This window comes from Leopardus geoffroyi, chromosome E1, assembly GCF_018350155.1.
Source record: "Leopardus geoffroyi isolate Oge1 chromosome E1, O.geoffroyi_Oge1_pat1.0, whole genome shotgun sequence".
Taxonomy (NCBI): domain Eukaryota; kingdom Metazoa; phylum Chordata; class Mammalia; order Carnivora; family Felidae; genus Leopardus; species Leopardus geoffroyi.
Genome location: NC_059330.1, coordinates 51,652,892 through 51,724,980, shown reverse-complemented (window position 1 = coordinate 51,724,980; position 72,089 = coordinate 51,652,892). Strand labels below are relative to the sequence as shown.

The window sequence follows — 72,089 nt, the reverse complement described above, 5'->3', positions numbered from 1 at the left end:
CTTTGAATAACATAAACTCTTCACATATTCAAATTGAACTTGAATTCACAATTACTAAAAAAGAAAATAATGGAAAATAAACCCCTGACAAATTTGATTTCATCTGAACCTAAGAAAGCATCAGTGTAACAAATATCTCCTAAAAATTTCAATCTCATTTCATTTTCACCAACACACACACATTTAATGAACAAATTACAGAACTTAAGCTATCATATTCATTCCTTGCTTTTGGCAAGCACACAGTTTCTATTCACAAGTGCAGTATTTGTTTTCAAATACTCAGTATCAAAAAGAAGATAATTCGATGATGTATGATTGACAGCGATACTGGTTATTATCGTGACAGAATTGTATGGTTTTTATTTTTAACTGTAGATTAAGCAAATTGTCTCTCCAAATTTGTATGAATTAGGATTCACACAAATGGTGTAAATTCTTTAACAAACTTTATAAAGCGTTGTCAAAGTTTTTATATTGTTAGCCATTTTTCCAGGAATCGAAAAATGACATTTACATTGGACAACTGTTTGTTTTAACTGCTACTTCATAGCTTTAAAAATAAAAAGGCTTTCTTATCAGTAGTTTGAGAATCAGCACAGGCTTTCTGTAATATTTAACACACTCTAGCAAGTAGACAGCATGGGTTTGGAGGAGGAAACCCTAGATAAGTATTTCCTTAACTATCTCTCCAAGGCACGAAGCATACTTTAAAAAAAATGCTTGTTTTATCTTAAACTTGTCTCTGTCATTTTATGGGATATAAGGAAATTATTGGAAGTGAAAGATGAAGAAACAGATCATCAATATCTTTTCTGTGTGACCAAATTCTGATCTCTTGCCAAAATATTTTGGTAAAACACTGGTAAATGGGAGGCCATGGGTATATAAGAAAGAAGACTATTTCCATAGATCAGTGGTTTCCAAACTTGGCCCCTCCCCAGAATCACCTGAGACAGATGAAATACACCCAGAGTTTCTGGTCTACTTTGGGAGATTCTGAGTAGTGGGTCTGGGAGGGTCCCAGGAAAACGTGTTTTTAAAGTTTCTCAGGTGATTCTAATTAGAGCTGGAGACTGCCGCCATACAATTCAAATGAACTTTCCGGACTCATTAATAATGTAACAATATGGAAAAATGTTATTTCTTTAGCAGGAGATTTTTTTTTTTTTTTACTCTTTTATGTTGCAAGAATATTTGATAAACTGCTTGGCAAGGGTGGAGTAAATGCTCAGGGGAAGTGTTTAAGGAACAAAAGATGGTCCTTGGCTACATTCCAAACTTTCGTCTGCCAAATGTGGTACATAAAGTAAGGGTATGAGATGAATTATTTGGAGAAAAAAGAATTAAAAAAATTTGTTTTTCAACATTTATTTGGTTTTGAGAGAGAGAGAGAGAGCGGGCCAGGGGCAGAGAAAGAGGGGAATACAGAATCCGAAGCAGGCTCCAGGCTCTGAGTTATCAGCACAGAGGCTAATGCGGGGCTCGAACTCATGAACCATGAGATCATGACGTGAGCCGAAACTGGATGCTTAGACTGAGCCACCCAGGTGCCCCAGAAAGGAGAGCTTTTAAAAAGAGAAGAAAATAAAGGTAAAAGCAAAGCATTCTTAGTCGAGCACCTGGTGTCTAAATATTTACTAAACTTAGTAAATATTGTTGTTATTACTATTACTATAACTGTTGTTATTACTATTACTATATCCGTTGTTATTACTATTATTACCTCTAATATAGTATGTGGATAACCTAAGTCTGCAATATATTAGGGTCTAAAGATCTAGTTTGGAAGTCGTCATCGGCATTTACATTAATTAAAACTATACTCTTTAAGAGGATCAAATGTAATGACTAGCAAAACCCGGTGACCGTTGGCCATACACATGTGAGGCAAAGAGAATTAAAGGGAAGCATTTCCTCTAGGTAATTTGTTGGCACAGTGGACCGTCTCTCTCAATTTAAAGCTGAATCACAACTACCCAACGTACCCCCAAACAATAATGAATCTTTGGAAATGACAGAAAATGTTTCGCAAGGAATGATTTCATACTTGAGCGTCTTCGGGAAACTAGAGTTAATGGTAGTTTAATAATGATTATTTGAATGTCAAACAACAGACCAACGGACTCTCTTTAATATTGCTAATTTCCTTTCTCCCCTTCCTCCCACCCTTGAGTAGAAGGTACTTTATTTTTAACCATTAATTTTTTTTAATCTTCATTTATTTTTGAGAGACAGAGTGCAAGAGGGGAAGGAACAGAGGAAGAGGGAGACACAGAATCCAAAGCCGGCTCCAGGTTCTGAGCTGTCAGCACAGAGCCCAGAGTGGGCCTCGAACCCATAACCTGTGAGATCATGACCTGTGCCGAAGTCTGAGGCTTAACCGACTGAGCCACCCAGGTGGCCCTATTTTTAACCATTTAATTATATTTGGAAAATAAGTCCTATACACTGTTTTTAAACCTTCAATTCATAAACTACTAACCAGATTTTAGGTTCTAAGAACTATAGTTTATTGAAAATATATAATCCTTGGGGCGCCTGGGTGGCTCAGTCGGTTACGCGTTCAACTTCAGCTCAGGTCATGACCTCACTGTTCGTGAGTTCGAGCCCAGAGTCAGACCCTGCGCTGACAGCTCGGAGCCTGGAGCCTGCTTCGGATTCTGTGTCTCCCTCTCTCTCTGCCCCTCCCCCGCTCATGCTCTGTCTCTCTCACTTGCAAAAATGAGTAAATGTTAAAAAAATAATAATAATACAAAGTAAAATTAAAAAAAAAGAAAATATAGAATCCTCTTAGAGCGAGGAATAATAAAGGTTTTCACTTTTACGGACTGTTAACCAGGGAAGGAGGATGCTACCAAAATGGGTCATGCTTGCGACTCTCCTTATTCCCATGCTTCAGATTCCTGGAAATATGGTTATGGTGCATACACTGCGTAAGTGAACAGGGCCCTTGTTGTTAAGACAAAGCAGGGAGCAAAAACATTGTCAAAATAGTGTTTTCCAAGGTGTATTTATTTTTATTTTTAATGGAACAAAATTATTCCCAGCTGTGCAATGTTCTCACTATGCCCATTACTTTTTAATGAATCTTACAATAAGATGATTAATTCTATACATTCAGGGGCTTTTGGTGAATGTTGTCGATTAAGCAATTATGTTAATCCACTTCTGCTTATTTTTTTGGAAGCCCACTGATGAAGGTCATTTTTTCCCCCTTTGGAATAATCTCTCCAGAATTATTAGGCATGTGTGAAAGGAGTTTTACACACATTTCCAAGGACTACACTTGTTATGATTAACCAATTTTAATCTGCAAACCACAATCAACCTATTTTATTCCAACCGATAAAGTTCATGACGTCACTTGGTTTCATTTTTCGGCCGGGGCATTGACATCATTCGTTGGCATCAAAACATTATCATAATATTTTGTTCTGGAATAAATGAAATAAAACACAATAGGAAACGAGCAACTATTTGACTTAGCAGAGCATGTGCAGTTCTTGTTTCCAATAATGTGAAGGGCTTTATAGAAAACAATACAAATGAAGATTCCAGAGTGTGTAGTGGAAAATGTTAGAAGGAGTACGGGTAGAGTGAGGACATCCGTTTGAGTGTTGTTTGGGTGCCTGTGTGGGTTTAGAGAATAATCGACGTGTTTTGTATGGAGGAAACAGTATAGACTTTCCTCAAAAAATTAAAAATAGAAATGCCATATGACCCAGTAATTCCACTTCTGAGTATTTAGCTGAAGAAAACAAAAACATTCAAAAAGACATAAGCACCCTTACATTTATTGCAACATTTTTTTTTTTTTTTTACAACAGCCAAGATATAGAAGCAACCTAGGTGTCCATGGATAGGAGAATGGATAAATGTGTGGTATGTGTATATGTGTGTGTGTGTATGTGTGTGTGTGTGTGTGTGTGTGTTGCAACAACATGGAGGGAGCTAGAAGATATAATGCAAAGTGAAATAAGTCAGGCAGAAGAAGACAAATAGCACATGATTTCACTTATATGTACAGTCTAAAAAACAAAACAAACAAAACCAGAAATTGGCTCGTAAATAAGGAGAACAAACTGGTGGTGGGCAGATGGGGTAAGAATACGGGCAAAATAGGTGAAGGGGATTAAGAGGTACATGCTTCCAGTTAGTTATAAAATCAATAAGTCATAAGGGATGAAAAGTACAACACAGAGAATATAATCGATAATATAATAACTTTGTATGGTGACAGATGGTAACTGTACCTATCATGGTGAACACTCGTAATGCGTAGAATTTTTGAATCATGATGATGTACATCTGAAACTAATACTTTAATTTTAAAAAGATGTTCTGATAGGATATCTTGATAAGATACACAAAAAGAGAGGTCTCTGCTTTAAGTGGCGAGTCACTGGACCACTTGGATGATAAAAAAGTATTTAATAATGGATATAAATAGCTTCAACATTCCTGGAGAGGCCCAGATGATGGCATTTGCAAAGACAGAGAAGTATAGAGTAACAGATTGAAGACAGGTGATTGGATTATTTGATGTTTGTTTATTTATTTATTTATTTATTTATTTATTTATTTATGCTTATGGAACTGTAATGCTATATTTGTAGGCAATAATAGCATGCTTGTATATGGGAAGGAAAAGGAAGCTATTTTTTTAAGGTTTATTAATTTTTGAGAGAGAGAGAGAGCAAGTGAGAGGCACAGAGAGAGGAAGACACAGAATCCAAAGCAGGCTCCATCCAGGCTCTGAGCTGTCAGCGCAGAGCCTGACGCGAGGCTTGAACTCAGTAACCATTAGATCATGACTTGAGCCAAAATCCCACACTGAACTGACTGAACTACCCAGGTGCCCCAAAATGAAGCTAATTTTAACTTGAAATTTAGTAGACTACACATGGTGATACAACTGAGTTCCAGCCATAAGCCTTCCATACCTTTGGCTGATTTCATGAATAATAGACACTAAATATATATGAACTTTTTTTTTTTTTTTTTACACACCCTTGTGTAGCCAAACCCAAAGCAAAATAACCAACCATTCAAATCTGCACGACGTTGCCTCATTGTCTAGATCACAGACGGGTGTGTCTGTGTGTAATGATGTGCGCGTGGGTGTGATATGAATAAATCCACAATATATATTTGACTTCCTAAAGGATTTTTTAATTTCACATTTAAATCTCGTTTGTTTTGCACTTGAATTTTTTAATAGTGTCTCCTTAAAGTGAACATTTATGTTCTCTAATTTGAAAACAATAAAATATTTTTTTAATTTTTTTTAACGTTTATTTATTTTTGAGACAGAGAGAGACAGAGGATGAACAGGGGAGGGTCAGAGAGAGAGGGAGACACAGAATCCGAAACAGGCTCCAGGCTCTGAGCTGTCAGCACAGAGCTTAACCAACTGAGCCAGCCAGGTGCCCCGAAAACAATAAAAATATTAATGTAATACACAAGGTAGTCAGTTACAGAGATGCCATGGAAGTATACTGTCATCGGGGGCTGGCTGACATCAAATCACCACATACTTGGATGTGTAAGTCCTCTTGTATAGCAGATGCTCTCTCGTGGGTGTTAACATGATCTATAAAATGTTTAAACTTTTGCTCTCCAATTGGTCTTACCATATGCCTCTCCCCCCGAGATTTTCTTGTCCCCAAGTGTATTCATTTCCTAGGGCTACTGTAACAAATTGCCACAAACCGGGTGGATTAAAACTACAGAAATTTATTCTCACACAGTTCTAGAGGCCGAAAGTCTGAAGGCTTGTGCAGGAGGAACTGTTCCAGGACTACCTCCTGGCTTCTGGTGGCTGCTGTCAGTGCTTGGTGTTCCTTGGCTTGTAGGTGCATCATCCCAATCTCTGCCTCTGTTGTCTGGTGGGTTCTTCTCTCTATGTCTCTGTATCATCTCATAAGCTTATTCTCCCTATGTGTCCTCTCCTCTTCGTTATGAGGATTCTTGGTCATTGGAAAAGGACCCACCCTAACCCAGTATGACTTCATCTTAACTAATTATATCTGCAAAGACCCTATTTCCAAATAAAGTCACATCTGAGGGTCTGGGCAGACACGAATTTAGAGGGGATCGAGTACATGAATTATTTACTTCTCCTTCCAGACTCGTGATTAACTGGCTATGCCATTCGCCTCTGGCTATGTGTTAGGTAACTTTTTTTCCCTTGCAAAGTAGATGACCAAGTTCATTGCTTGAAGTCCTACCCCTGTGTTTCCTCTCATCACTGCCTTTCAGGGCCATTCTTTAGTAGATCTGTGGTGCAGCCACTATCTATTTTTGTCTTATGCCCTCATCCTGGGCTGACATATTGGTGAACTAAGTGCAGCCTTTGCCCATCTGGTCCAATGAACTTTCCATTTCTTGCACATCTGCTGCAATCAATATGATGCCGTTGTGTGGATCAATCCAATATTCTAAAGGAAGTCCAGAGAATGCAGTTCTCTTCAAACTGTGCTATAAAACAGGTTAAGAGAGTTAACATAGCTGTGAAGCAAGACTGGAGGTATTTACTATTGCCCATTCCATGTGAATTTGAACTATTTCAGACCTTTCTGTCTAATAAGGAAGAAAGAGAACACATTTACCAAATGAAAGGCTGCAGCATGTACCTGAGTCCATTTTAATCTGCTCAGGCATAGATACTATAAAGGAACAGCTCTTACAACTGGAGTTGTTATTTGCTTGAGTGATGGTATTTCACTGCCATCCTAAAAGACTGCCTGTTTTTAGCTCTCTTTGGGTCATTAAGGATAGTGCCAATATCTTTCTTGTTCCTCCTTGAGATGCAGAATTGTTTTGGACTTACCATCTTGGCCAAGCTTCCCACTTGGCTTCCCCTACAGTAATAAATCTTATTACACATGCCAAAATACCAATGTAGATAATTTGTCAAATACCAAGTATGCCCATTTAATTATACCTATGGGAGCTGTGGCTTGGTGCTGGGTAGGACCATGGATATTTTGGACTCACTGTGAGGTGAGACGTCTGGGAAAATTCCACGAGGGGCCATGATGAAGCTTCAGGTTACTGGGTATCAATGTCATCTTAGATCTTTTGTCCCCAAATTTTTGAAATCCTTGAAATGTCTGATAATATAATTGGCATGGTATGGTAGTGTCCCTCGTGAGGGCCCTCGTGAGGGCCCTTCTTCTGTCTGTGGCTCTTGGACCCGAAAAATGACTCAATTCCAAAAATTGGGTAAAATATTTCATTACTATGGATGAGTTCAGTTGCCTGATCATCCATCCATCCATCCATCCATCCTTTATTTTTTATTGCCAAGTATGAACAATACCTTTTTTGGTTTGCCACCTTCATATTCTTATTGGAGATAGTGATTTCCGTTTGCACAACCCTCTGTAGAACAAGGCCCCCTACATATCACTTTTACGTTTCACTCATAATAATTGCACCCATCTTGCCTTTGGTGATTTAACAAACTCCCACCTATACTAGTTTAACATTTGACCAGTCCCATGGCCAACAACAGCCAGATTCTGTAACAATATCTCCTTTTTTCAGAGGATAGCCTCCTCTCTACAAAGGATGGTCACCACTAAGTTTCTCAAATAATGTTGGTGCTCCTATGTCTATGGAAAGAAAACTCAGTGTGCTTCCTTGACTCTCATACTACTACTCATTTCGGACACCACATGCCTGGGTTTTTCACACATCAAGCAATTCTTTAACACCAATCCGGTGTGCTACAATTCAATTTAATTCTGACTCTTATCTCCTTGGAGTTAGTGTTAGATCTCACAAATTAAGGGCTCAGTCCTACAGGACTGCCCAACTACCCACTTCAGATTACTGTCAGAATTGGGATTGTTTTTACCTGCTATTAATTTCTGTTTTCTCCACATTTATATGGTTGTGCACCAAAGACTTTTAGGGAAGTATTCCCTTAGTACGTCAATATTGGTTGATGATCTGCTTCTCCACTTTTGTTTCATTGTTGCTAACCAGACTTTGTAGATGTAGGATTTAACTCCATAATGATTATTTTTATTTAATTCACTGGGAGTAATATTTTAGCCCTTTGTCTGTATTCTTAGGAAGGAAAGGTGAATGCCTAGGAGAATTAGAAAGAGAATAGTATTCCCTTCCTGAACACAATTCAAAGGGCTTTTGCTGAATCACCAAAGTAATATTAGAACCTGTGAAAACCCCACTGGACATCAGAAGGTGTTGAAGGGATAGGAAAGAAGTAATGGATTTGAAAGCTTTCTTCCCATCTGGTGATTCCCCCAATGACCAACCTGAAAGGACCAAGAAGAGAGAAGGCTCAAGTAATATTATGAGAGTAGTGTTTTCCACCTATGTTCAGGAAACCATTGAGACAAAAGGCATACAGCAGCAGCCACATGTCTAGGAGGCTTTTAAAAACATGCTACTTCCTCTGTTGTTTCCTTATAATATTAATGCCCACTTCTCCATTTGTTTTTGTAAGGAAATAATTAAAGACGCAGATTAAAAAAATATATTGACCTGTCACTTTTTAAAACGTATTTTAAAACTCTCTTCTGATGAAATGATGTCAATTCCCTGTACCTTTCATGAGGCAAAAAAATATCAGTCTGGACAATAAAGAGGAGATTGGTTCACACCCTCATGGAGGGAGATATTGAAGAAAGCTTTTGCCAGCTTAATGCATTATTTGAAGATTTTTATATCCTGTGGTTATGAGGTTCAAGATCACTCCAAGCCAAACTACTCTTTCCTAGACCAGTCTGGAGCTATTTAAAAAAAAATTAAAAAATTAAAAAGTGAATTTCATACTTTAAGTTTCTTATCTATGATTAGTTTTTGTTTGTTTTGTTTTTGTTTTTTTCCCCCTCTCTTCTATTAACTGTTAACTTTTGTTGACTGGTAACACAGTCAATTCTGAAAATATTGAAAAGTAGTATAATTTGCATCATATGTTTATTTATCAGGATCTCTCACTCTTTCTGTGATCTAGCAAACCTCTACAAATATGTATTTCTTGATTAGAAACTATTATAGAATATAGTTATATAGGAAAGTGTCTCTCCTCAAGAAAGTCACCACATTTGAGATAAAAATCCTATTAAAGTTCGGAGGTCATTGAGAATATCACTATTATATACAACACCCATTCATGCAGTTTTAGATAGGAAAAATAGAAGTGTACAGATGTAATTCAGAGATTTTATATTAAGCTGAAAAAAATAAAGTTTCACTCTTATTAGATGGAACTTCTTTCCATCTAACTGCAAATCTCAAATAATAGTGAAAACTTTAAGTTTCCTATGACAGAGGGGATTTTTTTTTTTTTTTGGTTGCTTTACATCTCAAAAAAACCTAACTTTTATTACTAGAATATATATTGATCTGTTGTTTTAGGAAATATTAATAGAATAAATTTTCTCTAGTCTTTTATATGTTTATTTTTGTTTTCTGATGAGAAATACAGAGTTTTTCAAATGGTGGCTCTCTTACATGTAATTCTTCCTTTCATTTTTTCCTGATCTGGCTGCTGTTACAATTTTTTCTTGTTTGTAGTTTTAGGGGTTTTTAGTTGTAGATGTGTCTGAGAGTGGATTTTTTCTTTTCTTTTTTTTCTTTTCTCTTTTTTTCTTTTTCTCTTTCTTTCTTTCTTTCTTTTTTTGTTCATCTTACTTGGTATTCACTGAGCCTTGATTCTGAAAATTTATATATGTTACCAGATTTGCAAAGTTTTCAGCTATTATTTCCTCAGCTGTTTTTCTGTACCACCCTCTTTTGTCTTTCTTTCTGGAACTCTGATGGCATGGATATTAGACTTTGGGAATTGTCTTGTAGGTACCCAAAAACTCTCTGTTCATTTGTTTTTTCAATATTGTTTTTCAGAATGAGTAATTTCAATTGATCTATTTTCACTGACTCCACCATCATCCCCATTTGCTATCAATTTTTCAAACAAATTTCGTTATTCTTTTAAAAAGTAAGAATTTTAGTTTTAGGTTCTAAAGGTTTCATTGGGTTCTTTTTCATATCCCCTGTTTCTCTACTGAGGCTATCTTTCATTCATTTCCGGAGCATTTTATCTTACTTTCTGGAGCCTAATGATCATAGTGACTTTAAATTATTTGTTTGATAGGGGAGGCTGGGTGACTCATTTGGTCAAGTGTCTGACTTTGGCTCCGGTCATGATCTTACAACTCGTGAGTTAGAGCCTTGCGTCAGTCTCTGTGCTGACAGCTCAGAGCCCGGAGCCTGGTTCAGATTTGGTGTCTCCCTTTCTCTGTGCCCCTCCCCTGCTCATGCTGTGTCTCTCTCTCTCTTTCTCTCTCTCAAAAGTAAATAAACATTAAAAATTTTTTTTTAATTAAATTATTTGTCAGATAATTTCAACATTAGTTTTATCTACTTATTCCCCTCCAAGTTGTTGAGGTTTTCTTGATTCTTCATAATCATACTCAAGTAATTGTGGGTTGTATCCTTAAAAGAATTAATATTACTGCATGAGATTCTGGATTTTTTAAAAATCCTATGGATTTGGCAATCATCTCTGTTAGGCTTTAACACAAGTAATAACCTATCTTTCAATATCCATTCAGTTTGAAAAATCTATATAGTTCTTTCCTGATATTTCCTATGCATGTCCAAACCAGGAGGAAGTCTCTTTTCTGGGATTGTCCTAGGTCCCTAAGACTTTGTTAATGTTATTTATTTATTTGTTTGTTTGTTTATTTATTTATGTTTGAGAGAGAGAGAGAGACAGAGAGAGAAAGAGAGCAAGAATCCCAAGCAGGCTCCACACTGTCAGTGCAGAGTCCGATGTGGGGCTCAAACTCATGAACTGTGAGATCATGACCTGAACTGAAATCAAAAGTCGGACACTTAACCAACTGAGCCACCTAGCCACCCCTGTTAATGCCTTTTAATTTCTCTCTCTCTCTCTCTCTCTCTCTCTCTTTTTTTCATATTAGATCATATCTACTGGTTTATCTTTAGGTTCATGGTCTCTTTACTCTGTCATCTTTATTGTGCCATTGAACCCACACAGTGAATATTTTACTTTGATTATTTTATTTCACCTATAGAACCAAATAGCTCAGATGCCTTAAAATATGACAACCAGAGAGTGGAAAATAAACAGTACACAATTTTAAACACCCACATCTTCACTGACATTGGGAGTCCAAATGTCTGAGTATGTCAGGATGTCCCATTGAAAACAAAAGAAAACGGGCTAAGATGCGATCCCCTCCCACCCAAAAAGAGGTATAATGGTGGGTCATTTTGTGGGGAAGGCGGGTGCACAATACTGAAGTGCGCTCCTGCAATCTACTTACCTCATCAATCCCCAGACACTATCTTTCATCGGCTTGCTGGGATCACTTAGCACCTAGACAGGAGACAGAGATCGCACAAGTTACTTAAACCAAGGAAACAGAGTGCTGAAAATGGACACTGGAAGTACTCACACTTCAGTGCCCGGGGAATGAGCTCCCCGGGGGTGGCTGCTCCACTGGTCCCAATGCCTCGGACCTCAGATCCCTGAGCTGGCAGCCCTGGGAACTAGACCTCTGGGGAGGAGGCGCTGGATGGCTAATGACAAGGAAGCACAGAGGCCGGTCTGTAAGCACCGGGAAGCAGGACTGGGTTCAGCAGCTGCAAACGGGATAAAGTGCCACTTTCAAGCAGGGTAAAGCAGCAAAGCCAGGAAGATGGCAGGAAGCTCCTAGGACCGAGCAAGGTGCCCTTTCACCCTCCGGTCTCCCAGTTCACCTTGACTGTCATCGCCAACAGGGTGCTGGCAAAGCAGGGACGTGGATGGTAGAGTCCTGGCCCCACGTCATGCATCAATCAGAGAAGAGCAGATCTGAGCTGAAAGACAACCGTTTCACAAATGCCACATTCTCTAATGACTGTTCAGTGGCTTCTTAGGTGTGAATACTCCTCTTTGTTTAGTAATATTGTGTGTACCCCGCCTGAGATATAATTTTAAAATGAATACACTTTCAGTAAATAAAGACAGACACTACATCAGGAGAAAAAAACAACGTGGCTGATTTGGGCTGTTTTAATGCTATTTACTTCTCAGCGTATTCAGTTGTTGAATTCAGTGTAAAGGTATGGTTGGAATTTAATTTTGAGCTGCGTGCAATTACAGCAGGTGATTAATTTCTATTTAAGGACATGCTGTCTGTCCTGTGGCATCATGTATTGCCTGGCATGGTACGACATGCCACAAGTAGATAAAAGCAAGGACGTAACATCCTGAACATGAATGTTAAGGTGAAGTTGCCACAAACTGAATGCTTGTGTCCCCATGAAATTCATATGTTGAAACTAATCCCCAGTGTGATGGTATTTGGGGTGGGGCCTTTGGAAGTTGGTTAGGTCACAAATCTCATGACTGAGATGGGTGCCGTTATGAAAGGGATTCCAGAGAAATCACTTCCACCATATGAGGACACAAGGAAATCAAGATTGTGAACCAGGGAGCAGGCCCTTGCCAGACACAGAATCCATTAGCACCTTGATTTTGGAACTTCCAGTCTCCAGAATGGTGGGAAATAGACTTCTGATGTTTATAAGACACACAGTTTATGATAGCAGCCCAAACAGCCTAGCATAGAAGGCTTGCCTACTCATGAGCTAAAGGATGCTTTGTTTTACTCCAGGATCAACAAATAACCATCAAGAAAAAAAGGAGGAAATGTGACCTAGTTCTGGACCTTACTCAGAGAGCACCTGTTAGTACAAGTCCATCTCATTGTTAAGACACATAAGAAAATAGAGGCTGTAAATGCTTTTATTTACCCATTCATTTTCCCAATCACCAACTTGGTTAATTGTCAGCCACAAACCTTCAAACTTGGCCATTGAAATGTGATGGGGTTTTATCACCCAATGACATCTCTTTCATTTCATTTTGAAATGATTAGCCTTTTCTTCGTGTGTATTCTTCTTTAAGTATAACAAGTCCTGTTTTCAAGAGTCTAAAATGCCAAAAATTTCCTTAAAACCCCGGAGGTAGTCAAATATATATCTAAATGAGTCATGGTTATTACTTTTTTTTTTTAATTTTGTATATATTTTTTATGTTAGAAAGAGAGAGGGAGCATGTGCATGTGAGTGGGGGCATGGGAGGGGCAGAGGGAGAGAGAGAATCCCACAAAAGCTCCACACTCAACACAGAGCCTGATGCAGGGCTCGATTTCACAAACCATGAGATCATGACCTGAGCTGAAATCAAGAGTCCGATGCTCAACTGACTGAGCCGCCCAGGCGCCCCCATTTTCTTCATTTTAATTATGAGATTAAGAAAGACTCATGATCATTTATGACTTGTTTACTTTTGGTCTTTCCTCATGAGAACTTTAGCCCCATGAATACGACAACGTTGCTTGTAGTTTTTCACTAACGTAGCCCCACAAAATAAACTTGGACTCATGGGAGGACTCAGAACCTATTTTCTGAGTGAAATGTACTATAACGTACTACGGTGGAAAGCATATATCTTTGCTCAGCAAAGGTATTTGTTAGGCAAAAATCCTTGCTGATTCTTTTTCTCCCTGGACTTCTCTGGAAGGACATTGTTCCCAATGGGCTGTAACTGACAGCAATGTACCTTGTTTTTACTTCTAGCTTCTGTTCTGTGTTGGGGCCAAGAATGAGATGTGGGCAAGCAGAGAATGGAGTGGAGTTTTGGTGGGATCTTTTCCAGGTTGTTTCTTTGCAGGTGAAGAGTTACCTATTGCAGAAATCCCTTGAGGTGGCCACTATGGGTGTGGTCCTCTCTCCTAGCTTAGCATCTGAAACATGCCTTCTCGATTTTTCTACTCCATTGGCTTCATCTTTGTGTATCTGAAAGGGGATTTAGGCCTCTATGTTGAAGCTGTTCCCCTAAAACTCATCTGGCAGATGAGCACTAGGGATTCAATTGTTGTTTGCAAAATTCAAGTGAACCGAATTCTACAATTCTTACTTAAAACCTACCCCAGACCTTTCCAGTAGCACATGCTTGTTGAATGTTTTTTGGAGGAAGTTTTTAATAATATTCTATGTAACATAAAGACATCAAACTAATTTTTAGCACTTTATCTTGATCCGTGAGTTCTTTAAGGATTAAGCATCAGAAAAAACTGGAGTGATAATTAAATCGCTAATTCTACTTTTTAAAATCTGTAGATATTTTTAAAGTTTATTTATTTATATTTTTGAGAGAGAGGGAGAGAGTGGGGGAGGCACAGAGAGGGAGGGGGAGAGAGAATATCAAGCAGGCTCCGAACTTTCAAGACAGAGCTTGACGTGGGGTTTGAACTCACGAGCCATAAGATCATGACCTAAGCTAAAATTGAGAATTGGATACTTAACTGACTGAGCCACCCAGGCACCCCTAAAGTCTGTAGATTTTTTAAAAAGCTGATTTATTTGTTCATATTTTAAATGGTGGGAGTGGGGTATGAATCCTTCCAGTAAATAATAACTGTTCTTTTCTTTTTCTTCCTCTTCTACTCTCAAATCTGAAACAAATTAACAACTACTCATTGTTTGGAAAGGATTTATTTGTCAGCATTTCAGCTATATATACAATAATCTATATATTCTTATGGAACAGTAGATAGTATATTTATTCATGTGATATATGCACCTGAATTAGTATTAATAACACTTCTCTGTGAAAATGGAAGCATAGTCTGTATTAAAGTGTAAGGATATAACTGCACACACACACACACACAGACCTATTATTACTAAGATCAAGTTAGTTCTTAAGTAAGTCTATATTTAACTTTTCCAGCAGGCCTCCACTATAATAAAATTGTCAAGCCATTTTTCCTTAACAATTACTGACTCCAGCTATAAATCCCTAAACTGGTCAATAACCTATAACCCAGCACCTCTCGAAATGGAATGTGGGATATTTATGTTCCTCCTGAGAACAGCTTGTATATAAAGCCCCGAACAGCAGTGTGCACCGACCAGGACCACCTTTCTTCAGCAATAACACAGGCACAATGGTACAGGCTTCTTCCCTTCTGTCCTCCCCTCCCCCATGTGTAATGTCGGAGACCACTTTTCTTTGGAAGGCTTGAATCACGCCCAACTTAACATATTAGGTGCTAGCTTAGCACACACAGCACTAAACCACACCACAGCTCATTAACCTTTAGACTATAAAAAAGAAAAAAAAACTTGCAAAAATGTCAGCTTAACTTTCCATTTCAATAACAGGGTCTAGGGTTAACAAAGAAGAAAAATACAAAACCTCGGATTGTGTGGTCATTATTAAGAATCGTTCATTTCATAATTATTTGTTTAAAGTCGTAAAGCAAAACATACCAAGAAAATTAGCTTCCAGTTGTATATTTTATTTCAAATTCATTTTGTCACGTTTTTCAAAAATAGATTAGACTGACCTATATAGCGTGTGAAGTAATTCTTTTACAACATACTGAAACCTTTTCCCAAAGAAATTAAGTGCTCATAAGACCTTTATCTGTTATACTTTCACAGAATTTCACAAATGTTTATTAAGCACGTATTATGTCTTAGGCGCAGCTCAGGAACGTTGGCGATACGGCAGAGAGTAAAATAGATTCAGGATGTAGTTCCCATGAAGATTGTGTGCATTCCAGTATTTTCCATCATTTCTGCCCTACCCTCATACGTGCACATGTCTTTTCTTCCAGGATAAAGGTATATTTCCCAGTGGCCAAGATTCTAGAATGAGTGGTACCCATTTTGCCGTGTTTGACATACGACTCTTCTAAAATGATATCGAAGTTTTGTATATTACAAGTTAAAGTATTTATATTGCCCAAGAAACACAGGGATAAGCAGTTAAGATTCAAGCATCCGAACACTTCTTACTCGTTCTCTCATGTTCCATCACAGACCGGAAGAGATAGGTCTTCCAGTGTCTTCTAGCGGAATGAGTTCCGTGGTTCCAGCCTGCAGTATCTTGAAGCACTTAGCTAAGGGGAAAAGGACTTAACCTCCAGAACAGAAGGTTTCCTGGTGGTTCCAACATGCCATGTTCTTTGCGATACATGGAAATGTAAAAAGCTATCAGAGAATAATGGTATATCACACTGACTTAGACTGTGTGTGTGTGTGTGTGTGTGACATTATATATATTTGCAGAGAGAGAGTGCTTAGTATATATCAGGCATTGCATTAGTTATTCCCTTTACAAAGAAAGACAACAGGTGCCTCGAGTAATTCCTAGTCCGTTGAGGAAGTGGTAAGTGGAGAGATAGGGTTCTTTGCATATTGCCATGACAGACATAGACACATGGTAGGTAAGGGAAGACTTTCAAGAAAATAGGGTGCCTGGTGGAATCTTTTTAAAAGATTCCGTTTGTCATTTTTTTTCTCCTGACCACCTACCATGTGTCAGACTCCAGGCTACACGTTGTGACTTCAGCGATGAACAAGATAGGCGCGATCTCTGTCTAAACCAAAAACCTAGTCTAAAGCCTAAAACTTAGTGAGGAAGTGAGATACTATCAGTTACAGAAAATTATATATATAGTTCCCCGTGCTGAGGGCAGGGTCTCACCAAGTGAAGCATGGGCCGGGGGCATCCTGGCAGTGGGACAGTTTGAACAAAGCACTGGAAAGGGATAGATTTGGCCAGATTGGCCAGATTGGCCAGATTGTATACAACTACTTTGATGTTGATGTTTAAATGCAAGGCAAGGAATGCAGAGATTTCTTATATTCTTGAGAATATTCTGTTACACAGGCAAAAAGAACCAGACTGGGGGTCAGAAGATCTGAGCTCTGGTTCCAGAGAAAGGATCTTGGGAAAGTCAGTGCAGCCTTAGTGGTTTAGGCATGAAAGGATGATATTCAAAGAAATTCATGTGCTTTTTTTAAAATTTAAGTTTATTTATTTTGAGAGAGAGCAAACACGTGAGAGAGAGCACACACAAGCAGGGCAGGAGCAGAGAGAAGGAGAGACAGAATCCCAAGCAGGCTCTGTACCATCGGTGCAGAGCCCGATGGAGGGCTCAGACTCAACAGACTGTGAGATCATGACCTGAGCTGAGATCAAGAGTTGGATGTTTAACTGACTGTGCCGCCCAGGCAGCGGGGGATTTATGCTTTTTAAATCAGGGAGGCACACACAGGGCTCCAAGACTATCCCGTGTCCTGCGGTCCTGCCTCTGCTAGAGCTTTTTCACGTCACCTGATGTGATGACAAGAAAGCCACTCTGAGGAGCTGCTCAGGTATTTAATCGTGTGCAACCTGCTCACACCCAGGAGTCTGGACATTTAGAGAAAGACCTGAGCTTAGGAATCCCATCCCAAGTTCCTGCTCTGCTCTTTCTGGGGTAGCTTTTAAAATGACCACTTAGAGTTGGACCCGTGCAAAGTTGGTGACCTCTGCCCCAACAACCCTGTAAGTAACAGGTGCTGCCGCCCTCCTCTTGGTCTACTGCTCGCCCGTGACCTGGCGTGGAGGACCCTGGCTCATTGCCACCCCCATCCCCAATTTCAAGGATCTGTAAGTGACAAATCTTCACTTCATTGTATGGGTGTATCGAAACTGTTCCTTCAATCAAAATGACCCTGTGGTTTTCATTTCCCCACGCTGAGAACTTCTGCCCACACATGTGAGTGGGAATAATCTGAATACTTTTTTTTTTACACTTTTTAATGTTTATCTTTGAGAGAGAGAGAAAGAGACAGAACATAAGTGGGGGAGGGACAGGGAGAGGGGGAGGGAGACACAGAGTCCAGCAGGCTCCAGGCTCTGAGCTGTCAGCACAGAGAGCCCGATGCAAGGCTCGAACTCACAGACGGCAAGATCATGACCTGAGCCAAAGTCAGACGCTTAACCAATTGAGCCACCCAGGCGCCCCTGAATATTCTTAATTTGATACATCAGCTATGTCCCTCGTCCCAACACTCCTGCTGCCACAGAAATGATGAAAATAGTATTCATTGCCAACTTCAGATGGTTGCAAAAATAAATGAGATAATGTGAAAATATATTCAAATACTTGTCAGTGACACATTTGTCAGGAAATGATAGAGCAAAAGATCAACATTCCTACCGAGAAATTTAAATCTGGTTTGCAGAGAAAGATAAAAAAAGATTAACTCCAAAACACTCCAAAGCACATCCATTTTGTTGTGTCCTTGGCCACTTAAAGTCTGTTAGCATAAAGGTGTATTTAGAGTTTTCTTCAGGATAAAGAAAAGAGCATGTCCTTGAGAAAATTTATTACTCTTTAGGGATTTTTTTTTTTGTAATTGAGAGACAGAAAAATAAGACTTGTATATATAAAATATTTTTGGAAGGAAGAATGAAATAGCATAATTGCACCAGTTCTCCTGATAAGACGTGTATTACATGCAATCTTATTTGAAGCTCAGTGGAATTTTTCTTACAACTCCATACATCTTTATTAACTTGCATGTGGGAAAATAAGTTATGTAAAATATCAAAGTTGATTCTAAGATGATAAATGATAAATGTATATTCATATACCTCAGAAATAAAAAAAAAATGACCATTTGCCAAATATTTATTAACGGCTTTTCTCTGCTTTCAGTTTGTCTTTGAAATAAATATGTGCAATAGGGGACTATTTTGTTTTAAAAATAACTTAAACTTTAGTAAGTGAATATTAAAATTGAGGCACTTTGGGGCGCCTGGGTGGCTCAGTCGGTTAAGCATCTGACTTCGGCTCAGGTCATGATCTCACGGTCTGTGAGTTCGAGCCACGCGTCGGGCTCTGTGCTGACAGCTCAGAGCCTGGAGCCTGTTTCGGATTCTGTGTCTCCCTCTCTCTCTGACCCTCCCCTGTTCATGCTCTGTCTCTCTCTGTCTCAAAAATAAATAAACGTTAAAAAAAATTTTTTTTAAATAAAAATAAAAAAATAAAATTGAGGCACCTGGGTGGCTCAGTCGGTTAAGCATCCAACTTCGGCTCAGGTCATGATCTCACGGTTCGCGAGTTCAAGTTCCACGTTGGGCTCTCAGCTCTCTGTTCTCAGTGCAGAGCCCGCTTTGGATGTGCTGTCTCCCTCTCTTTTTGCCCTTCCCCCACTTGTTCTCTCTCTCTCTCTCCTCTCTCTCTCTCTCTGTCAAAAATAAGCATTTAAAAAATAAAATATTAAAATCCTGGGGGGGGGGAATCAAACAAGGGATTGAGAAAAATGATATATGTAGCAAATTCTGTCTCCCTATTTTAAATAATGGTAAATGGCGTTAATAATGATGTGACACTCTATCCTCATTAAAGTGGCAAATTACAAAAGTACATTCCAACCGGGCAAGGTTACATTCATATGTTATGCTCCTGTACTATTCTGAGAGGGTAAACTGGTATGGCCTTTTGGAAAGTCATTTGCCAGTAGGCAGTAAGGATAATAATAATGATCACTGCTTTGAACATTCCAGGAGTGTTTCCTGGTGAAATAATCTAAAAGGAAAAAAAAAGTTATACACACGAAAGCACTGATTACAACATTCCTTGGAAAGAAATGAGAATCTAGTTTGTGGTGAGGTGAGGCAGGGTGAGTCAAAGGTGAGGTGATGGACAGGGCTGTGCTTTTACTCGGTGAATTTTTATGTGAGTGCTAACGGAATCGTAATTAAAGGCTTTAGCCACATGGAAATGCACGCATAATTTAAGTGGGAAAGCAGAATGAAACTACGTGCACTATGAATTAAGCAATACTATACACGTGCCTGCAGCTCTGGGTGTGTGTGCACCTGTTGTCTTCTCTCTCACACACGCACTCACACACCACCATTCTACATACACACCGTGATGGAAGCAACATTGCATATACTCACATGCTAGGTATTCTGACATTTACATGAGGACAAGACATAATACATTTTGAAATACAGCAATTATATTGGGGTTGCTTGTTCAATTTCTACTTTCTTCTTTTAAAAAAATCCTTTTTTTTTTTGTATTCCACATACTTGCATGTTGCTTGGAAACATGTTCGCATCCCTGGCTCAAGTGCACAGGTCCTGGCAATTCTAAAGATTCACGATGATCCGCCTGATACTTTCAATAATACTACCTGCATTTAATTGGCTTGGGAGTGAGTTATGGCCCAGTCCTGGCCAAAAAAACCCACAAGGTTTCAGGGTTTTAGGGGGTGTTTTAGGGGAGTTCTGTGATAGGATTTCTGAATTTCAAAATGACACCTACAGAGAAGACCTGTGTATTGGTGACACTACCAAGCCAGAATAGCTGGCTGTAAGGAAAAAACCCTCAAAAGACTGTGACACATACACCCAATGTTCATAGCAGTTGTATCAACAATAACCAAATTATGGAAAAAGCCCAAATGTCTATCGAGTGATGTATGGATAAAGAAGATGGATAAAGAACCATAAGAGACTCTTAAATACAGAGAACAAACTGAGGGTTGCTGTAGGGAGATGGTAGGGGGATGGGTTAAATGGCTATGGGCATTAAGGAAGGCACTTTTCGGGATGCACACTGGGTATCATATGGAAGAGATGAATCACTGGGTTCTACTCCTGAAGCCAAGACTACATAGTATGTTAGCTAACTTGAATTTAAGTTAAAAAAAATACCACTACATTTCTTTCCCATGGCATGTCTTATGTTTGCATCCTATTGCCCAGAATGTGGTCACTTACATCTTCAGTTGCAAAGAAGACTAGGAAATGAGGTTGCTAGGTGGGAGCCTATCACCTTTCTTACTATGGAAGAAGAGGATGTGTCTACCAGGGTAACACCAGGAGGTGCCTCCACAATCTCCTTTAAGTCCTAGAAGCTGTCATATCAGTTGTAATGCTATATAATGTATATATATGTATACATATATTTTTTCTTTTTTAGAGAGAGAGTGTGAGCAGGGTAGGGGCAGAGGGAGAGAGAGAGAGAGAGAGAAAGAGAGCATCTCAAGCAAGATTTATGTTCATCACAGAGTCCTACCTGGGGCTTGATCTCACGACCCTGGGATTATGACCCAAGCTGAAATCAAGAGTCTGACGCTAAGCCCACTGAGCCACCCAAGCATCCTGTGATGTTTCCTATTTTTTAAAAGTCAGGTAGAGTTGGAGTATCTTAGCTGATTGCAACGTATTTTTTCTACAATCAAGTGATGTAACTTTACAAAATTTGTCATCAATGTTGCCTAAAGTTCTTTGTACCACATAGTAGATCATTTGTTTAATTGTTCACCTTATTCTGAGTGTATAACTACAGTGCTTTTATAGCTCACTTACTTGAATTAACAATTAATTGATTTTCTCTTTTTTTTTTTTTTTTTTTTGGCTATTGAACTCCAAAAAGAAAAAAAAGATGGCGGTTTCATCTATAAACTCTCACTACAAAGCAAGCAGCTAGGGGGAGAACACTTACTTTTTTGTTTTTTTTTTTTTTTGTTTAAAATTAAAATATAAAGATTTTCATTTTTAGGGAAAGTTAAAGAACAGAAGATATAATGCATTTGGATAGAATACCACTAAAATGTTGTACCCACTGCCCCAAGGAAAATTTCCCTCCATGGAGAAATGTGTAACTCTAGGTCTGAGCAGTAAATGCATAAGGTAAGCTTTAAAAAAAAAAACTCAAAAACCCTTGTCTTAACAGAAATCAAGGATACTATCCAAAAGTACTGGGTTTTTTTTTTTGGAAATAGGACTCAGAAGTCAAATTGAGGCCCCTGCAAACATAGGTGGGACACTTTGAGTTCTCATAGCACCATAACTGCACGTAATAGAAACATTTCAGATATGTTTATATCCTGAGTTTACAATGATACTAAATATATAAGTCATGTTTAGGGAAAAAAATAGAGAAATAAAAACGGGCAAATAAGGAGAAAATCTCAAATATTTGTCCTGACGTTTCTATAAGAACAGCACTTGGGGTAATAGTTGACAACTCTTTATACAGAAGTAAGCCAGCTAACTAAAACAATGAAACTAGGGAATCCCATCCATCACTTGTGCTGTATTCAAGAACTTGGAGATCTATATTAGTTAAACTTGAGGTCTATATTGCTTTCAGTTGCAAGAAACAGAACATACACTGGCTTTCTGAAGCAAAGAGGGATCAAGTAGGTCAGGGGCTGACACAATTGATGTGAACAGGCTGGGAAAACATATCAGACAGAGGCTACTACAGGACCACCAAGAAGCAGGAAGCCATACAATTATCTTATAGGGGAGATACCTTGGCCAAGATGCTGTGGCTCCAGGATACTGCCCCTGCTACTTCTGCATATGAAGTGTAACCTTTTCTTCATCTTGGTCTTACTTGCTCAGGATCCAAATCCTGGACAAGAGTGTCTGATTGGTTAAGCCTTGAGGTCACGTTGCCCATATGTTGCTCCTGGGGGGTGAGGGGTAAAGCAGAGGGAGGCTCTGGTCCCTCCTGACTCTGTAGAATGGGGAAGGAAATTCCTTATACCAGTATCAAAACATTAATGTGTGTATACTGTGCAACTTAGTAATGGAATGTCTATATATGTTTATATTGATAATGTATAATATTGATATGTTATATATTTATAAATGAAGAGGGAATACATGATTGCAATAGAAGACAAGAAGAGAAATAGAAGGAACTGAACACATACTATGGGCAAAGTCTATCATGTGCCTCATCATTTAATCCTTACATCTCTTAACTCTTCGTGGAAGACACTTCTAATGCCTTCCAGATAGCTTCATAATGCAGGGGAATAAGGGAGGTTAATAAACCAAAATTAGTAGGGCCAGTGTTTAAGCTAACTCTTTATGAACGCAAAATTCAGCTACTATAAGAATCCAGGGTGAAGAAATCATAAGCAATCAATAGGTGAGCTAAAGAGATGGGATTTGCTTTAGACCTTGAGTGTGGAGTAAATTTTGACTTCTGTGAGGGAAAGAGAATCCCAGAGAGAGGGAAGCAAGACTAGAGAAAGCAGTGCAGTTTGGCAATAATGGGGAAAGACTGGACAGGCAGTTAAGGTCAAGTAAATGAAATCTTGGAATGCTTTGAAGGTCAGTCTAGGAAAGGAATTTAGTCTTTAGTCTTGGGAGCCATGGTTTTTTTTTTTTTTTTTAACCAAAATGAGTAATATTGCCACAAGTGCACTTCAGAGACATTAATTTGATGAAATGTCATTAAATTATTAGATGATATGTGCTATTCTTATCAAAAGAATGTGGTCATGCTTTCCATTCGTTATTCAAGGACACAAAACAGTGTCCTTCATTATTTTTTGCATTAGAATAGCCTTTGGATAAAATTGTTCCTGTAGATGATTTTAATACAGATAGCCACGTTTAAATTTGTATGAAGGTAAAAATGTGACATATGTAGCAAAATTAGCTTGTTTTCAACAACTACTATTTTATTTAAATTAAAATGGATGCTTGAACACATAGAAATCTCCAAAGGTGCTCTGTGTTTGATGTGCATCCCAGTATTCATCTGGAGAATAAAAAACGAAACGGAGGCAGAACAAATGACTTGAACAATATCAAATATGATTTGTGTCAAAGCTAATACGAATCAAAATTAGCTCTCCTGACTCTGAATCCAACTTTGCCTCCCACATTCCGCCACATAACTGCCGTCTTCTCTCCTGGGCTGTTCTGGAACAAAAACAGTCTCACAGAAAATTTGTGCAGGTAGCCGAGCATTCTGTGTGTCGGAAACATTTACAATTTTTAAAAAAGTCCTTCAGATGTATTTATTTATCTGGCACTTTTGTAAAAATTGACAAGGCCACCATCTTGAACACATCAAAATTGATTTGCCTCCAAAAGCCATATCTTGAAACCTGACTTCTAGGATGTGATATGATCCACAGATCAGCAGTTGACCATTTAGATACGTAATTGTAAGGAGGGAGAGATGGAAAAAAAATCATAAGAAATGACCTGATTTTTATCTTCCTATAGAGAAAGAGAAAAGGAAGATTTATTTTTGAACCACCAGTTTCTTTAAAAAATAAACCTCGGGGCGCCTGGGTGGCTCGGTCGGTTGAGCTGACTCAGTCAGTTGAGTCGACTTCGGCTCAGGTCATGATCTCGCGGTCCTTGAGGGCTGTGGGTTCGAGCCCCGCGTTGGGCTCTGTGCTGACAGCTCAGAGCCTGGAGCCTGTTTCAGATTCTGTGTCTCCCTCTCTCTGACCCTCCCCCGTTCATGCTCTGTCTCTCTCTGTCTCAAAAATAAATAAATGTTAAAAAATAAAAAAATAAAAAATAAACCTCAAAATGAGTGTTAAGAGAGCACGTTAATAGAAATTATTGGCGAGATTGGTCATCATTACTATGATATACTATGCATACTCCACTTTTATTTTTCTTTAAAAACAAAAGAGAAATCTAATCATGCTTATTTTTCTTTACTTAGCTAAATGCATTGCATAGCTTTTTGAAAGGGTTAAATAATTTCCTTCTCTTCTGCACCTTTTTTTTTTTCTTTTTGTGTGTGAGGTTCCCCACTAACCATAGCTGTGTCCAAAAGGAAATTAAAATGAAATACATCAGGCATGCTGGGACTTCACACTTCAGAGACTTACAAAGCAATATGGCCTGGTTAAATTGATTGTCACTTTAACTGCCCACGGCTACTCTTCAGGAAGGGGGCTTACGGTTTTACTGTTCTTAACGGGACCATATCCCTTTTCCAATGGCTTAATTTAGGTTGTGCTGAAATTCCTATTAAAATCAGAGTCATTAATATTTCATTAAAAATACCCATGATGTCAGAAGCGGCCATTCCAGGCTGCCAAGTTACAAAGAAAACTACCCTTTCCCCCTAGGGTTGTGCTAACATCCTGATATCCAAACCTACATTTACATTTTTCCATCAACCTGAACAAAAAACAAAATTGAGAGTAGGGATATATCAAGTGACTGCCATCGTCTGGTGCCTTCTATGTTTTGATGTCTTCAGCTGGTGAGATCATAAAACCTGACTTCAAGGATGTAAAATTATCAACAGATCAGCAGGCTGACCATGTAGATATCTGTTTTGCACCAAAAAGTAGAGCGTTCGACAAACGGATATTCGGTCTCCCTGTGTCGAGTGTCCCGACAATATTTTATTTTAACAAAAGTGCTATAGCCAGGGCCATTCTGTAATCACAGAGCTGCCAAGGGATTGCATGTATAAAATTTCAATCGTAACTAAAACTCATTGTCATGTGCTCAGTCATTTAGAGAAAACGTCTCGTTACAGAGGCTGGTTTGAAGCTTTGATTTTTTTAGTGTTTGCTTGCAGAGAGAAAATGATTGCCCAAATAGTCAGAGGAAATGTAATGGATCTCTCACTCTGACTGAATGAGATTAATTTGAGTATTTCCTGCATATGACACATTCCCCTAGCATTCCAATGTAGCTTCTTCTCCATCTTTTTGGTTGCAAATACCATAGATCTATCCTCGGAGCACTCACGTGTGCTTTTTCTCCTTGTTTTTAAACTTCATATAACTTTCAGAATTCAGAAAGTGAAACATCTGTCTGACTCTGCATATCAATATAAAAAGGAGCTCATTTAATTTATCAAAACCTATTGTATGCTTTGTTGTGATAATTTTGTTTATATTTACCGGGATGACAGGTCCATACAATATATTCTTTTATGTTCAATAACAATCTTCATATTAATATTAAAATTTGAGAATGTGTCTTTTTTTTTTTTTGTCCTTTTTTCCCACAGTTGTGATATACTATTCTTTTTTGTAACTTTACTCTTTTGGGGGCTTATTTTATTTTATTTTGTAAGTGTTTATTTATTTTGAGAGGGGAAGAGGGGCAGAGAGAGAGAGAGAGAGAGAGAGAGAGAATCCCAAGCAGGCTCCACACTGTCATCACGGAGCCCAATGCAGACTCGAACTCATGAACCATGAGATCATGACCTGAGCGGAAATTGAGTTGGACACTTAACCAACTGAGCCACCTAGGCGCCCATGGGGGACTATTTCATTAAGAAATATTCTTTTAAATGCAAAATACTGTTGGATTATCTATTTTAGAAAAATTTCCCCATGTGTTGGGCTGCAAATGGAGTTTCTTTCTCTTTAGCTCTTTCACAGGTGGGACCAAAAAGGTAAATGTAAGTTCTGTGACAGTATAGAAGGAAAGTAACTTTTATGTGTAGCTTCTGAAAGGGAAAAAAGAAAAAGAAAAAGAGAAAGAAATCCTTTGGCTTTCATGTGCTCATTTCAAGACATCCTGATCACAGATTTGAGGTTCTGCATCCCAAATTCGGGATTTCCAATGTTTATGTAAACTGAGCTGACACACACATATTAAGATGGTATAATTATTATTCCTCCTGCTGGTCACTGTTGTCACTTTCTTTTTTATTTAATGTTCATTTTTATTTTCGAGAGGGAGAGAGAGAGAGAGCAGGGAAGGGGCAGAGAGAGAGGGGGACAGAGGATCTGAAGCGGGCTCCGTGCTGATAGCAGAGAACCCCACACGGGGCTTGAACTCACAAACCGCCAGATCATGAGCTAAGCCGAAGTCTGATGCTCAGCCAACTGAGCCACCCAAGTGCCCCCCTACTGTCACTCTCTCTTTGTCATTCTTTGTATGAATTTATTTAAAAGAAAAAAAAACACCTTTTTTTTTTCTATGCAGTTCAAAAATCAACAAACCATTTTTTTTTTTTTTCAAGAAACAAACAAAAACTCTTAGTCTGGCCCTTGGCTTCTACATATTTCATTTTTTTCAACATAACTTTCTCTATAAAATTTGGTACAAGCAATTTCCTGTTCTACAACACACTCCCCCCACTGCCTTCAATGATCTCAAATGTATCACATTTCTGCCATACCATCCTATACCTGCTGTCAGAACACTGGGGTGTCCCTAGCTTGTCTGCCACCAAATCCTTAGCATTTGTCATGGTACTGAGCACACACTAAGTCCTCATTACACTTTGTGGCTCTCAATACACCTAATATAAGAGATGCAGAAAATGAACGGCATGAGTGGCTTCCCATACTAAGAAATGGACATATCTATATCAGGTGTCTTCCCAGGTAAAGGTGACAGAGTAGTGAGAAGTTTGCTACAAGCAGAAATGCACAAAGTGAATCGACACCTGGGGTGACTTTACAGAACTGAAGCAATGACAGATAAAAGAAGAAATCGAAAGAAGGATTGAGCTTTGAATTCGTATGAAATACAAACAAATCACCTCTTTTCCCCAGGTCCCCATTCATTGTCTTAATTAAGTCTGATTTGTAACTTCATCATCCTCTTGAAATTCCTTTTACGCAGGTCAAGTACAATTGGTAGGAGGCAAAATTATATATCACCACTTCAAAATAGAGCACCCTGTTACCTGAGCAGAAGTTGTTCATTCTCTTAACTGTGGAATGTTGCCCAAATTTCTCAGTTCAGCTCTCCTACCACCCCTGTAATCTGTCGTGCAGTTCCAACACGACCCCCTCGTTTCATTCTCGGAGACTATGTAAGAAATTAAAAATCTCAAATGCTGGAGCGCCTGGGTGGCTCCGTCGGTTAAGCATGCAACTCACGATTTCGGCTCCGGTCATGAGCTCATGAGCTCACGGTTCGTGAGTTTGAGCCCTGAGTCGGGCTCTGTGCTGACGGTGCAGAGCCTGCTTGGGATTCTCTATTTCTCTCTCTCTGCCCTTCCCCTGCTTGTGCTCTTTCTTTCTCTCTCAAAAATAAATAAATAAACCTAAAAAATATTTTTAAACCTCAAATGCTTCCAAATATTCCATAAGGTTAACCTAAATTTGAAATTTGATCCAGAAATTTTCCACTGTACATAGAGAATGAACTGTACATGTTCCCATGTTCTGAAATACCAACCCAGAGAAGATAATTTCTAAAACTTAAAAGTTGGATTTTGCCCGTATGTATCTGAGTGAAGATGGGTCAAATCTTATAGTAGAACTTTCACATTATTTAAGTAATACATGATGATTCCACAAAAAAATTGTTAATACTAATAAATCAAAAATCAAATCATCTGAAATAATTAGAAATTCCACTGCCTAGAGACAACTGCTGCTAATATTAGTGTAGAGACTTCTTTAGCTTTTGGGGTGTGTGTGTGTGTGTGTGTGTGTGTGTGTGTGCGCGTGTGCACTAATGTACTTGTTTTCTGTTTCTGTTTTTAAAGTCTTTTTTTAAAGCAATGAGAACAAACTATAAGTACTGCTTTGAAATAAGCAGTTAAAAATTTTTAGCTATATGGCACTACTGTCCTTCAAAACAAAATTTAAATATAAACACAAAAATACAAAAAGATAGTAATAGTTAAGAAGCATTCTGTTGTATGAATTTAACTACAATTTTATTTAATCAATCTACTTTTGTTACATATGGTGTTGCTTCTAAAGTCTTAACAGAAAAAAATAAAACTTTGATAATCTATTTTGAGCTTTGTTTTTGTCCATATGTCAATTACCCGTTGACTATAAGTTTTTAAAAGGACTGCTGGATTAAATGATATCTATGTTTGATTTTTAAATTTCCATAAGCACTCTTAAATTGGCCTTCTGAATAATCTGAGCAACTATGACATATTTTCCCGATAATGCCTTCATAATTCAAATATAGACCGAAAGAGAAATTGTTCACGCTGTTATTTACTATTTACTTCTCTTTATCATTTTTAAATTTATTTCCAAATTGCTGAAGACTTGGACTTTTATAAGATAGGGATTCATTTTTGACATTTCCAAAATTTATGCTGAAACAATCTAGCTTTTACCCAAGTGAACAGAAGTTACATATTTATCATTTGTAAACTATGAACATTACCAAAAGGTCTATTTGCAGACTCTATTCTCTTTTATTGATCTCTTTCCCCAGAATCCGTAGCAAAGCATTTGACTCAATGTAGTGTTGTAATATATTTAATAGTCTGAAATTTCCTTTTAGTTATTTTGGTGTTTGTTCTTGCTTCTGAAAATGAAGTGAGTCGCATGGGTAGATGAATGTGCAAATAACATCTGTATGGAGGACATATGAATGATACATCCATTGAAACTTGAAAAAATACCACTTTTATCAGATTAGTATCCTTCAATCATCTGTACCAATGAGACTGTTGGGATAGGGGTTTTTTTTTGTTTTTTGTTTTATTATATGAAATTTGGGATAGGTATTTTTATTTCAGGAAACTGAGGTTTAGAAAAGTTATGATTGCCTGTGAGCATAAAATTAGTAGAAAGGAGAAGCAAGTTTTAAACTCAGATCTTACTAAGTTAAATATCACTGGCTACCATGTCTTAAATGTGTCTCTAACACAGGAAAGATCAACTTCTGGATACACATATCCAGAAAAAGAAAACATTCTGGTTAAGTCTCATTTAGAAAAAAATGGAATAAAGAATGTCTTTGCAAAAACAAAGTGATAATATTGGCCAACTGAATTCTGAAGGAAAAGGGGGGAAAAAAAGAAGAAAAAGAAGCTAGCCCACATATTTTTCTGGTCCAAGCAATGACTCAAAAGTAGACATGATGGCTATTTGCAACTATTTGAATTATGTAAACACTGGAGGAATAGAAAAAAATGTTAAAATAGAGGAGATTAATGGGAATACAAAATAAAACTTAAAAATGTGGTCTGAATAGAAGTGGGAGGAGTGGATATGCTGATGATATGTTTCTTTGGTTTGTCTATTTTATAAATAAAAATTAGAACTCCAGTTTCATAGTTTTTAGACTTATTTGAACAAATGGATATAAGGGATTATCTGAACCTGCGAAATTGATGAACCAGCCAGCCAAATATCTTTTTATTTCTAAAATGGCAGGGCAGTGGTCCATAAAGAGTCTAATTTGGGGGTGTTTTTCAATTTAAGGAAAAGGGGAAATGCTCCTAAGTGTGCAAAGGACAGTATACCAATAAACCTTCCATTAGATCTCAGGGCCAGGGACAAGTAGATAAATTTAGATTCGAATAGGATAGGATTAGCATAAGACAGGATTGAATTGGAGCAAAGATACCAGGTCTAGACTCCTCTGCCTAATTTCTGGCAGTCAGTCCATTTTCATTGTACCTTAGCCAGGGTCTCTAATGAGTAGAACATCTGCTTAACTATATTTTGTATTGTCACAAAATCAAAGGGGGGGAGGGGTATAGTGGAGGCAGGATCACATTCAATGATTTTCCAGCTTAGATACAACTCTCATTAGATTTGCTAATAAGGAAGGGAGAAAAAAGATTTTCAAAAGCACAAGATACATAACACAGTTAAAAATATAGTTTAGCTGAAATGATTTAGAACACATAGAAATTATACTAAATACAGAATCTTTAATTTTTTTATTTCGGTTTTACCGAGGTCCAGTTGACATATAAAATTGTAAGCCATTTAAAATGTGCATGATGGTGATTGATATACATATACATTGTAAAAGGATGCCCCTCATCTACTTAATTAACATATCCATCATCTCACATATTTATCTTTGTGTGTGTTTGTGTGCGCGCATGCATGTGTGGTGAGAACATTTCAGTTCTATTCTCTTAGCAAATTCAATTCTACCATACAGTGTGATCAACTATAGTTGCCATGTTTTATGTTAGGTCCTCAGACCTTATTCATCTTATAGCTGAAAATGTGTACCCTTTTACCAACCTCTCCCTATTTTCTCCTGCCCCCTGGCAACCACTTTCTATTCTCAGTTTCTATGAGTTTTACTTTTCCTCTTTTTTTTTTCTGACGTAGAATCTTCATTTTAACACTTTCGGAGTAAAATCTTGTTTTCTTTTTAAAAATTTTTTTTTTCAACGTTTATTTATTTTTGGGACAGAGAGAGACAGAGCATGAACGGGGGAGGGGCAGAGAGAGAGGGAGACACAGAATCGGAAACAGGCTCCAGGCTCTGAGCCATCAGCCCAGAGCCCGACGCGGGGCTCGAACTCACGGACCGCGAGATCGTGACCTGGCTGAAGTCGGACGCTTCACCGACTGCGCCACCCAGGCGCCCCTAAAATCTTGTTTTCATCAGGGACATGTATTTCACAAGTACATTGTTGTGTTCTAACAACTCATAAGTAACAATATAGTTGAGTTCAGGAGTAGATAAACATTCTGTAGGGCCAAATGTTATTTTAGGATTCACAGGACAGAAAATCTCTATCACACTGATTCAACTTTGCTGTTATAAGGCAAAAGCAGCCATGGACAACGTGGGGGGAAAAATGGGTATGGTTGTGTTCTGATAAAACTTTATTTACAAAACAATCCAGGCCAGTTTCATCCAGCTATCCTGGTTTAGAGATTACCTTTATAATGTATTATGTAAAGATTGAGAATCCATTAACCTTTGGGATGAAAGGAGGGAAAAAAACTAATATTCATTACATACTGACAAAGGCAAGTACTCAAATTTCACAATTTCAAGTTGAGATCAAAGAACTTGAGTGACATACACATGGCAAAGGGGCTAGTGGATATTTGAAGGTCTCTAACATGATTTGTCAAACTCCAAAATCTATTCCTTTATAAGTTCATCCTGCCACTGTCTTCAGGTAATTCCCCCAGATCTAATAAACAGATCAGGAAATAACTAAGCATACTTATTTAAAAAGTTTTGTTTAAGAAACAATCAGGACTCAGAACTGTTCGCAGAATTCGGTTCAAATGGGCTAATTTTTAAGTGAAAATTTTCATTCATACAAAAAAAAGACACATAAATCTTTTTTCTCTGCTAAAAATGTTTGCCAGTTTTATTGCTTACTGTTTATTTTTGTTTATGGTATTTTTTAAAATGCCAAATTTTTAGTCTTTATATATTCAAAAACTTTTATCATTTCTACTATGATTTATTTTCCTTCCTTTGCTTTTGTATGGAAAGACTTCCCTCTCCAAGATCAGATAAATATGCACTAATAGTTTATCCTAAATCTTTAAAAAATTAACATTCTTTTATCAACTTGAAATTTATTTTGATATGTAATATGAAATGAGGTTCAAAGTATTTTTTTTTTCTCATAAGTAAGGTACTAATTGTGACTTGAATAAACTCTCCTTCTCAAAAGGCTTTGAAAGCCGTCCTTATCCAAAACTAAAGTTTTGTATACACTGTAATCTTTTTGGGAAACTCATTTTGCACTTTATTAATAAATATGCCTTTTTCCATAGCATCAATCTTTGACTTGCTATGGCTGTGTATTAACCATCCCTCTCTCAAAGCTTCACTAACTTGGTTCACCTGTTTACTTTTCAAACTGTGTTTTAGATTTGATTTGAATTATTTTCTCTTTTGTAATCCTTTTAACCTAGATACAGATCAAATGCTTCCAACATAACATCAAGTTGAAGTATGAGTGCTAAGATTTATATGCTTAGCCGAAGGGAAAACAAAAGAAAGAAGACAAGTGCACAGGGTGTGTGGGAGCCACAACCAGGCTCGTTGCCTTGAACTGTATTCAGTGTCCTGCTCTGAGGTCCACACGTCTGACCCTATTCCCTGTCCAATCCCATGGGGATGTGCCCTCAGCCTTCTTGCCTCAGAGGTTAGGAAGCTTAGGGAATGAGCTGGGTCACTTGGAATAGCTGAGCAATTTTTTTTTTCTCTTTTTCTTACAGTTTTTGTTTCCTGCTAAAGAATTAGCAGGAGATTATACTCTGGTCTCCCTGAGGTTACCATTTTGCCAGAGGGTAATGCGGTTAGGGTGGGGAGGTTAATGTTGACCGATCTTCCAGCTTTTGTGAATGTGCTTTTATGTAGTTGATGGCTTTCCACAAGCAAAGAGAAGCTCAAAGGAGAACATTATTCTATTCTTTTTTTTTTTTAAGTTTATTTATTTTGAGAGACAAAAGGGGGGGAGGGGAATCCCAAGCAGGTTCTGCGCTATTAGCTCAGAACTCAAACTCACAAACTGTGAGATCATGACCTGAGCTGAAATCAAGAGTCAGACACTTAACCGACTGAGCCACCCAGGCACCCCTATTTTTCTATTCTTTTTCCAAATGGCTGCACATGCTTCCACTAATTTAGAGGGATAACAATAAAATTAAAAAAAAAAAAAAATCATCCATATCTCACTACTTCGCTCTCTTCTGCTCCTTCTTAAGTGGGACATCTTTCAATTTGGTCCAGTGGGTTCTACACGTTTATGTAGAGTAAAAAAAAATAGTAAAAACTGATTTTTGCATTTATGTTTAGCTAAAGGCCCTTAGTTTATTTCACCATTAACTGTACCTTCTTTGCTCTTTTACCTCATAAATCTTACTTTATTATTTTTGGAGAAGAGATTTTATAAATCCAAATTTCCATGCTGCCTCATTTCTTGCAAGTTTCTGGATTGTATTTTTGATTTATGAAAGTTTTTATCTTTTAATAGAGGAGTTTTAACTCATTTATATTTATTGTCATCACTAAATAATTTTGTTAGTTGGATATCAAGTATTATTATTTTCATTCTTATGGTTTTGTTTGTTTTTTTACTTTTTCAGCATAGGTATTTACCTCAAATTTTGAACAAGTAACTTTTTTTAACCCTGGAAATGCTCACCTTTTATTTTTTGGAAAAAAAAAAAAAAACACCACACATGAACTTAATATTTTCTCTTTACTAATATCAGTGATAAAATTGTATTTGTTGACACCTCTCTGTTTAAGATGAGCATATTCAGCATGTGTAGCAAATTAGCATATTTTTATTTCCTTCCATAAATCCCGGTCCCTCACTTTGGGGGATATATTCTGGGTATTTAGATCGTGTTTATGATCATTATTTTTTATTATGTGTCTGTTATCTTAATTAGTTGCCTTTTTAAAAATAATCATGCTTTTAATACTTGATTTCTCATACTAGTTTAAATGGTTCTGGTGCTTTCTACTAATGTTATTTTAGAATCTGTCCACTTGTGAGTGCTTTTTTTTTTTTTTTTTTTTTTTGATTCGGTTAGCTAAAATGCCTTCAATGAGTGCTTTTAGGGGAAGCACATGAGTATGTCTATCTCTATCTTCATGTTTGAATCATGCCTTATGATTAAAATATCTGGTCATGGAAATCATGAGTAATAATCTATTTCCTTGAAATCTTCCATTGTGTTCTTGTGTGTAACGCTGGCGAGGCATCCTTTGCTGGCAACAAATTTTATTTTATTTATATTGTTTACTTGACATTCTAAATTCCTTCTTTACGTTTTGAAGGTGGGTGGCATCTATCGGTCTATTGCACTTGACTTTAATTGGCCTAAAGTTCATCTATACAGTCCTCAGATCTAGCTCTTTCACTCAAGGAGTTTATCTTACTCTGTTTTGATTGTTATTTGTGCTCTTCATTCCCCAGTGTCTTCTTCTGAGAATCTCGTCAGCTCTGATTCTGTATCTCCTTGTCAACTTTCAGTAACTTTTACTTCATGCATCCCCTTTAAGCCATTCTTACTGGATTTTCTGCTGGGCAGCCAAACTCAATACGAGCAGATATAATAGACAGGCGTTTTCATTACCACTTCAGCAATTCCAAGTGTGGACATGTTAGCATTTCTAGCAGTGCCGTTTTATCTCTGGGAGCTCGGGGAAGCTGCCTTGCTGGGGACAGCTATCAGTAAGCCTTGTTGTGTTGTGCCCGCCTCCCCTCCCCGGACACAATATGTCCATGCCTGATACCCTTTCTGGTGCTGCTGTCCAAAATATCATTGACAGGCTCTGCCTGATCAAGAAGAAACCTCACTGTCCCCTGGACTCTCTGCCTGCTGTATCTCTTTCACAGATTCCTGCAACTGCTTCTGGTCCAGGACACAAAAGGAAACCCATTCGAAGCATTCAGTATCAATCCCAAGTCGTATCTTGACCGTAAGTCTCAGACTCATTCTTCCTGACTTGTGTATGATCGCAGGATTTTTACCGATATTTCTTCAATTCAATTTCTCCTAAACTTCTGAATCAGAAGGAAGAGCCAGTATGTTCCTTTAATCTCATCATAACTTTATAAAAGAAATTGGAGGACCTTTTTAACATATGGATAGATTTGATCTCTTGCCATAAATCAGGGCTTTCTCATATATAATAATATAATAGCAATATATATATTTTTTTCCTTTGGATGTTTCGATCTAGGTTTTAAACCTGACATTCTTTAGATACTTGTGCTCAAATTACTGACCTACTAAAAAACATTGACCTTTAATCATAATGAGCAATCATTGTTTTTCGATTAGTAGTGTGTCTCAGATTTTTTTATGCGTTGTAAATAAGTGTGTGTTTTTAAGAAGGCCTGCCTACTGCATCTTTATTTTTAACTTTTTTTTTTATCTTAATTTTGATTTTACATCCTCTGGTGCCTGGCTCAGACCTTCCCTGAAGACTCAAAGACTGCAATGGTTCAGTGCTATTGCCTGCTGCAAACTCACAGCTCTGTTTCTCCTGGGCATTGCCCTCCGTGGAAGGAGGGTGCTGGATGCTTCCCTCAGGGGTGGTCCGTATACAACGACCGGCCTAATGAAGGGTCTGACATCATGCCTCCATTTGGGGCATCTTTGAAGGATAGTTACAGATCAAGTGCTGGCCTGAGTGAGTGGTGCTATAAATGCATCAGTCTTTGAAGACTGAATGTGCAGTTTCCTCATTAATAATTTAAAGGGTTTTGACTCCATGTTAAAATGATAAATTCTAAACCTATTGGGTTCAGTTAAATGTATTATTAAAATTAATGTCACCCAGTTTTCATCTTTTTTTTTTTTCTATTGGCTGCTAAACAATTTAAAGTCACACATACAGCTTTCATCTGTGGCTCACTTTTTTTAATTTATTTTTTTAATGTTTATTTGTTTTTGAGAGAGAGAGAGAGAGACAAAGCATGAGTGGGGGAGGGGCAGAGAGAGAGAGGGAGACCCAGAATCCTAAGCAGGCTCCAGGCTCTGAGCTGTCAGCACAGAGCCTGACATGGGGCTCAAACCCACCAACCATGAGATCATGGCCTGAGCCGAAGTAAGATGCTTAACTGAGCCACCCAGGTGCCTCTGTGGCTCACTTTTTATTTCCCTAAGACCAGTACTGTGTCAGAGAACTAGAGAAGCAGTTGGTGAGTCTAGGACAGAATGAAGGCAAGAGAAAAATGTGAGAAAGCAGGACAGAGGGCTAATGATGTTCTAGAACAAGAAGGATCCTGTAGGCTATTGTAAAGAAGTTAGCTCCTATTCTGAAATACAGAACACAAACCATTGCAAAGTCTGGGGCAGAGAATATTTATTCTGATATAATTTTTTTAAAGGTTGCTATGTTTAGCCTGGACAACAATGAAGCAAGGGCAACGGCAGGAAAATTAGTTGAGAGGGGATTATGTGAATGAAGTCAACAGGGGTGCCTGGGTGGCTCAGTCTGTTGAATGTCCGACTTCAGCTCAGGTCATGATGTCCCCGTTCATGAGTTCAAGCCCCGCATCGGGTTCCGTGCTGACAGCTCAGCCTGGAGCCTGCTTTGGATTTTGTGTCTCCTTCTCTCTCTTCCCCTCCTCCACTCACACTCTGTTGCTCTCAAAAATAAATAGACATTAAAAAAAAATTTTTTTAATTAAGTCAAGAGATAGATGTGACTTAGGCCAGGGCACTATAGAGAATTTCTTCCAGAAAGCAGACCAAATAAACAAAAAAGATGAAGAGTAGAAGAGAAGAGATAATAAAAATAGGGAACTCTAGAAAGAAAGGGAATAAAATAAATAGTGATAATAATGATAATGATAATGATAATGATAATGATAATGATAATAATAAACAATTTTCCAAACCTGAAAATGAATCTTCAATTTGAAAAGTTACTAATTAAAACAGTAATCGGCAGCAAACATATTGCTGTGAAATTCAAACATAAAATTATAAAATAGATATACTAAAAGCTTACAGGAAAAATAAGCCAGATCACATACTGAGAGTGTGAAGTTTGACTTTTCAACAAAAACTTTGCATACTACTAGAATATTTATTGCTAGTAGTATCTCAAGTGGAGAAGTAAAGAAAGGATGAGGGGTTCGCATGAGGAGTAGAGAGCCTTAGTCCAGACTAGGGAGATGGGTGCAAAGCTGTGGGAGTGGGGAGGGAATGTGTCCAAGGTGCAGGTGTTGGGGGCAAGGGATGTAATTAATAGAGTGCTGGGATCTTTGTTTGAATACCAGGGGTAAAATTAGTGACAGTGCTCAAAAGAGCTGTCAATGTCTTTTGGAACACTGAGAAACAGAAACAGGTACAAAGAGATTTAAGCGGTTTTAAAACTGTTAAGTATAGGAAATTTAAAGTCTTAGGTAAGCAGTGAATTATATCTATAACATGATGTAAACACTGATAACAGATTAAACCCCCCAAATTGTGATAAATCATATTGACGTCATGGGAGAAGGGTGTGCAACAAAGCCAAACCCTTATTTACTGTTACAGGAATTTGATAATGTTTAAAACTGATGAATATGTACTAATGCCAATTTACATATAAGCATATGCAATTATTTACTGGTTGTTTTAGATGGATGATAGGTAGATAGAGTAGACAGATAAATAAGGTAAATACCAAAAGCAATAGAAAATATTTGTCTCTTGGAAAGCAGAATTAGGTGTTCAGAAGGACTGTTTTGGGGAAGTACTGATTTTTTATAAGCATGTGGTACCGTTGTTAACGTTATCTCATGGATTAAATTCTTGTTTTCAGTTCTTCACTGCTTTCGAATAACTACAGCTGTGTTATAACTGCAGAGCCTCCCAGTGTGGACAGAGACACTTTCTTCACCCTCTGCTTTGGGGCTTAGACATATGACCGTGTGACTTGCTTTTGCCAATGGGATGGCCGCAAACATCAAACATACACAGAGGCTTAAACACACTTTTGGGATTTGGTTTTTGCATGCCTGAGGTCCACCAGGAGTAGAACAGGAAGGAAACCTGTGGAGTCAACATGAACACGACTCAAAACACGAAGCCAAGCCCAGCTGCTCCTAGTCAAGTCCTGTGGACCCACAGCCAACCCATGAGCAAGGAAATGAGTGGTATTTGTTGTAAGCCACTGAAGAAATGCCATTAGTGATATAAGTCACTTCGAGCTTTGAGGTTGATTAGTTAATCAAAAGTTAATTAATACTCAACATTTATACTATGTACCCTCCATGTAAATTCATAAAAAAAAAATAAACTAACTTAGAATAAGAGTGATAACAAAGAACTGAGTGGGAAATTTAGAATTTTGTACACTGGAATTGCCCAGACTCTGCTGAAGTCATCATATCTCTACCTGCTTATTCCATGATGACAACTCTAAAATCTACTTTACTATTCCCAGAAGAGCACAAATGACTTAGCGTAAGCTATCTGTTGGATCCCTGTCATCCAAAAGCCAGGACTTATACACAAGACAGTATCTTTTGCTTGAATCAGTTATTGTCTCCTTTTCAGAAAGCTGCTCTAAACTTCTGACCCTTTGTCAATGCTTAACCTTGAAGGCTTTCTCAATTCTTTCACTGGTGTGTGGCTCAGTTTCCCTGTTCCGAGAGTATCGCTATCAGCTTCCATCCTGTGTTCCCTTATTCCACTGTTTAAAGGAGAGTTGATGCGGTTAGTTTTGAGCAGCATGAGATCACGAGTTGAAGAGGTCAGGGAAAGATTCATGGGCACAAATCATAAAGGGATTGAGTGGGTTTTGAAGAAAAGATAAGCTTTGGATGCATAAAGGAGAGTACACAGGGGTCTCCTTTCTAGCTTGTGAAATAGAAAATCACTTTTAAGACCCCCAAAGGGAAATCAATGGCTTCCTCCCCCATGGAGAAACTTTCCTGTCTTAACGGGAACAACATAAATAACACTTCTATTATAAGAAAGGATCGGACTCTTATTAAGACCCATAAATCAACAGTTATTTTATTTTCACAAAGCAACCCCCAAATGTAATTTTAAAGTGAAAGCATATTTTAAAGGGCATGTGGGTATATATAATTTATATTTCTCTGTATAAATATGGTACTGAGATATCTACTTACATTTGAATAATTATTAGGACAATACCCTGTTTTGCCATGTAAATGGCAAAGAGAGAAAGTGTCTGCTTCTAGAGAAGGGGGATTTAAAGACTCAGCCTTACAAGTGTCTACTATATTATGATATTTCCTTTTGATTATCCGTAATTTTTTGGCGTGTGTACTATAGGTATTCACACTTTCCAAGAGTTAACTCTGTCTGTAGAATACTCCTGGGAAAGGGAGCATTTCTGCTTATTTCTGCTTAAAATTTTACTCAAGATTTTAATGCATTATCTTTACAAAATAAAAACGCCCATTCGTTTACCATTTAAAACAGATTAAGAAACATATTTATTAACTATAGCAACAAAAAGTCTTCAATTAAAGTGTGTGAAAATGGGACCAACCCGATATTTAACTAGGTAGCTTGGCTGCTTTTTCGTCCTTCTTTATTTCATATTCTTGTTCGTCACTCACCTAGAAATTTCTAATTATGAGGAATGCCTTCATTTAAGAATACTTAAAAATCCACTTCAAAATGATTACACTGTTGTCTTTATATGTTCAAATAACCTAGGAGCTATACTTGATTTTTTTCCCATTCTCTGCATCATTCCAGAAAGTTACCAGAATGACGATATCTTCTCAGATGAAAATACCACATCTGTTCAGGGAAGGAAAAACAGAAACACTGCTAAGCTAGTTATTGGACATAACAGAGACAAAAATAAATATAAAAACTATTCGATTAAAGAATTTATTTGTTGTCTATTGATGTTCACATGGTTTAGGAGAACCCAAGTGCCTACGTTAAATATATCTTCAAAAGACAAAATCCTAGACCGCTTTAAACACAAATGGATGCAGCATAAGTATACGTCTCATAACTGTGGAGTCAAATACTTCATTACCAGTCTAATTGCTGTCGACTAACATAATGGCAGTAGGGATCACACAGTGCTGAAAGATTTAGAACATATTTTACTTTACTAATACTGTGGGGTGTCATAAAACAACATCCCTATAAATCAATTTCTTTAGAAAGAAAGGCTACATTTTACGCAGGCATTTTTAAGTCTCTGAATGCAAACTGTTAGGGAAAAGTGCATCCATTTATATCTATCCTTACACATATCCCCGCAGAAAATGTGCCGTGTCTCCAGAATCAATCCCAGCAAATAGAGTTTATATTCATATTCTGCCTGTCTGATCTTGTGTGGCAGAGTAAATAGAAGGGGAAAGCTGAGGCTCCAAAGCTAATTAGTTTCTAGAAAATTGCCTATTCTCTCTTTCTCTAAGCCTCCTTAAAGGAGTGAATCTCCCAGGGATCCTGCGAGCAATTAGGACATTAAGAGTATTCTGCTTGTCAGGACCGCCTGCGTGACTCAATCAGTTAAGCGTCCGACTTTGGCTTAGGTCATGATCTCACGGTTCGTTGGTTCGAGCCCCACGTCTGGCTCTGTGCTGACAGTCTGGGGCCTGGAGCCTGCTTCGGATTCTGTCTCCCTCTCTCTCTGCCCCTCCCCTGCTTGTGCTCTGTCTCTCTCTGTGTCTCAAAAATAAATAAAATTAAAAAAAAATAAAGTATTCTACTTGTCAAATGTGGAGCCAAGTCCAAGGACTAGTCCTTGATGCCTGTTTCTGATTGAAGTAATGGAGAGAAAGCGCTATCATCTAAATGCACGGCCAGCCCCTCCCCACCTTGTATATGTATTGTTTGGGCTGTAACATAGACGGCACTGATAAATGAATTACATCTAGTCTTATACATAGTTTGCAAATACCAATTTTCATAGGGGTTATTCTAGGGTGTGGTGTGAGAGATGGGGGGTGGGAAGCTGTAGGAAACTGATCTCAGTCGAAACTCAAAAGCATAAAAGTCTGTCTATTGAGTTAGAATTGCACAAAACAAGGTCAAATTTCAGAAAAGGACAAATTGAATTTGTAGTTTAAAACATTCAAAAATTATCTCACTCTTCTCTTCTCTCTCTCTCTCTACATATATATATATAATATAATTTTTGAATGTTTATAAACATACAAACTATATATGTATATATATATACAAATTGCACATGAAAATAAATAGAAGAGAGACTATACCTCATTTGATGAGACCAGTAGTTATCTTAATACTCAAGTCAAACAAAAAGACTGTAAGAAAATAACAGATCAATATATGATACAGACAGGGGCGCCTGGGTGGCGCAGTCGGTTAAGCGTCCGACTTCAGCCAGGTCACGATCTCGCGGTCCGTGAGTTCGAGCCCCGCGTCAGGCTCTGGGCTGATGGCTCAGAGCCTGGAGCCTGTTTCCGATTCTGTGCCTCCCTCTCTCTCTGCCCCTCCCCCGTTCATGCTCTGTCTCTCTCTGTCCCAAAAATAAAAAAAAAATAAACGTTGAAAAAAGAAAAAAAAAAATATATATGATACAGACCAAATTGTGTCACCCCAAATTCATACTGAAGCACTACCCCCATCCCCATATGATGGTATTTGGAGATGGGGCTTTTGAGAGATAATTAGGTTTAGAGTCATTAGGTTATGAGGGTTGGGCCCAGGTCCAATAGGATTGATTTCCTTATAAAAAAAGGAGAGATGCCAGAATTCTCTCTCACCTAGCATATGCACAAATAAATGGTTATTGTTTTCAGCCACTAAGATTAGGAGTCATTTGCTACTCAAAAAAAGATAACTGAATAAAGTAAGATTATCATGTTGTAAAGCTTCAAATGCAAGCAGCTTCCAGGTAAGAGGCTATACTCAACCCCAACCTCTGTGTCTGATACCACTCTTTTCCTAACACCTTGGCAATCAGGTGCTCCAAAGCCACACCACTGCATCCTAATAATTTTATTTTTGTATACAGCCTTTCTCCTCTTAAAAAAATTTTTTTTAAGTTGGTTTACTTATTTTGAGAGAGAGAGACAGCATGAGTAGGGGAGAGGTGGGGGGGGTGAGAGAGAGAGAAAGAGAGAGAGAGAGTCCCATGCAGGCTCTACACCATCAGTGCACAGCCCGATGTGGGGCTCGAACTCACAAAACTGTGAGATCATGACCTGAGCCAAAACTGAGAGTCGGATTCTTAACCGACTGAGTCACCTAGGTGCCCCGCCTTTCTCCTCTTATATTTGTAAAAGCAACTATTAGAATGTCCTTACCCCAACTCCAGTGCCCCCATGATACTATATTAATATCATTAAGAATGATCCCCTCTGAGTAAATCTCATTATCTTCTGAAATAACTCAAGAAGGTCCATGTACATCATTCTCCATAGGCCGAATTCTTAAATTCCATAAGTCATTTGCATCTTAGCTCAGAGGCTAGATGCACCCTATTTGGCTCAGAGCGCATTGATTCCAAGGTATTGCAGTGTCCAAACTGAGTTATTTATTAAGCTTGATGACACCTCTAAATTCTGTCTTGTGTGTCCACAGGATGCAGAAACATTCTTGCAAATGGGATTCCTAGGAAAACCTGGAATTTCCTAGAGTAAGTATGCAGATTCAACTCGATAAATTGTATTAGGTAGGCCATATGGATTCGCACACAGAAGAACTTTCCGTAGCTAAATATTATACCCCTAAGCCCTAGTCTGCCATCTCACAAACATGTAAACAGGTATAAGAAGAAACATGAGAAAGTATGAAATGTGAACTGAATGAAAGTCTATCTTGTCCCAAAACCCACAGGAAAATTACTTCATTATTTATTTACTCCTAGTTTTTGTTTTGTTTTGTTTCCAAAAGATATTTGAAGCTGCTGAAGGTGAGGGTTAACGTAATGAAGGCCATCTTTTGTCATAATTGTTTGGCAGGCTATAATAAATCAAGTATGTTCATAATAGGTTTGTTTTTAGTTTACCCTAAAATAATAGCCATCAGACTGGTGATATTTAATTCATTAAACGAAAGAATGTCAAGGATGAATGGCAACAGTAGATATGTAACTATGAAATGCATAAAGGCGGAGGTAGAAACAAAATTATAATATAACCAAGGCACGTGAAAAAAATTAGCCTCCGGGCGGCATTCTTAGTCCTTCCTTTGTCACATATCCATACCCATGGCTCAACGTCACAGAAGCAGTCTGAAAAGTCTTCAGCTTCCTCTTATTTATTCCATATCAACATTTCTAGGGATGTGGGTAGGTCTTATTTAAGACGTGTCAAACGGAGACTGTGTTCGCAAAACAAAAATGAAGTAAATCTTGACAGCAGAACTTGCAATATTTATTGGCAAATATCCTTAACACTTCAGCAAAGTATCTTTGGGTAGAAACTAATTTTTATTAGTGTGGACACTTCCAGACACGTAAAATGATTGTATTAGTGATTCCATATACTTTGGGTCTTAACAAAAATGGTGTGGGGGGGGGGCGGTGAGGGGAGTGGGGAAGATACCTAAGGCTTGTTTTGTCTTCAAGCACTGAGGACATATTTTACTTACTGAATTTTCATAGTTGTACATTCCTTTATAAACAACTTGACACCTCCAGAGAAAGAATTAGCAAACCCGAGGATAGGTAAATAGAAATTAATCAAACAGAAATACAAAATGAGAAGAGCGAAAAGCTTTGTAGATCATTCAAGACCTGTGGGACATATCAGATGGCCTAATGTGTACAATTAAAGATTCAGAAGAGAGAGAAGAAGACAGCACTTGAAGAGATAACCACCAAGAATTATTAAAAATTATGAATTAAAAGCCCGAGATTATCAAATTGGATACAAATGTAAGATCCAACTCTACATTGTCCGTGAGAAATCCACAGTAAGTATAAATCGTGGATTGCCTAAAGTAAAAGGAATCATACCATAACGAAAATAAGGCTGGAATGACTAATCATGTCACATAAATTAGATTTCATAAAAGGAATAGTACCAGAAACAAGGAGGGAACATTACTACATGATAAAAATGTTAATTCATCAAGGACATAATTTAAATGTGTCTTCATCTCAAAACAGGGTTTCAAAATACATGACACAAAACCTGATAGAACAGGAGAAAGAGATCCACAATTATAGTTGGAAACACTAGCATCCCTCTCTTGGGATTTAATAATAAATTAGTCAGATGACCTATTGAGACCTAGAAGACCTGAACAGCACCATCATCCAACTTGACCTAATTGACATCTAGAGGCCATTTCACCCAATACACAGAATACACATTCAAGTGCACATGGAGAATTCACCATGACAGGCCATATTTTTGGCCCTTAAACAAACTCAGTGATTTAAAAGTGTTGAAATCATGCAAAGCATGGTTTCTGTCCACAACACAATTAAACTAAAAATCAACAACAGAAAGCTATCTGGGAAATCCCAAATGTTTGGAAATGAAATAATACTCATCTAAAGAACGGATGGGTCACAGATGAAAAGAAATCCAAAGGCCAGTGCATTTTTAATTGAATGAAAATGACCATGTGGAATTTCTGGGATGTAGCTGAGACAGTGTTTAATCTGCCCAGTGGTTCACAAGCTGAATCTGACATTGCCTTGGCTCAGCCACACTGCGTGTCCTTCCCTTTGTGTTCTTTGATTTCTCTGCCACCATTTGGGATATCTGTGGCAATTGCTTGGAAATTCTTAACGACGAGAGAATGTGAAAGTGCTTCAAAGAAGCCAGGACTCCATAGAGAAACTCATGAATTTCAGAGGCAATAACTATCAGATTCCGGCCCTCAGGAAATAATAGCAAACTGTACACATTTCTTCAGAGGGTCCTCGAGCAAGATTGATACGCAATGGCAAATTATTGCCATCTGGAAATGCAGGATCAATAACATGCTTTACAATTGGTTATTTCCCCTCCTTTTCTATCGCATTACTCCCTTGTTTCCACTCCCATTGATTGGAATCGATTGCCAAAATGAACCTACAGGCAAGCCATCTCCAAGGCTGTTTCTTGGAAGAATTCAAGACAAGAAGATAATACAAATGTTTTCCTTTTACTAACCCTTTCATATTTGGCTGTTCTTTTCTGTTACAAATAATATTGATAATATTGTGGCGGGCATCATTATATACATATCCTTGCCACATACGTGTATACGGATGGACTTCTGGACTAGTACGTTGGGTGAAAGGGTTCACACATTTTAAATTGTAGTAAGTAGTGCAAAGTTACTTTTAATGGTTGCGGTTATGTTTTTACAAAGTTCTGGGAGTTGCTTACTATTCAGTGTAAATGTCCTTTCTTTCTAATACCACAGTAGATCTGTTTGGCTGCAGAGACTCAATTCACTAGGTTATACTCCATTGTTAGCATACTATTAGAAATATGTTGGGGCGCCTGGGTGGCGCAGTCGGTTAAGCGTCCGACTTCAGCCAGGTCACGATCTCACCATCCGTGAGTTCGAGCCCCGCGTCGGGCTCTGGGCTGATGGCTCAGAGCCTGGAGCCTGTTTCCGATTCTGTGTCTCCCTCTCTCTCTACCCCTCCCCCGTTCACGCTCTGTCTCTCTCTGTCCCAAAAATAAAATAAAAAAAATAAAATAAAAAAAAAAAAAGATATATGTTCACGAGTACAAAGGTTGTACATAAATAAATACTATTTCTATAGAGGTATAGCTCCAAATATTCTTTTAGGAATCTCCCCAAAACAGAGTGGGCCAGTCAGTGGAGGTTCACAGTCCAGGTAATTGGGCAAAACATTTATGAATTTTTAGTTTCCCAATATTTGGATAATTGAAATGCTCATTCAATAATTATGAACACAGCAAGCGATACAGAAAACAACAAAATGGTCTTGGAATTATGTACTTTCTTATGAGGTAGTCTCATAGTTAATCATACCATTTTTTAATTTTATTTATATGGGAATTTGGTAATACAGTAGTAGTATTTTCACAATCATACTTGATGGGTGGGTAATTCTCTAAGAAAAATAAAGGCCATAAATAATGAAATTTATGAAGTCTCAATTGCCCCAAACTTTTCTATTGCAGAAAAGTAGTTAAAATCTTAGTTGCTGACTTTCCCCCGGGATAAAATTTTTACTGGAAAGGTGGTTGGACTATGGAAACATTTACCAGCTGCAGGTATAATACTGTGTCTGTTGTCAGACTCACAATTTCATTGGTTTATTTCTGGAGGATTATTTAGATGGCTGTGGTCTTATATCCAGGCCCCAAGGAAAGAAAAAAAAAAAAAAGGAAAGAAAGAAAAAGGAGCCTAAGAGGTGTACCTTCTCACTACAGAATAGTGATTTGTTATGCATTTGTCTGAGTTAAATATAGCAGTCCATCATCTTGCACAGTCCTATATTATATTCTGCTCACTAAAAAAAGAAACACTTGTTTGGATAGTTGAAGTAGTCTCAATAAAAACCACAGCTCCCTTCTCCACCCCGACATTTATTTAAGGTAGATTTGCAGTGTTTATGATATACATTTCACCAATTAATCAATAAGAATCGAAATTTGTTTGACTCATTAATGCCACCATCTCAGATTTGCTGTTATTTTAATGACGGTGATTTTGAATGTGACATTCCTACTAGAGTAGCAATTATTTGGAAGGGGAGGTGGCTGACTGCTCACCCACCCCCAGTGGGTTACTAATCAATTGGTGGGCTGAGGGCAAGAATTAATTAGGGATTACAAAAACCCTCCTTCATTATATTAAATGGCTCATTGAAAACAAATAACCTCATCTGCATTAACTGTGAGTTCACAGATTAAAGAAATTGAATTGAATTCATTACAAGTGATTTTCAGTTCCCAAGCTGAGACCAATATAATGTTCAAAGGCAGTCTACATCTGAAGGAAAGCCTAGGACTTCAAGTCATTGTGCTATTTCTAATTGCTCCAGACATTTCTAGATCCCACGGTCTATTATGGTTTGATTGAAACTAACATATTTTTAGTCATTTGCAACTGTAGTGTGTATATTGATGAAAGTAGAGAGAATCAGGTCTTGATATATGTTTAATTGTAAAATACTTGGTGATTTAAATTTTGTGTAGCAGAATCCAAAAGCCTTATTTGAGTTTTGCAGTAAGACTTCCCTGTGAGGTTATGTTTTATTCCTGCACATGCATATTTATGATGCTTTTCAGGAGAAAAAAAATGTATCATGAACCAATTTGTCAGATATTGTGAATTTTATTGGTTTCACAAATTAAACACGGCACAGAATGCCTTCATGTCTAACACCATCCCTGTAATATTGATAGGAAAAAAAAGATTCCTTTCTTTCGTGTATTCTGTTTTATGGAAGATCCAAGAAAGCATTCAGGGGGCCCCTCCTTTCTGTATTATTTTTAAATAAATGGTTTCACTTTTTGTTATTATTAAAAAATACCATCATCTCCATTATAGAAAATACAAATAGCATGATGAGTTAAACTTAATTGAAGACTCTACCATTCAGAGACCACAGCTATATATAAGGTTAGGTGTATATGTACAACTGTGAATTTATCTTTTGCAAAATTTCGTGTCTATTTAAAAATTGATTCACGTTATGTAAAAATGTACATATTGGCTTGTTTCCTTTAATTTTATATCAGGAGTATGTTGTTGTTACTTAGACATTTTCAGAAAATGATTTACTCATTAACTTCATTTTGAAATCCTCCCTTCCATGCCCTTCTCCCTTTTAATATCTTGCAGCCAAATGAGCATGTTAAGAGAATAGATTTTGGTATTACTCAGACGTGAGCCAACATTTATTAACTCTATGACCATCTTCAAGTTCTAAATCTTTGTTAAGTCTTCTAGCCTCACTTTTACACTTGTAGAATGGGGATGTCTCCCTCCTTCAGATGCCGCTGTGAGGACTACTTGCAGTGTCGGAGGTAAGCATTAAACATCATATCTGGAATACAGTAATAGCTCAATAAAATTAGCTGTTATTATTTGTGTACCATGATTTTCAACAGATGTCCACATCATTTCTAAGGTCTCCGCATTTGATAACAAACTCCAATGTCAAGGAAAACATGATTTTTTTTCTTTCTTACAGGTAAGTAAATCAGCAGGGGAGGAGCATCCCACGATTCGACTGCATTGACACGCATGTACTTGAATGTTTATGCCTTTGAAGAATCACCCTGCAGACATTTGCCTTGAACAAAGTTTCATTTGGCTTTCGGCCAGCATGCCTTTGCTGGACTCCAGTTACTGCCCTGGATCTGTCCACCTTTCCCTGTCTGATTACATTCACTACTGAGAGTTGTCTCTGTCCATGGCAAGGTTAGTCCCTCTCTGTAGAGACAGAAGTTCATGCCATACATTTTAAATGAAGACTGTTTAAAGACCTAGATCCTAAATATGTTTACCTACCATCTCTTCAAATAAAGTATAGATGTTCTATTCTATAACTAACACACTCGACTCTGTGCTTTCTTTTTTTTTAATGTTTATTTATATTTGAGAGACAGGGTGAGCGGGGGAAGGGCAGAGAGCGAGGAGGAGACAAATTTTGAAACAGGCTCCAGGCTCTGAGCTGTCAGCACAGAGCCTGACGCAGTGCTCGAACTCATAAACTGTGAGATCATGACCTGAGCCAAAGTTGGACAGTCAACCGACTGAGCCACCCAGGCGCCCCTTGACTCTGTGCTATCTCCAAAGAAGTGATGGAGAAAATTCTTTCACAACTAATGAAATGGCCCCAAACATTTTATTTATATTACTACCTTTATGTGATTTTAGAGCACTGGTGTCATCAATGATGGAGGTAAGTATTTAAAAATATTCAGTCATTTTTTGGCTTTGTCATTTTTCTACATGGAAATAATCATGAATGTGCACAGAGACTGGCCTGCCAGAATGCTGAACTTAAAATTGTTTATGAAATTAAAAAAAAATTAAAAGCAACCTACATCTCCAATAACATTAGAGAAATTGTGTAATAATTTATGATTTTTGTGGAACTTAGTAAATGAATAATGCTATCAGAAAAGATTCCACGAGGGAGTAATAGGAGTTGCAAAACAGGCTGTGCGTTGTGGTCTGATTTTGTAAAAATAAAAATGAATATGTATATAAATCCAAGAGACTGTCATTTTCTTTGTTTTGTTTTCTTTTTAATCTGTATTTTTAATGTTATGTTTAATCATAATGCGTAACTTTTGTAAAACTAAAACAGAAGTGTTTTTTTCTCTTTGAATACGTTGGATTGGAAATTCAACTTAATCTTGCCAAATAAGCTTGGCTGTCTTCATTAGCACATTGCATGGACCCTGTCATCGTCAAAGATAAATATTTACATAACTCTTGTGGTCTGTCTCTCCATCTGCTGCAATGTGACAGGCATAATAGGAGTTCAATATTCTTTAGGTATGTGGATAAAGGATAATATAGGTCATTAATGAAAACTTTCTCCCTTTGTATGGTAAGCAGAATAATGCCTCCCCCTGGCCCCAGAACATGTGACTATATTACCTTACGTGGCAAAATGGATTTCACGCATGGCATGTGATGAAGAATGTTGGAATGGGGAGGCTCTCCTGGATTATCTGGGTGGGTACAGTGCAATCACAGGAATCCTTGGAAGTGTAGGAGGGAGGCAGGAGAGTCAGAGTCAAAGAAGGAGATGTGATGATACAGCCGTGGTCAGAATGCCTGAAGGAGGCCATAAACCAAGGCATGTAGGTGGCCTCCAGAAGCCTTAGAAAAGGCAAGGAAAGGGGCGCCTGGGTGGCGCAGTCGGTTAAGCGTCCGACTTCAGCCAGGTCACGATCTCGCGGTCCGTGAGTTTGAGCCCCGCGTCGGGCTCTGGGCTGATGGCTCAGAGCCTGGAGCCTGTTTCCGATTCTGTGTCTCCCTCTCTCTCTGCCCCTCCCCCGTTCATGCTCTGTCTCTCTCTGTCCCAAAAATAAATAAAACGTTGAAAAAAAAAAAAAAAAGAAAAGAAAAGGCAAGGAAATGGATTCTCCCATGGAAGCTCCAGAAAGACTGCAGCCTTCCCAACCTCTTGATTTTAGGAATTTTACCCTCCAGAAATGTAAGAGAATATATTTGTGTTATTGTCAGCCACTAAGTTTATGGTTCTTTGTTATAGCAGCAACAGGAAACTCATACTCTTTGGAAGACAGAATTTACTTCTGAATTGCTTGGCAATTCCAGGGTGAAACCAGGTCAGACATTCAGAAAGTCCTGTCTGATTTCATTCTTTTTCACTCTCCAAGAATGCCTTCAGATAGCTCCCAAAAGTAAGCATTCATCATTGTAGTCATTAAAAAGAAAGAAAGAAAAAAAGGACAGTTTCAATTATCAAATGGTATAGCAAAGAAGCCATGAATGCCCACATTTGCAAACCAAAGCAAAGGAGATGCTGGGCTTCTAGAAGGAATGTCAGTCCCCATAGCAGCAGTAGCTTTCAGCCAAGGATTCCCCATGTTTTAGGCAGCTGTGTTCCAGCAGTTGAAAGCACCTACCACGAGAGCAGGTGAAAATGTGGTTATAAGCTGTGTGCTGACAGTTTTTCCTACTTTATGAAGAGAGCAGAGCCACTCATATACATCTGCTGATACTGGATGATTTTTGCTTTGTACATTGCTGTAATAGAGCTGGGCAAAGTTCTGAATGCACCACAATAATATAAGGATGCATGTTTTTCTCTTGAGTCACATAATTGTTCTCTTTAATGACATAGTTCTAATCACAAAACTAATACCTATTCAATGAAGAAATCTTGGAAAATACTAAAGCCTGCAGCAAAAACAAATTGCCTGTAATGCTGCTAACATTTTAGCTTCTCTCTCTCTGTCTCCCTCCTTTCTTTCTTTTTCTATTTATGCATACACTTACACAAACAAATACGAAAAGAAAATGATCTCTGCCATGGTATTATACGGTGTTACATACTATTTTTAGTTCTATTGTTATTCAGTCATTACTATTATCTGCCAGGTCTCTGGTTCTCCAATGTTGGCATGTATCACAACCAGTTGGAAACACACATAACTGGACCCCAAACTCAGAGTTTCATATTTAGTGGGTCTGGGCAGGACCCCTAGAATTTGCATTCTAACAGGCTTTCAGGTGGTGTGGATATGGCTGGTTGCGGCCCATCTTTTGAGAATCACCACTCTTTATAGAAGAATATTAGCTGACATTGGAAGGTACTTTATATTCCTGTATCTCTTCTATTTCCAATTAATATTTAAATGTGTACCATGCCTGTTCAGTACACGTGGAGGTTTACTAGATTATACACAGTGTTCATTAGGTCTGCAAGAATGGATGTCGTTCAGAAAATTTAAGAACAAAAATTTTTGCTTCAACTCTATGGATATTTCTGGTATTCAAGACATAATAAATAACTTACATAATTGGGCTCAAAGTCCCAACTAAGTTTGCATGTATAAACTGAAATCTTACGCATGATGGTAATTGTTTTCCAAGGAACCCCATTTGAACACAATTTGCTAATGATATGTGGTCTTCAGGTAGTTCTGGAAGCTTTTTTTTTTAATTGCACTTTTTTTTAATGGATTAACTTTTTTAATTGAACTTTTTTTTTTTAATGGATTAACTGAACGGGCTGGCTGGAAGCCTTGGAATGTAGGAAACCCAAGCTGTTCTGGTTGCACAATCCAAATGTAAACAGCCTTCCTTGTCATTTGTTGGCATAGTGTTTGGGACACCGAGTTATTTCACTTTATTGAAATTTCTCTCATGAAAAATGCATGGAACAGCCTTCGCTTCTGCCAAACCCTCATGTATTTACCTCACTGGGTGCAGTGAAGATTTGTGTGTAAACATATGGAAAGCCCTTGTACTGTCTGAGTCAAGCATAGAACAAGAATTATTCTTACTGCCCATAGGAAAAAGTGTAACATAGATAAACTTTGCACTGGCATCCACTTTCGCCCTAAACTCTTTCCAGAACATTCCTGCTTACCTGTGCTTTTGCCCCGGGTGACAAGGAACCCTCTTGTTGGCTTAAACCTGGACTGGAGAGATGGAGATTTTATGGTCCTGGGTACAGCAACCTAGTCCCTAAACCCATAATGTAGAACAAGGTAGTGAGAAAAAACTGGTCTTCTCTGAGATGCGAATTTGTTGATGGGATGTGTCTGAAAAGCCATAAATGTTAAGCCAACTTTGGTGAGCTATTTGAAAATTAATCACCTTGCCTGAAGAAAAAACATGATATGAAATTAAAACTCGATCATGAGACCCATAACATTAGAGAATTGCTCTACTGGCATGTAATACTTTTGAAATTTTGCAGCTAAAACTAGTTGGTTATAGTGAAAATGTGACATGTGCAAGCTATGACTCTAGGGTTTTAACACAAAGGAAAACACAAAATAACAACTAAAGTGACATATATATGCATATATATATATATATATATATGTATTTTTTTTAATTTTACTTAACACATACCTCAAACTAACCAAATTAGCTGTGCAATCTGACTCCCTGTCCATCCCATGCTGTCTATCGTCAATTAACATCGACCAGGCTCAAGTACGTTTATTCTGTGGCTTCTTGAAACACACAACTGAAAAGTGATACACCGCAAATGCTGAGCGCGCCCGCTCTGGATTCAGACAGACGTGGGTCCAGACTGGAGCAGATGCTGGAGTGTTCCATGCCTACCGCCCACCCCCGCCCCCGGGGCAGCCGAATGGCTTACATGTGCGCCAGACACTGTTGCCTCGCTTTCAGGAGCCAGCATCCGCGTCTCCGGGCCAAAGGACTGTCCTCACGCTCTGTCAGTCTTTTACAAAGTGTGGTGCCCTGGGAGCAGCGGCTCCACTTGGGAAACACGTGAAAAATAATACAAATGCTTGAGTCCCACCCCACACCTACTGAATGAGAAACTGCATTTGAACAAACCTTCCAGGTGTCTCTGAGGCTGCTGACATGGGAGAGCCGCTAGACCACAGACCCCCACTTACTTTGTGGACAAGGAGAGCCTCCTCCTTAGGATTTCATGGACCTTCTGGTCCTCCTCACAACTCTCTCTCCCTCTTTTTTTTTATAATTTTTTTTCAGTGTTTATTTATTTTTGAGAGAGGAAGAGAGACAAAGCACGAGTGGGGAAGGGGCAGAGAGAGAGAGGGAGACACAGAATCCGAAGCGGGCTCCAGGCTCGGAGCTGTCAGCAGAGAGCCTCATGTGGGGCTCGAACTCACAAGAACAGTGAGATCATGACCCGAGCTGAAGTCGGACGCTTAACCAACTGGGCCACCCAGGCTCCCCCTTTTTTAAATAATCTTGAATTTTATGTATTTACTTACTTATACTCATTTATTTATTGTTAAGTCTCTTTGTGGGACTTTGCTGAATATCTGACTTCTCCGTCTCCCTTCCTTAATTTCCTCCTCATATTCCCTGGGGAATACTCCTTAAAAAGCAAACATTAAACATTATACAAACATTATACAGTAGTATAGTGTTATATATTAATCATACCTCAACTAAAAACATACTTTTGTGTGAATCCTTTGCTTTTGGGGATTCTAACTAAAGACACTTACATATTGTCGGGTGCTATCCCCTTCAAGTTCCTCCATCTTTGGGGACCTGGGTGGCTCCGTTGGTTGAACGTCTAACTCTTGATTTTGGCTCAGGTCATACCCCAGGGTCGTGGGATTGAGTCCTGCATCAGGCTCCACGCTGGGTGTTGAGTTTGGGATTCTCTCTTTCCCTTTCTCTCTCTGCCCCTCTCCCATGCCTCACACATGCTCTCTCTCTGTCTCTCTTTCAAAATAAATAAATAAATACATACAAATCATTTCATTATAACAATAAATTTTTTCTTGTGTGCAGAAATAAAACCACCACCGAATCCTAGTATATACCACAGAAACTGGCCTGGCACTCAAGCGAGGCCACGCCATTCTGTTAAACATAACCAATATCACAGAATCCCAAACTCAGACAAGGTTGCCCCGAGACCATGACAGACAAAACAAGGCCCCACCACACCTCATTATTTTGCTTTAGCACAGATTTTTAAAAACTCACAGGGCCACCGGCAAAACACCACCCTCTCCTGGCTAAAATGATAGAGTGATGCCTCACCAACTAGAGCTTTATTTTTGTTCTTGTCTCTTCTTGATAAGTAGATTTATTGAGATAGTCATGGAGTTGTCCTGCCTTCTAGAACCATCTAACTCAGCACTAAGTTTTGTTTTCTTAACCCTTCTCAGAATCACCCAAATCCTATAACAGATTCTTTCTGACACCCTTTTCCTGAAACACCCCTGTGGTTTCCATGCTTTGTCTTCTCCCTTTCCCTAATAAACACAACTTATGTAATTACCACTGTATTTCTGACTGTCTTTGTCTGAAGGGCATTGGCATTACTAAGGAGATGGAAGGAGGCAGTGTCTTAACCCAGCAGTCTAGTCATAGAGGATTCATAACAAGACACAAGGGAATTGATAGTGCTTTTAGATTGTTTTGTCTTGTTTTCAATTGTTGTTTTATTTGTTTGTTTGCTATGACCCTAGTCATATGTTTATTGCTCAAGCTCTTTCTCCCAGAACATCTACAGATCTTATGATCACCACTAGTTGCTGTAATAACAGACTTTTTCAATGATACACAGTGCTGTTAATAGTATACTTAAGGGGGTGCCTGGGTGGCTCAGTCAGTTGAGTGTCCTGCTTTGGCTCAGGTCATGATCAAGCAGTTTGTGAGTTCAAGCCCCGCGTTGGGCTCTGTGCTGATGGCTCAGAGCCTGGAGCCCGCTTCAGGTTCTGTGTGTGTGTCTCTTTCTCTCTGCCCCTCCCCCACTCACACTCTGTCTCTTTCTCTCTCCTTCAAAAATACATAAACATTCAAAAAAATTAAAAAAAAATAGTATACTTAGGATGTTATGAAGGCAACAGGGTCTCCCCACTCCTCTCTAGAGAAAAAAATATTTCAAAGTATATAATACGACACCAATTTCTAGGATATTACAATCAACATGACGTGACAAGAATCTAAGTGATAGATAATCCCTAATACAAAAAAGTATTTTCTTGTTTCAAAATGAGCGAGGCTGACAAGTCCTTCAGGGAGTCACAGAAGGAGGAGAGAGAAGGATTGAGGAGGTTTATGGTCACAAACCTAGCCTGCTGATACTGAAGCCTTACTGATGACTATATTGTTAGGTAACCAGAACTGGGGAGACCATTGACATCCGTGCCAACACTGCTCTCACCACCTCCACCATCTTTATATTCAACGCCAAATCCTGCCTTTCATCCTCAGCTCCACCACCCATTCCATCACCACCACCCCCACCACCCTCATTTCCACCGTCATCTCTAATCACCATGGCAACAACTCCATCATGACCACCTCCAACACCACCATTTACCAGCAGAGAACAGCTTTGGTCCCCAACTCACGTGCACCTCCAAATAGCTCCTAAAATAATTTCATAGTTTGCAAGTTACTATTCTACAATTCAATTGAGAAGGAACCTATATTCAAGCATCGACAGTTACCTTTATTTTATGGTTTACCTGTCAGGGAAATAGAGTAAAAGAAATACTTGGAGTTCATACTTCCAGAACTCATAGTGTTTCACTTCTGAAAATCATGACGATTGTGGAAATGTTGACCCTAACTAGATGACTTAGATCGTCCCACATACCCTAGCTCGGTTGTACATTAACTAGAAGAGCTAGGCATGCAGAATGGGGATTTCATCTGTCCCTGCGATAAAAATCAACCTATTGATCCATAATGTTGCCTTACCCATTTGTATGCCATTCTCATTTAAGTTTGAATGAAAATGATTGCATCTAGTATATGTGGAAAAATGATAATATGTAGATAAATGCAAACACGATCGTGCTGACCATGTCATCTAAGCCTTTTTATCCACAACATTGAGTACAGTTACACTGAGCTGCTTCTTGCCCAACTGTCCTGGTAACCAAATGTGAGCATTTCTAATATTGTTGGCAGGGCTAATGGTGCAGTTGGTGGTCATGGAAATAAATGATGTTAACTGGATGGGTCTGGGATTATGCCCACGGTCTTATTCTCATAAACACAATGCGCTAACCAACTGTTGCTCCGTCAAAGCCAACTGTGGAGTAAAGCCTTCTCCAAATTTTCTTTGCCCACCACGACAGACTTGGCTGGAGACCTGCTTTTACGCTTGGTTAAATTGGTGAAGGCCAAGTTGGTTAAGTTGGCCAAGTCAGTGTCTCACCACTGACCTTACCATTATGGCTTTACCCTGCCCATGGCGGTCATCCCCAGTAAAAATATTCAGAGACTCTTTTGTCATTTTCACGCTGTTGGTCTACCTCTTATGAGGTAGTGTCTCCAAGGTCAGAATTAAACACATATTAACTGAAAAGTACATCAGGTGGAATCCACATTGTGAAATCATCATCTGGGTTAATAAATGTCTTCTGAAAGATTAATTATGCTTTCTTTTGAGGCAAAGCAGAAACAGACACTTTGTCACTGTCACTGGTCTTTATACTATTTTAAAAAGTATAAATGACTGTCCTGGCTTTTTAAATTATTGAACTCTTAATATAAACACATCAAAAGTTATATATGTAAATAAATACATACATACACACACATATTTTTCCCTCCACCTCATTCACAACTTATAGAATTCCAACCACACTGACTACCAATCTTTGGTAAAAAAAAATAGGTTACTATGAACACAAATATTTGGTATGTTAAATGTGAGTTGAAATTAGAGTCACTTTTAATGACTCTATACTCAGGAAGAAGCTTATACTTATAAGAAAATAACCTTCAAAAAATGTCTATGACTCTCCAAGGGAAATGGGATCATTTGCCCATAAATACACACATATCATCCCTATTTAAAAATAAATACCCTAAATATTGCCTGCCACAACTCAAATCCTATCATTAGCAAGCAATTCTTGTAAAGAGGCATTTCATTAAATTAATACATGTGAGAAGGCAATTAAGCATGTACTATATTTTAGGGAAGAAAAAAATACATAAATAAATGCGTGGGAAGGGATGTTTTGCATCAAATGTTGTATATTCCAAGATTTTCTCCAATGTGAAAATAACTTTTACCACTTGGCTGATGAAAAACTGGACCTAAGTAAATATGGCTAGACCCGGAACAGTTGTGTTCGACACATGGGTGGCAAAACCAGAAACAAAACTAAACAAAACAAATAGTGGCTACTTAAGTTTTAAAGACAAGTGGTGTATTGACTAAGTCAGGAAAATGATTTAAAACAAAATGAAAATATAAATAATAATTAAACATAATTATGTAAGGAAATAGGTAATTTACTATAAATAGAAGGTTTACCATTTTGAAAAAAAATAAAAACATTATCAGGTATCAATGAACTCTTTATCTAAATTTCCTTTAGAAAGCATTTGTCAACCACATTGACTTTTTATTGTACCTTTTGCCTCGCTTTATGCTTGTCACTTGATGGTCACTTTTAATGTGACATTTCAAGTTCTCTTCTAGTAAACGCTTTTTGGTGATATATCTTTGATAATTTACTTCCCTAAGTAAATTGCTTTTTTTTTTTCATATGACCCATTAGCTAGACAGTGGACCTCCTCATCTAATTTTCTTATTTTTCCTCTGTTATTGCTGATCAGTTTTAATTTTTGTTCTACTATCTGACAGTTGCCTCAAATTATCTTCCCATCCAACTGTTTATTTTTTAAAAAGTGTAGCTCCCATCTTTTCAGCTGCAAAAACTCTTTGTTTTCCCCTATTTCTTACTCCCTGTTCTTGTGTACAGAATCAGTATTTTATATTCTCTTATCGATTTTAAGCTTATAAGTTACATTTTCAAAGTTTTACTCTAAGCTCCTTGAGTTTTTCTTTTTCTAGTTTTTCATTTTTGTTTTTATTTTAATTCAGGTTAGTTTACATACAGTGTAATATTAGTTTCAAGTGTATAATATAGTGATTCATCACTTCCATACAACACCTGGTGCTCATCACAAGTGCATTTCTTTTTTTTTTTTAATTTTTTAAATGTTTTTTAAATTTATTTTTGAGACAGAGAGAGACAGAGCATGAGCGGGGGAGGGGCAGAGAGACGGGGAGGCACAGAATCTGAAGCAGGCTCCAGGCTCTGAACTGTCAGCACAGAGCCTGGCGTGGGGCTCGAAATCACGGAGTGTGAGATCATGACCCGAGCTGAGGTCGGACACTCAACCAACTGAGGCACCCAGGCGCCCTTTCACACAAGTGCATTTCTTAATCCCCATCACCTATTTAATCTCTCTCCTCATCCCCTCCCCTCTTCAGTTATTATTTTTTAATCCCTCTGTTTCAGGTGTTCAGACTTTCCTCCATTGTCCGTTGAAAAGTGACTTCCCGTTTATGTTTAAGGATGATGCATTGAAAAGCTGATCAGAAGTTCAATGTTTGTGACAGGGACTCATCAACTAACTGGTGGGTTTTATTTTGCGGTAAGTGGTAGGGTTCTGTTGTTTTGTTGGATGATTCCAAACAATAGAGCCTTTATGTAATTCTCTCTCTTTTTTCTGTGTGTGTGTGTATGTGTGTGTGTGTGTGTGTGTATGTGTGTGTTTCCTGGAAAGACTCAAACAGCCACTTATCTGTGTTTGCAAATAGATAGCCCTGGATAATACATGCTTGAGTAGAGAGTCAGAAGGGGGCTGGTAGTTTTTTGAGTTGATGCATGGATTTTCATCTCACACTCCTGTTTTCAGATCAGTACCCCTCCCTAACCATGTACGAAGGCTGTTCCCACAGTCTGGAGCTTTCTGGTTTGCTTTCTCCACAGAACAAATCTTCTTTCTCTCATTTGGGTAGCCTCTATGATATTGGGATCTGATTGTTTCTTATACATACTTGCCCTTAATCTTCTGTTTTTACTCCCTTGTCCTACTGTCACTTTGATTTCTTGTGACTCCAATCCCTGAGTCTTTTTGAAGTTTTATGGCATGAAATGGGTTGTTCTTCATTGGCATCTCCTCCTGGAAACATCCACATTCTTCTTAATTTCTTTGTCAGGCTCCTGGTGAATATACTCCTCATCTCTTTTTCATTGCAGATGTATGCATTAGTTATCTAGGGCTGTGTAACAAAGTACCCTAAGCTCAGCTGTTGAAAGCAACACACATTTATTATACCTCACAGGTTCTGAGGATGGGTGTGGCTTAGTTGGGTAGTATTAGCTTAGGGTCTCTCATGAGACTCTGATCAAGCTTTCTTCTAGGGCTGCCATCATCTAAAGACTCAAATGGGGCTGAAACTTCCATTCCAAAATCACTCATATGCCTGGTGGCAGGCCTCTGTTTCTCACTGCTCGTTGACCAGAAGGTTCAGATTCTCCCCATGTGGATATGGATCTCTCCATTGGGCTCTTCACAATATAATAGTGTGTTTCCCATGCAGTGAGAGATGAGAGAGGGAAAGAGAAAGAAGGAAAGAGAGAAACAGATATGGAAGCCTTGTTCTCTCATAAACTAATGTCAGAAGTAACACTTCTACCCTATGATGTTGGTCAAACAGACCGACCTTGATACATATGGGGAGACTACACAGGATGTAAATACCAGGAGGCAGGGATCATCATAAACTCTATAGGGTGGCCTGCACAGTTTATGTCTTTTTTATTCATTTGCTTTTATTTGTGGAGTTTTTAGAAGAACACATGTATGTGTTCAAGCCATCATATGTAATCAGAAATATGCTGTAGTTTTTAAAAGCAAGATCTGTTGAGGGAGACAAGGGGCTTAGGTTATCAGTGGGGGAAAATTGCCACACTAGATGGTTCTTAGATTTGGGACCATCTCCACAATGGAAAAAAAAAAAACCCAAAACTTGAAATACCAAGCAGTCAGAAATATAACCAAATGTATTCCATGCCAATTAAATTACTCATAGAAATTTGACAGTTAGATCCACATACTACCTGCTATTCTAAAACCCTGACTAATGCAGATGAAATTCTACCTGCAATTTCTGTTAAAGGAATGCTGAGCATTTCAACTGAATTTTCTGGGACTAGCTGTTTTCTGCATTTTTTACTTTTTATGTTGTTAAGAAGAAAGCTTTGGCCAGAGGCAACGTTCTGGAATGAGAACATGATATACAGATGCTTTCTTCAATGGTATGAAGAGAATATGTTCTTAATAATGCAAAAATTGCAAATTGATTGGTTAAGTCAGCCTTTTTTAAGGTTGGGACTAAGGATAACAGGAGGTATAGTATTTGATGAAGCCCATTTGCAACCATTTCGTTTTAGCAGTGCGATGGGTGACTAATGTAATAAATGCCAAATAGACACATGGATTTTATATAATCTTACCATTGTGACAAATGTTATGCTACCCAACTATCATTTCTTGCGCCTTTAGTTTCTATGCATCACATTTCCATTGATTTTCAAGAACTCAAATCACATTCAATGTGTACCTCTAGCTGGCAAAGTACCTACAATAGTGTTTTACAGTGTTTATTTTATGCTGCAAACGGAAGAATACATTTACAGAAAAATTACCAAATTGACATCATTTTTAGTGAAACTGATTTATATGGTTATCATCTGGAAATTTGTATTATTTGAAATATTGACATGCATCACTGCACGATTCTCCCAGGGTCTTCTAAAGCCAAAAACACAGATGTAATTGTATTGGGTATATTTCTACCAACAAGTTTATTATTATACTACTCTTCTTTTTTTTTTTTTTAAGATAACCAAACATGTCTTTCTTTTCTTGCTTTTTTTAAAAAATTCATTTTTGAGAGAGAGAGAGCGTGCGCACAAGCAGGGGAGGGGCAGAGAGACAGGGGGACAGAGAATCCAAAGCGGGTTCCATGCTGACAGCATAGAGCCTGATGCGGGGCTTGAACTCATGAACCATGAGGTCATGGCCTGAGCCAAAGTCAGACACTTAACCGACTGAACCACCCAGGCATCCCAATACTACTGTTCTTAATACAAGTTTATTATTATATTACCGTTCTTAATAAATTAGCAAGCAATTCACTAGTTATACAACATTATATAAATACATATATAAATAATTTTAGCACACATGGATGTAATGTTAATATAAATGTAGACATATGTAAACTAGATATGGTCACAGACTTACCTAGGCATAGAGGAGATATCTTGATTGATAACTAATACAGGGGTGCCTGGATGGCTCAGTCGCTTGAGCGAGTGACTCTTGATTTCAGCTCAGGTCATGATCTCACGGTTCGTGAGATCGAGCCCAACGTCAGGCCCCATGCTTGACGGTACAGGGCCCGCTTGGCATTCTCGGATTCTTGCTCTCGGTCTCTCTTTCTTTCTCTCTCTCTCTGTACCCATCTCCCGAGCGTACTCACTCTCTCTCTCTTTCAAAATAAATAAACTAAAAAAAAAAAAGCACACACACAGAAGAAACCTAATGCATTTGTTCCTGATAATTCTTAATGGTTCTCAGTTGCTCATGATTCACTAATATGATGGCTTTAGTAGCTTTAAAAAAAAGAGAAGAAAAATATGCCTGGAATAAAAATCTTTCTCAGCTTAATTTTTAAAATATACTTTTAGTAGTGTCCATAAGGTAAAAAGGCTGTTGACTTGTATGGATCTTGACCGAGCAAAACATCTTTTAGTCATTCTATATATTCTATACACTTTGAGAGCAAAAGCTAGTGTTGTTCTTACGGTAAAAAAAAAAAAAAAGTATGATATCACATCCTGGAAAAACTCTAATCATGTGTTGAAGAAGATCTAAAACAAGATGGTTGGTGTCTATGCAGTGATGCTCTGAAAAGTGTCCTGTCACCCTCAATCTCCTTGGGTTAAAACCCAGATTGAAATTCTATAGTTGGAAATAAATAAAACCACGGTCTTGCATTCTAAGAAATTTCTGAAGGGACCTTTCACCCTGGACAGAAGTTTGTCATCTGGCCGGAGTGGAATGGTGAACACTTAACTTGGGTGGATGTGGTCAAGGGAATCTCATAGCTAAAATGCCTACATGTCAAAGAGTCACAGACATGTCTGAGAATTCCAACAGACAAAGGGAGTGTGAGGCCAGGACAAGGACGACCCTGTACACATGGTGTCCACCTGAGGTTATAGGTAACCTGGAACATTAGCAGCAGGTCCCAGCCAATGACAAAGGAATCATGACACTTGAATGGGCAACAGCTGTCAATGGCTTAATTTCTGTGAGATTCAACTTGCTCATTTGTAATGTGGATCTGATAATAAGTACTTGGTAGGGTTGAGAAAAAAAATTGCATAAATATACATAAATTACATGACGTTTAAGTGACTCATACGGGGGTTGACATGCGGGAAGGGCCCAATAATTGTAAGTTGCTCCTTTTCATTCCTGCATGCATGTAAAACTCAAAAACATGATTACAGTGTTATACCACTGCCTTTTGTAGCCCTTCACTTTTCAATAGACTTACTAGAAGTTGAGATGCGGAGCTCAGTGGAAGCCTTCAAAATGTGCTCTATTCTCCACCATCCTACACAAAACAGATCCACCAACACACTGAACGCAGTTTCCATTGTTAACTAACTTCTCGTAAAAGCTTACCAGCAATATTTCTTCTGCTTATTTATTTATTTATTTTACATCTAACCCTTAGTGATAAATTGTTAAAAGCAAATTAGTTTTGTGTGTGTGTGTGTGTGTGTGTATTTAACTTGTTTTGAAAGACAGCACGTGGAAGAGCAGGAGAGGAGCAGACGGAGAGAGAGAGACTCCCAGGCAGGCTCCACACTCAGCATGGAGTCTGACGCACGGCTGGATCCCACGACCCTGGGACTGTGACCTGAGCCACATTCAAGAGCCAGACTCTCAACTGACTGAGCTAGCCAGGTGCCCAGTTTTTTGTATATTTGTAAATCTGCAGTAACATATCATCAAGGGGTTGCCTCTTTTAGGCAGAGCCTCACGGGAAGAGAAGATACTCAAAGGACTGGGTGAAGAAGTGTTAAAGAAACTTCCATGGCTAGATCATAGGGCACTTGTATTTTTAATTTTTTTTTTTTTTTTTAATTTTTTTTTTTTTCAACGTTTATTTATTTTTGGGACAGAGAGAGACAGAGCATGAACGGGGGAGGGGCAGAGAGAGAGGGAGACACAGAATCGGAAACAGGCTCCAGGCTCTGAGCCATCAGCCCAGAGCCCGACGCGGGGCTCGAACTCACGGACCGCGAGATCGTGACCTGGCTGAAGTCGGACGCTTAACCGACTGCGCCACCCAGGTGCCCCTTTAATTTTTTTTTTGAGGAATCACCATATCGTTTTCCATAACGGCTGTACCAATTTACATTCCTACCAATAGTACGCAAGGCTTACCTTTCCTCCACGCCCTTGGCAACACGGCTATGACATCCAGCAGCTCCACTTTTCAGTGTATACACAAAGGAAATGCCATCGGTTTCTCAAAGAGATATCTGTATTCCCACATTCACTGCAGCATTACTCATAATAGCTAAGATATGGGAAAAAACCTAATGGATAAAAAATGTGGTATATATGCACAATGGAATATTATTCAGCCTTTAAAAAGAAGGAAATCCTGCCATACGCAATAATATGGATGACACTGGAGGATGCTCTGTTAAGTGAAATAAGCCAAACGCAAATACTGTATGATCTCACTTGCATGAGGCACCTTTGAACATCAAAGTCTCAGCAGCACAGAGTAGAACAGTGGGCTGTCAGGCAGTGGGAGGTGAGGGAAATGGAGAGACCCTGGTCAAAGGGTGCAAACTTTCAGTTATAAGATGCTATGGCCTAGGGCTCTGATGTATAATAGTATGGTGACCATAGTTTTGGGTTTTTTTTAAGATTTTTAAAAATGTTTATATATTTTTGAGAGACAAAGACACACAGAGTGTGAGTGGGGGAGGGGCAGGGAGAGAGAAGGAGACTCTGAATCCGAAGCAGGCTCCAGGCTCTGAGCCGTCAGCACAGAGCCCGATGTAGGGCTTGAACTCATGAACTGGGAGATCATAACGTGAGCTGAAGTCAGGAGCTTAACTGACTGAGCCACTCAAGCTCTCCTGGTGACCATAGTTAGTAAGACTATATGCTCCCTATACTTGAAATTTGCTAAAAGAGTAGATCTTAAAGGGTCTCACCATTAAAAAAAAAAAAAAAAGGTAACTATGTGAGATACAATGTGTTTATCAAATAGATTGTGTGACCATTTCCACAATGTATACTTACTTATATCAAATCGTCATGTTGTACATCGAAATATGTACAATTTGAATTTGTCAATTATACCTTAAGGAAAAAGAAGTATCTATTCACGGAGGTGTGGGTAGAGTGAGAGGAGTAATCAAGGAATGGTGAAATGCTCATTGACGAGCGAGCAGCTCTATGCAGCCATTACCATCCCTCAGCTTGGGCAGGCTTTACCTGTACCTTGAGAGTTGTAGCCATAGCAAAAGGGACACCCCTTAGGAGTGTGTCCATAGATAAAGGGACATATGCATTGACAATAGTGCAGCTAACTGGAAAGACCCAGAGAAATAAACCTCTGTGTGTGTGTGTGTCTCTGCCCTCTCTCCTGCCAGTGTTTCCCATTGACTGAACCCAACAGGAAGCTAAAGATCCAAGGAGCCCGGGTAAAGCAATAATGCAAGAGGTATCCAATGCAGAAGGAAGGGAAGGACAGTGGATGGAATCTAGTCACAGAGAGAACAACCAGCACAGTAACCAGGTTGTGGGTGGGGAAATTCTCTCCCTATTTTAAGAGTCAGAGCATCTGAGACATAGAATAGCCCATTCACAAATCCAAAAATAGATGATTCATCTAATAATTTCTAGGACGTGGCTATATCCACTCTCACTGGGATGTGCTGCTTGGCATTTTGCTCTGTGGCCTTTTAATGGATGGGTGTATCTCAGAAGATTTGTATAAATGCCTTTGGTCTTGGTGGTCAATGAAACATTTAACTGAAGACTCACAAAACTCATCATATGTGTTTCTGGAAAATGGACATATTTTAAAATTGTGCTCATTCACACCAAGAATTGAAAACTTTTGTTAGGTTTTCAAGTGTATCTTCAAAGACACAAAAATGTTGACAGAATCTCCTTTTTTATTACCCTACCTCCCCTAAAAACTATTTAATTAGTACTTAAGAATGAATGGAAGAATCATACTTAAACACAAGCATTGATGGGAATGCAAGCTGGTGCAGCCACTCTGGAAAACAGTATGGAGGTTCCTCAAAAAACTAAAAATAGAACTACCCTACGACCCAGCAATTGCACTACTAGGCATTGATCCACAGGATATAGGTGTGCTGTTTCGAAGGGGCACAGGCACCCCCATGTTTATAGCAGCACTATCAACAATAGCCAAAGTATGGAAAGAGCCCAAATGTCCATTGATGGATGAATGGATAAAGAAGATGTAGTGTATATGTACAATGGAGTATTACTCGGCAATCAAAATGAATGAAATCTTGCCATTTGCAACTACAGAACTGGAAGGTATTATGCTAAGTGAAATTAGTCAGTCAGAGAAAGACAAAAATCATATGACTTCACTCATATGAGGACTTTAAGACACAAAACAGATGGACATGGAGGAAGGGAGGCAAGTCTAATGTAAAGACAGGGAGGGGGACAACGCATTGAGACTCTTAAATATGGAGAACCAACTGGAGGGGTTGTGGGAGGGGCCATGGGCTAAATGGGGAAGGGGCACTAAGGAATCTACTCCTGAAATCATTGTTGCACTAGATGCTGACTAATTTGGATGTAAATTTTAAAAAATTAAAAATAAAAAAAAAAACACACACACAAGCATTGATCAGAATTTATATTCTTATTTATTCACCTTTGTACTTCTATAGACTTATACGGGATCATTTTAATATTATAGAAAAATAAGTGAATTCAATTTCATGTTAGTAAAACTTGGTTTAAAAAATATAGACTACTCTGATTTCGTGTGTCTTACTGAGACAATCTGAAAGTAACTTATTTTTCTGCTGGTTGGTGTGAGAGATACAATGTACCAATATCTTTCAGTACAGTCTTCTTGTTTGAAAAAAAATCAACCTTGGGGTAGCCAAGTTACATAAAGTTAGCGCTTACATAGTGGAAAGCGAATGTAGGGGGGTATGTCGACCCATTATTTTTACAAATATGATGCAGGGTTTCTTGTACATCTATTAGAGACTGGTTTAGGACCTTTTTAATAGGCGAAGCCATGTTATATCAAATATTTATTTATTGTCTATACTTTGAGGAATGTGATTTGAGACATAAAAAGTTTTATTGTATGTGGTAACAAAACTGGTTATTAGATACCAATATATTAGATACCAATAATTATATTAGATACCAATATAATTTTATCATTCTCCAAGAATTTTTCTGAGCTGTGTAGTAGTTAAAATATTAAGACTTTGATCTACCTGCTGGTATCGAGGAGTAAGAGTCTATGGGATTCTGGATTGGTCTTTTCACTTTGATTTCAATGTTTTGTAGACTGTCTTAGTCTCCACAGCTAGAGACAAAGCATCCCAAATCCTCATATTTTTTAACCTTTCTGTGTCACATTTCTAGTGAGCAGTGATGCCTGCACGAGCCACTTATATGTGTCTACTAGTGATTTTTGTCTCATGCTTTCAATAAATTTAACATCTTTCGTGTGTGTGTGAAATAGCTAACTCAACACGGATCCTATGCTAAAATATACCTTATATGACAGTTTTGAAAAATATTTGAATTCCACAGAGATTTGTTTAAAACCCTACAAAAATAATTACCTCTTATTAAAAACACTGGAGGAGTTCGGCTTTTGGGCAGAGATGAAGCGAGGGGCCGAAATTCTGTAATAGGGTAAGGATTCAATAAAATGTTATCTCAAACTAACAGGCTCTGGCAACTTTTCTTTTCTTTCTGCAAATTCTGTCTGTGGCATTACTGCAATTAGGCCAAATAGATGTCCTCTGCAATAATGGTCATGATGGTACAATGACAGATGGCACACCACTGGGACCCAGAGCACTGTCTGGAAAGGAGCGTGAAATTTCAACTCAGTCTCCCTTTGTCTGCTAAGGCCTCAGTGGTCTTGATTTTTCTCCTGCTCCTTTTCTCCTGCTCCTCCTCCTGTTTTTTTTTTTTTTTTTTTTTTTTTTTTTAGCATATGCCACAATTGTCTAGGGCAGGAGGTGGCACATTTCTGGATACTGCCAGACAGTAAATATTTTTGGCTCTGCAGCCGGTCTGTTGCAACTACTCAGCTCTGCTGTTGCACAGTGAAAGCAGCCATGGACAATTGCTAAATGAATGAGCCTAGCTGTTTGCCAATAAAACTTTATTTACAAAAACAGGCCACCAGGTGATCTGACCTGAAGCCTGCCATTGTCAATTCCTGGTACAAAGTCATTCTTATCTAAAGTATGGAGAGGGGTGCCTAGGTGGCTCAGTCCGTTGAGTGTCTGACTCTTGATTTTGGCTCAGGTCATGATCTCACAGTTTGTGAGTTCAAGCCCTGCATCAGGCTCCGTACTGTCAGCATAGAGCCTGCTTGGGATTCTCTCTCTCTCTCTCTCTCTCTCTCCCTCTCTGTCTGCCCCTCCCCTGCTCTCTCATTCTCAAAATAAATAAATAAACTTAAATAAAAGTATGGAGAATGCAGAGAAATAACATTTTTGTGGTTTTGAAGGAGCTTTTAAAACCTCTTTTAGGGGTGCCTGGGTGGCTCAGTCGGTTAAGCGTCTTCGGCTCAGGTCATGATCTCGCGGTCCGTGAGTTCAAGCCCCGCATCGGGCTCTGTGCTGACAGCTCAGAGCCTGGAGCCTGTTTCAGATTCTGTGTCTCCCTCTCTCTGCCCCTCCCCGTTCATGCTCTGTCTCTCTCTGTCTCAAAAATAAATAAAACATTTAAAAAAAATTAAAAAAAAATAAAACCTCTTTTAATTTTCTTTGAAAACTAAAATAATTGGATTGTGACTACATATAAGCACCTAAGCTCCTGGAAAGAAACCTAAAAATGCTCTTCATGTACCGTCTGCATAGTGGAAGAAAGTGCAGAAGGCTTTCTGGGTGGATTCGTTCTTGCTATTGCTGAGCTTTGCAGCCATCTTACACATTAGAAACCCCCACTAGTAGTTTCTGGGTGGCTTGCATAGGCTCAGTTATCAGTATTTTTGGATCCAGTCCCAAATCCCAAACGTGTTTCCATCACAGCAAAATCCGAAGACATTCTAATTCGGGAAATAGTTAGGGTTTTGTATTTGGCCTTCATGGAGAAGAACGGTAAGAGTTTGCAACAATGCAAGTTTTTTTTTTGTGGTTTTAATGTGAGAAATAATTAACTACCTTGCTAGCTTTACTCTTTTCTGAGGTGTCTATTTTTCACACATTGCAAATGAGAATGGAAATCCTGGCTCAGCCAACAACAAATTTTACTGTCTTGTGCCATTTGCCTATTGTCTCTGAAACTTGGTGTTCTGATCTAGCACGTGAGGATAATAAGTTATTTTTACAAAGTATAAGTGAATTCTATACGTAACGTGCCTAGAAAAGTTATGTGCATGCAGTATGTTAAATAAATAGCTGCTGCTATGTTCAGTAGGCTCAAGAAAAATTGACATATCACCGGGCGACTTTAGCATATGACAGCAACCTCTTTTGTGATTAGACAATTTAAAGGAAGAAATTTGTGGCATCGTGCCCCTAAAGAATCTAATTAATTAGAACTCCGATCACTCTCAGTTTGGAGCAAAATTCGAGACACAAATTAGGTGTCAGACTTTCAACTTCCGGTATTTAGGTGGTTCATGATGGTTCTCTGTTGATGGCGACATTGTAATACTGAGAAAGGTGTGACAAGCTTTGCTGTCTGTGGCTGACATGTCAGTTAAGTCACAAAGTCACCCGAAAGTACAGCTTTGCATATGGAGGCAAAGTGTTGTCACCGTAAACAGTTATTTACTTCTACGTAGGCTCATGGGCTTGTTCCAAAACTCCTCCTCGCCACCACCCTCGGAAATACATAGAGCAGGTGACTGCGGTGTATGTCTCAGCAGCGTGTGGGAATCATTACTTATTCTCTTCCCCGGAGTGGACGAGGGACACGGACAGTTTGGATGAAAGCCTGTGCACTGGGCCGTCTGTGCCGCGAAGTGTCCCATTCACAATTTGGACAAGGAATTTCCTCAAGGGTTACTGGTTGTTTTGTCCTAACGCATTGCAGTTTACCTTTTCTGGCATTTATGTTTTGTAGGTAATTTTGAGCTGGAGAGTCTTGAAACCATTTGACTTGTGGAAGAAAATTGCTTGGAGCACTATGAAAATATCATTGAGACCATGTGGTTTTTAAACTCTTTTGCACTGGACTCTGGTTCCCAATTATTTCCAGCTGTGTCTAGCCAGTAAGCGTACCTTCGCAGTCTGACTTTTTTTCCTTTTTTTAAAATAGTTGTGAAGTGCCATTACTCGTTTATTTGTTCAAGTGAACGTCGAGCGTCGGGGAGAGGCGGATTCAGTTTTAGGTAGAATTATTGCTACCCTTTCTCCTGGAACTTCACGCGTCTCTGTTTTTTCCTAATTTTATATTTCTGACCAGAGGTGGAAGTGAAAACAGAGTGAAGTCTCATTAATTCTTACTCCATTCACTTATTCTTTGAAAATCTGGGTGGGGATAAGCTTTCACTCATACTACCTATGGCGGGGGGGCGCGGGGGAAGGATGCATTATACAAGTGAAAATTCGCAGCTAAATAAGTATACTAACCTCCTGTTAAGATCATCATTTATTTTCTCAAGTCATTGACGGCATCAATTTGCCAATGAGTCATATGCATGGTTTCCTTACCCGACCCACTTATAACATTGTTAATCAGTGATTTGTGTTGCTTGCCATTCTATTTTCCTTAAAAGTGTTCTGAAGCTGAGACCTCTAGTGGTGCGGCGCTTTATACCATTTTCCCCTCCCTCCTGGCATTGACCAAACATCCCCTCACTCATTCAAATTCTGATAAAGGTAACCTTCTTCAGTCCGTGAACGAAATGTCTAAGTATCAAGAATACAGCATGGTTACCTATTCCCAGGGCTGACGTTGAAAGTATTTAATGGCTGGGAGAGCATGGGCAACAACCAATCAGAAACAGATGCCCTGTCCAATCAAAACGAGCCCCAGCCATAACCACCAGCACGCCCCAACAGGTGCTTACCAGCTGCCAGTCAGCTTTGCTTATTCCCAGGGAGGTCCGCAGCTGCTTTCAGACCAAGGAGATTAGCAAGGGACAGAGAATACGAGTAATCACGGACCTTCTCTGTGACTTGATTTTGTCAACTCTCTTTATACTTCACTTAGTCCTATTCTAACTCACCATGGCATTCCCATAAAGCCAAGACCTTTCTATTAACTTCCTAATCCTAAGAAGAATTTGAGTCATAATTTGATGCTCAGTAATATTTCTCAGGGAAAAAGATTCTCCCCATTCCCAACTGAGAAAGGTTCAGATATTTAGAGGCAAGGTGTGAGGAGCTTCAGATGTCTTAGCTTCACCCGGAATTAGGTCCTCCGTGTGACTTCATCACGTTGTTCAAAGTTGGTTCCAAAAGTCACGCAAACATATAAAAACGAAGCTTTAAAAATTTCAAAGAGAACCATGGATCATCCTAAAATGATCTCTGCTCCTGGTCCAGTAGTGAAAATAGTGGAGGTCTCTCCACATTAAGAAATTCCCCACATTAAGGATGTGAGTATATGCACGCATGGTATTTATTTTTATACACATATGAATGAAGCGTACACATAATTCTGTATGTTATTTCTCTAAATTTAGTTTCAGTTCTGACAGAAAATTCTATATGGTGCAGAAAATAACATTCATCCCTGATGATAAATTTAGTAACCAAAAGTTGGCAGAGTATTAATAGATGTTAGAGGTCATTGCTCTCTTGCAACCACTAAAAACATGTTCTCTGTTATAAACATTTGAACAAGGTTTAAATTTGGTAGATTATTTATAAAATGAGACCTTTACAGGCATTCCTCTCTGACATCCTTGGAGAATGATCATCTTTTCCATCTTCTGTATTCTAAGAGATATATAATGTGCTATAAGCATGTCTCTTCGATGCCACATATGCTGGGGATAAGCATAAGCAAATCTCCCGTCTGGTCAGGCATCCTTCAAGCCCACGCATTCCACAAAGCAGAGTGAAGTGACCCATTTATTCATTCTTTTGCTTATTCATTCCACAACATTTTATGGAGTCTCCTCTGTGCCAGAGGATCCTGATACTATTTTGATAAATACAAGCTCACCCTTGTCTTCTAGAAGCATATACTCTAGAGGCAAAGGCAAAACACATGTAGATAAAAATTAATATACACGGAAAATGCAATGCTATGATTGCAATAAGGGTAAGATGCTATTCAAGTACAAAGAAAGAGAAGCTGAGTGTTTTAGGGTGGGCGTCTGCTGAGGGCTCCTGAGGCAATGAAAATAGCAAAGCCATTGGGTGACTGTCGTGTCACTCAAGTTGACACAATATAGTTTTTTAATGTTTATTTATTTATTTTGAGAGAGAGAAAGAGTGGGACGGGAGCAGAGGGAGAGAGAGAATCCCACTCGGGCTCCACACTGAGCGTGGACCCCAACACAGAGCTAGATCTCACGACCACGAGATCATGACCTAAGCTGAAATCAAGAGTCTGACGCCTAACCGATTGAGCCCCCCAGGCACCCCGACATAATATAATTTAATTTTGTTATGCTTTAAAACGAAAATAAAGCTTCTCTGGAGGAGTTATATACGTGAAGAATAGGATTTAATTTACAAAAACAAATTTGCTTAAGGTCCAGGGATACATTGTTTCCTTACATTGGATGTCATCATCAGTCAGTTAGGTGGGACCAGCCCCAATGTGTCCAGTCCACAGAGCGTGTCCATGGCTTATGTGCCCTGCTATACCCCCTTTCGGTTCCTTTCTCCTTCCTAACCTGTCAAATCCTCCCCGTCTTCAACTTCCATTTTAGTCTTAGAGGTAAACAGGCAAGTTCAATCTATGTAGTTATTTCCCTCTACGTTTCGTTTACATGAAAATAGGTTCCAGCGAAAGCTTATCGTTGATCATGTCAATATTTTTGTAAGAATCTGATGCCATGGGAATGTATTTCCAATCCTGGGACTCCAGGTGCTAACTGCCCAGCTTTTGAGGAAAGAAGTAAGAGAATAAATTGTTATGATAGCTTACATGTGATGAGTGTATGTGTTTACGCGCACACACAAGTAAACTACTCTGATATGTAATAT

General features: G+C 38.5%; 1 long non-coding RNA gene across 1 annotated transcript; it reads left to right on the top strand.

The window, feature by feature from the left end:
* The first annotated feature begins 41,943 nt into the window (after nucleotides 1-41,943).
* LOC123604690 lies at nucleotides 41,944-48,225 on the top strand. Its single transcript, XR_006715431.1, has 3 exons — nucleotides 41,944-42,379; nucleotides 47,512-47,696; nucleotides 47,864-48,225. It is a non-coding gene; the product is annotated as an uncharacterized LOC123604690 (long non-coding RNA).
* The last annotated feature ends 23,864 nt before the right edge of the window (nucleotides 48,226-72,089 follow it).